Below are 72089 nucleotides of genomic sequence, written 5' to 3'. Positions count from 1 at the left end.
CTATGTTGTTCAGGCTGGGTTACCAGTAATAAGCAGTAACAGATCGAAATAGACCGGTATTGGCCAGCTAAAATCAAATCAGAATTATTATTTTTTTTTCAGATATCATCTTGGTAACTGTCTATACCATGTCCAGTAGCATTATGAACTTAAACAATACTAATACTAGTAAATGGTGTAAAATAGTGCAGAAATAAGTATGTAACCCTCCTACTGTAGGTGTCTGGGTTCCACCTGTTTTCAGATAAAATGTCTAAATTGTGTGTGACATGTTTGGGGTTCTTGCATTCCCTGTTGGATGTAAATGGGCTGAGGTCTCGGTGTATTATTGTGAGTGGGGCAGTCTATCAGAGACAGGACTGAGGCCTGAGGCTCCCTGGCATCCTGATCAGAGGATTAGCAGCATACAGCCACAGGTCAAGAGCATGCCAGTCACACACACTCTCTTTGACACACACCCACACTTGTCATTTCACTTTCTCTCACAAACACCTTCGCTTTCACACACGCACGCCTGGAGAGAGCATTTCTCAACCTCTCACACTTGTGCAGAAGAGGCCTGTTTGATAGCAGGCTGCGGATTAGGTTCTGTGTTCTCTTTCATTCTTATTCTGATTGGCTTATACTCTTGAGAGTGCTTTTTTTTTTTTACTACAGTGAGGTCGTACAAGTCCATACAATGAAGGGGGATTTTTTTCTCATGACATCATATTCCCCATCCTCCCACATTTCAAAGTTCGTTTAAGACACAAGAAGGATCATTGTTCAGTTTTATGCTGCTATTGTCTGCATAAAAGATCGTTTGCACAAACGTTTGTTGTTTGGTTCACAATGCAGGTGGCCTGGTTTTAAGTTATTTGCTTTTATTCATCTGTTCTCAAACTATAAATATTATTGTGCTTATTACAGATATTAACCCACAGTTCTACTTGATACTTTAAGCACATATGGCAGGTGGTCAATGTCAGCTTCAGAAGACAGGAGTGTGCTGGTGTTTGACCAGAGAAGCGTGTCCTGTCTGTTAGTGTACCCCAGCACTGACCCCTGTCCATCCCTCAATAGTGCAACGCCTTGTTGCCCCCAGCATGAGGTCCCAGCATCCCCTAGTTGTGATAGTGGGGGGCACACAGCGAGGGGCCTTAGAGGGGATGCAGAATTAGCAGCTAAAATGGTGAATCACTTTTCCATATACATGCCACTGACAAGTGTTATACTGAAAACCGGTACCAATACGTGTACAAGGTGGCCCAATACAGCAAGATCGGGGGGAAGAAGGGGGCGCTGGGGGTTGGGCTTTAAAGGGTGCAGCAATATTGTACTAATTCGTGCAAGAGACTCTCTATCAAAGTGAAAGACTTACGGTAATTAACGAGGGGTGAGGGGAAAAAGAGAGGAAAGAAAGAGCAGGAAGAATGAGTTTGGGAGCAAGAGGGACAGAGATGCTGATTTTGACGTTTAAATGCTGTGTTGATTAGCATATGGTGGTTTGTCCAGACCCAGTATTTATCAGCAGAATTGAATGTGTGCGCGGCATGGATGTGACTTTGTCCCCCCTAAATTTACAAAGCCACCTTTTCAGATGCAGCCTCCCCCCACACCCAAACACTGCCTTACCTTTCAATTCCTTTTCTTACCCCTTTTCTATGGCCATTGCAATTGCTCTTTCTCAATGGTGTGAATGTAGAATATAAAGGTTGCTACCAACGGCCAGGCAGGTTTTTTTCATGTTCTTTTTTCTTTATTGAAGTATCAGTCCAAAAAAAAGTACAATGTGATCAGTGGATATTTACTTTTATTCTTGACAAAAGTAATAATACAAAAAATGCAACAGATTTGAAACATTAGCTCCACAAATATGAAAACTGCATAAGAAAATTAAAAGTGCATTCTCTAATTAATAAATTCAGTTATCTTTGGTTTTGGTTACAGTTAAATGAAGTGTTAAATAATTATTTCTATTTCAGTTATGTTTTATTATAGTTTTATTATTATTTTATTTCTTAACTTAATCTGATAATTATTTATTGAGATTATTATTACTATTATTGTTATTCAAATTGTTTTTTTTTTTTTTTATATAAAATGAAATTGGGCATTTGTTCCATAAACTGCATGGCCACGCTTCAGTTCTCACTTCTCAATTCTCAATATTACTTGACTTTTGCTTCAATAATCTATAAATGTACTGCTTATTAATAGTAAGTAATGTAGTTGTTATAAATTTAGATTTTGGGTAGAATTATGAATGTAGAATATGGTCATTTCGAATATGTGCTTTATAAGTACTAATAAACAGCCAATATGTAAATAATAGGCATGCTAATAAACAACAAGGTATTAGTGAGAATTGGTCATTATACTAAAGTGTTACAGGTAGGGATCTAAAATATGGTCATGCAGAATAAAGCATTAATATGTGCTTTATAAGTACTAATAAACAGCCAATATGCTAGTAATGTGCGTGCCAATACGCAACTGGGGAATAGTAAGAAATGGTCCCTAAACAAATTATTTGTATTAATTGTATTTTACATGATTCGGCATCTGTGCATTGATCTTCTTGCAGTAAGTTAAAGTATTTCACACTTTTCTCTGAGACTGAAAAAGAGCAGAGCAGGTCACCCAGTGTGGTGCCTCTCATCTTTTGTGTGCTGGTTTCCTCATGCCAGCTTTCTGCTGTCACATTAGTGCATGTCAAATGCACAACCTCACATGCAAATGAAATCTTAGACTTTTAGCTTTTTGTTAGCTCAGAGGCTTCCTTTGCTAACAGGAAGTAGTTTTTAGTCTTTCAAACAGATTTGCTAAGTGTCATCATGTTTGTCTGTCCTTTCTAAGTGTCTCTGAGGGGTGTTTTGGAGCAATTGTTTACACCTGCTGCAGTGGGTAAGTGGGAGCAAGAATCCTTCATCATATAATGAGCTCCTGGCAGACCCACACCACTGAATATTTCCCTCTGGCCAGTGGAGTAGCAAGCCAGATATACAGTAATATCAACCATGTGTGATTGTGAAGTTTGTGTGGGTATGTGTTAGATGATCAGTGAGAGTGGTCAGCCTGTTACAGGTCAAAGTTCATGGTCATCAATGGTTGAGGTAGACGGCTCTCCATCTGGTGGGGACTTGGCCTCTGAGGGTCAGTGCTAAAAAGTGTAAGTGCAAAGCTTGTCTTCAAAAGTTTTTCCTGTGTGTGACCGATCAAGTATGTAAATCACATGTTCGTGTGTGTCCTGTGCCGGGTCTAAAGGCCTCTTCAGTTTACAGTGTGTTTAGACGCAAATTTAGCTCACGGCTGAACTGAATGCTGTAATCACACACAACAATACCTGTCAAACCATTTGACCATTCACAAACACTGCACTCCTCTCTTTCTTTCTCATACTGGCAGGTAGATATTTGGTGCTGCAGCTGCATGTCATGAATTGAATGAAAGCAGGCACTTGAGCAACTATGTGTGCACCAAGTAAAAAGGTGAAAAAGCCTATTAATCCTTACCTCGATTATTGCACTAGCGTTTCCCAATTACATCCAGCTCAGTGATAAGATGAATCGCTGATCATATTAATTTTGTCTGTTGAAAGCTGTATCATTTGCTTGACATGCAGCACATTCGGTTGCTCAATGTTATTAATCACATTATTCTGATAAACCCTTCTTGAGTTTGTAAGGTTGAAATGATGAATAAAGTGAATTATTTTATTTTTTACAAAAAACTTTGAGGTTTTTTTTTAATGCAATTTCATTTTAATTTTTTAAATGTTAATATTTAGGAAGAGCTTGAACGGGTTAATATATAAAAAAAAACTTATGTGGGAATGCAGCATAGTTTAATATGCATGTTTTTTGTCAAATTAATGCACCTAAATGTAGTATTTTTTTTTTTTTTTAGTAATTGTGAAAAATTGGTTAATCACAACATCTCTGTCTCCATTCCACCCACTTTATCACTCAATTCTCTCTCTCTCTCTGTGGCTGTCACTGCAGCACAATGTAGGAGCATTAGCATGCTAATGAGGTGCAGGGCGACAGGTGGCCTGCTAGACAGCTCAATTAAGCAGCTCGTTAAAGGCCAAGCTAACGAAGCGGCCTGCACTGCAAGCCTCAACAAACAATGTGACTGTGCAGGCTACAAATTGGTGAGTGCTAGTTGTGTATGTGTGTGTGCACGTGTGTAGCAGGCAGGAGACAGAGAGTTGGAGACAGAGACCGTTTTAGTGTGTGAGTAAATGTGTAAACAGTGAGTTGGAGGGAGAAACTGATTCAGTTTGTGTGTTTAGCAGTTAGCAAGGCTTTGTGATGGACACAACTAATAATAGCTAATAAGAGGGGCTGTTGCTTTTGCTCCTCAGGAAATTGAAAGCAAAAAAAGTAACAATTAATTATAATAAATAAATCGCTTAAATACAGACCTTCCTAATTTCTTATAATTTTAATCCAAAACACTTACTCACTTGCAGTAAACCGTCCCTTACAATTTTCCCTTAAATGTTCATACTTTGTTACATGTTTTCTGTGGATACACACTGACGCTGTAACAGATGTAGTTTTTACATTGACATTGAATCATTTAGAATGAAAGTTTTGATCAGGAATTCAAATGAAATTAGGCACGAATAGAAAAAGTAATAAAAATGTCCTTTTTTTTTTTCTTTTTTTTTTTTTGAAAATAGTCTTTAGTTTTAAGAAAACCTTTAAGGTTAAATGTTTTAATTAGAAGAAAATAAATTTATAAGCCCCAACCTTACCGACATTTTTATTGGGTGATAAAGATATGGTCACCAATATCTTGTGTATCCTCAATATTTAAATGCATATTAATTGCTAATACATTCTTATCAAGTTACATAAGTGTATACATTTATTTGATAGATTGATTTGTCATATATAAATCAAATTAGGAAAATTAGGGATTCACTGATTTTTCAAGTTATGGCTGATAACTAATGAATATACAGTAATAAAATGTTATACTATTTTGACTTAATACTGTACATTAAAAATAAAACACAAAAATTTTAATGTGTGAATTTAGGCATTATAACATTATGATGCACTATGGAAAATTGATATTCATTATGAAATTTGTTAAATATTACATTTAACAGTGTTATTAGATATCAGTTATATGTCAGCAAATGTAATTTAAATGTAAAAAAATAAAGTAAACAAGCATGTATAATTTAATATCTAATATAAACCATTAATGATAAAATGGTAATCAAATGTACTCATATAGTCGGTCACTTTACTCATATACACAGTACCAAGTTTAATATGCAAAATAATCACCAGTGGTTTAAGGTTATGTTTACAGTGAAAAATTAAATCATGTTTGTAAAAATCATTTCAAACATTAATGATGTCTGGGATTAAATGCTTAATGATTATGTTCCTGCATATGACATGAAGAAATAAACATCTCTTTGTCTGATCACCCAGCAAATTAACCAGGGCGGGGAATATTTGAGCAGCTCTGTGACAGTATCAGAAGCCGCCGCAGTTTATGGTGGAGGAGCATTGTTTATTGTGGCTAGATAAAGTTGTAACACAGACATTTTAATCAGTTTGTAACACTTAGCATTTGAGCCTTATTATCCGTGGTGTGTTCACTGGTGCGTGAAACAGCAGCGTTTGGGTTCATAACCCGACCCTCCTGTCTGAGTCTCGCTGGCATAAAGGGATCATGAGCTCTAATGGTTCAGGGATCTGCCCAGCAAACGAGGTTAGGTATTGAGGAAGACAAAAACACAGGGGCTAAACAGAGCCACCCCATTCGCAAGCAAGCTGCTGGAAAGCTGGCCGACTCATGAATATGTTAATCCGCATTTGCCCAAATAAGTATGTAGAGAGGGATAGAAGGAAAAAAACAACAGCACTCATTAATTAATAAGGACAATGTGCCTTTAATGACAGTTTTGATGCTGTTGGTGGACAAGTGATTGGGGCCTGAGAACGAGAGGTCATCAGAACAAGAGGAAGTGACACAGTGATGGGCGTTACTGTCAGAAGGAGAGGTTTTCTGTCCTAGGAGGGCAGAAAAGGTGATCAGGGATGGACATGCCGAGTATAGTAAAGACAGAACTGAGCCATGAGAGAGAGAGAGAGAGAGAGAGAGAGAGAGAGACAAACAAGCTAGTTAGACAAGTAGACAGCACAGAGGTCAGGAAAGTTAACTTTAGATATAAACTGGCTTGGAGGGAGAAAAGGGGACACTTCAAGGATATAATAATATTTTTTGAAGAATAAAGTAATCCGAAGCTTTGCATGTCATTATTTTATGCCACTGATTTTTAACCATTTGATGCACAAGTTGACAGCCTAGATAGCATTGTGAATGTATACAATATTGCAAGGAAATGTTTACATGGTTGCCGCTACATTTTATTAAAAATCAATTGAATATTGACAGAATATCTTCCATCTATTTTGTCTTAAAGAAATAGGCAGGAATTAACCTGTTGTTCTCTGTGATTCCAATCCTTTCCAACAACAAAGTACCTGAAGGTGACAAACAGAGGTGTAGGGGCAAAAAAAGAGGTGGGTAAACTATAAATTCTGGGTGACCATATTGTGGTCACAGTAAGGTGGACCACTGCCTACCGGTGTATGTGTATCCTGATGACATCGCTATAGGCTATCATTTGACATTACTACCAAGGGTATCACTGGTTGTTCCCTCATATAGGTCACACAATCACTATTCAATTCATACATTAATCTAAGTTCTTGTTAAAGAGACTCAAGAAGGAATAATATGGTTGAAATCTATAAAGTTTACTAAATGACAAAACAGAGTACAACATTTTTTAAGAGAGACAGAGAGGGAGGCTTATATCCAGGAGTTCCAATGCAATGCACTTGTACATAATGATTAGGGATTTGGGATTATTTTCATAGTTGATTAATCGGTTTAATATTTTCTCAATTAATCGGTTCGTTGTTTGGTCTATAATATGTCAGAAAAATGTGGATCAGTGTTTCCCCAAAAGCCCAGGAATGGTCCTCAAATGTCTTGTTTTGTCCACAACTCAAAGATATTCAGTTTACTGTCACAGAGGAGAGAAGACACTTTTTGAATGTAGGATATCAATTACACACTAACCACAACTAAAGTGTAGCTACAAGTGTGGTCATGCTTCATTTCAAATTTAAGGATGATATCTCTAAAATTATGCATTTTATAATTGTAAGACCATAGGCGTTTCTCAATGTCAAGGATACTTCCTTGGCAGGACTGGTCCTTCCAAGTCACTTCCTTCAGAGGCTAGGCGAGGCTCCTCTTTAACATTCGGAGAAGACGCAAATGGAACAGGCTAGCAAGTGCACGTCATTGCAGCATTACTTCAGTGAAAAGGTCTGCTTTCGGCGCTGAAAATTAAAAAAAATGCTTGTTTTCTACACGTATAAACGCTTCCTTTTGTTCTTTAGTCCCTGTTGAAAAAGACGAGAAAGCTATGAATAACGCTGTGAATGTTATAATATTATCGTTAAATTACTTTGGACAACTAGTTATTTATAAAAGAAATGCCGTTGAAGGCATCCCAGCTAACAATTGTTAAATGACAGGTCCGGTTCAGTTAGCCATCAATAACGTAATTTGTATAATTTATAATATCAATACGGTAGTAATTTGTAGTTGCATTTAAACATTAAACTTTACTTATATTTACTATAGTTATAACAAATGTTTGGTAATGTAAAATTAAATATACTTTAAATATATTTTAAAGCATATTGCCCTGTTAATGCTCCGACTCCGCTTATGTCTGACATTTTTTTTTTTTGAACAAGATAGCAAAGCTGTGCGCATAGGATTGTGGGTGATTTGAGAGCGCGAAGGCTACACATATGCATCCTTTCCTGTATATGGGATATTTTTCGAATGAAGGACTCAGTCCTTGGTTGAAATTCAGAGGATCCTCGACATTGGAACAGTTCTTTAACGGATGTCGATGACGTAGCATCCTCGAAATTCTGGCTTCCGAGGATCCTTCCTTGACATTGAGAAATGCCTCATATCATGGGAGGCTTTGGAGAAGTTTTTAGAAAAGGCTGATAAGATGCTTTCATATATTTTATCATGACACAGACTGCAATGAAGGACATCCTTTTGGTCACGTGGTTCACGTGAGATGATTGACAGCTTTACAAACTAATGATATTGCACTGATGTCAAAGCTGACGCGAATCTAAGAGGAGAGTAATCGCTAGCTGTTTGAGCTCTTCAGATCGCATAAATCACTGCAAAATGAATAGAAATGTTATTCTGTATGACAAAATATTTAACATGTCATAAAATTATTTTTTCTCCAAATGTGTGCACCATTGGACTATATAGCCCTGGCGGATCGTGGATATTGTATTTATATGAACACAAATAAACCGGAAATGAGCTGAATGGCTACTGTATGAGTGATGATTTCTAATCAAAATAACGAACGTTATTATTATTATTAATGGATGTCTACCGTACCCACGAAAACGGGAATGGCTAGTGATAACATTAACTAGCCAGGTAGAGGTGACTTGAGTCAGTGGCATGAATCTACTGTGAACCAAGTTAACCAAAAAACATGAAGTTTAGTACTGTTTTCCAAGGTCACTCACTTTGGGCTTGTAGCCGAGGCTGTTTGCTGGCATCAGCAGGAGGGCTGCTGTCTTGACGGCGCTTAAAAAATTGCCGGATATCCATTTTTTAATCTTGATGCAGTCAATTTTGCTGAACGAGACTCAAAGATCCGAGTCAGTAAAATGATCCGAACTTCCCACTACTACTGGCAACACCACAAGCAATTGGTCAACACTGACAGTTGCAGCGCAATATGAAAGACTTCATCTTAGGTTTAACAACAACCTATGAAACTAATAATGAACAATATGAAACTAAAACGACATAAGCTTAATTTTAAATGGCTTAGGAACTGTAGGCGATTTAGGTGGGTAAACGCTATTTCCGAATTTTGGGAGGTGCGTAAACGGCGTTTACATGCGCCTCCATTACATCCCTGGTGACAGACCCATAAAATTTTTGCTGGCACATTATGCTACTGTATGTTTCACGAATCAATTGAAAAATCTCTCACATTTTTATCAGTATTTGTTACTCAAATTTGCCAATGTAAAAATTTGCAAAATCTGACATATAAGAGAATAGATATTAGTCACCAGCAGCATTTCAGCATTTTTGTGCAAATCCCCCAGGCCTTATGGTGTTTGATTCACAACAGTAAAACCCAGACTTGCATTCAAACACACAATCTCTTTTTGATGCAACAAATTTAAGCATTGCATCGAGGCCTGAAAGGAAGACAATGGCTCAATCTTTTCAAACACCAGAGCAGCACCACACACATAGAGATCAGAGTAAGTTTATGAAGTAATCTCTCTTCTCTCTAGCTATCACCCGAACCCCTCCCTTTCCCACTCCCTCTGTGTTATGACATAGTAATCTGTGTCTCTAGCAGCTTAAATGAATAGGCGTATGAATGGCTGTTTTCTGCCTACATGAACCTATTGGAGGTGGATCAACCATATGCCCATGGACATACACACTCAATGACAAAGGCGGATACCAACAGGTCCTCTCTAACACAATGTGCCGTGGGGCTGAGGGAGGTGGGCAAGACGAGGGGTGCATCTTAACCTGAGACCAGAGGTGGGTAGTAACGAGTTACATTTACTTCGTTACATTTACTTCGTTACATTTACTTGAGTAATTTTTTGGGGTAACGAATACTTTTCGGAGTATATTTAAAGATGGGTACTTTATACTCTTACTTGAGTGAATTTTTGGGGAAAAATCTGTACTTTTACTTCGTTACTGTGGCCGACGCTCCTCTCGTTACTTTATCTTAATGCAATAAATGTTATAATGCTTCAGTTTATTCCAAACGCGCCGTCTACTTTTCTCTGGGCAATGAGCGATGCCCATTCGCGAATGATTCATTCTTTTGAGTCAATTCTGTTCAAAGGCTTGATCAAACCAATTGGTAAACGAGTGAATTGGTTCATGAATCAGTTTGAATGAGTCGTTCAGTTCCCTGCCGCACGCGCTGAGCATCTGAAGTGGTTCACTCGGAGTTGTAACGTTTAAGAACAGAAAGAGCGTTGAAAACGTGGCTGGAACTGCACTGAATTGAAATCTGCAAAGGTTATTATTTGCTAGCGATGGAGATCCTTATTAGATGAACACCGCGTGTGCTGTCTACTGTTTAACAGGTAATAACTTGGGCTACATTCGATTACAGTACACGATACCACTGTGACATTAGTTTGTTGTACGTGTGTGGCTTATAACAAGTTGAATGCAGCTTCCAAAAGACAAAAAATAGCCGATTAAGATTTTATTAATTTTAATACAATCACACTGGTGCAAGTACGTTCAGCGAGTCATATTATCAGCTGCTAAATTCAGATCTGTGATTGCTTGCTGGCGCTTAGCCAGAGATAGATGCGTTTATACAGCGCTGCGCATTATAACCAATCACACATGATTCTTTTGAGCTTATTAAAGCATTGGCCAATCAGAGGTGTTCCGATGAGTCATCGCTAAAATGCCGGTGCTTCCTTCACTCGCTCACTGACTGAATACCTCTTTCTGGCGAATTCTCTCGCAGGAACAACTAAGTGCAGATGTGTGTACGAATCTTTAATTAAGATATTGATTTCACAGTGTTAACAGTTTCAGTGATTTTAATGGGAGTTTCTGAGAGTGTATGAAATCTAGACTGTCAGTGAAAATTATCTTTAATAATGTAAATGTTATTTGCTCTTTTTCTGAACAATGAAAGATTAGTAGCAATATTTATATCACATTAACTTTCAATGTTAAATTCACATTTAATATAAAGTCAGTCGTATTAAAAATATGTTATTGCATGACACCTATATCTGTTACTTAAGTAAACAGACAGGGTTTTATAATAAATTACATAAATTGGAGTAAAGGCTGATGAAATATATACCTTTATACACACACACACACATAACATACATTTTATCTATATATCTAAATAAAAATAGGCTCAGTATATATGACCCAAAGTAACTAGTAACTAACTACTTGAGTAGATTTTTTATCCGATACTCTTTTACTCTTACTCAAGTAACTATTCAAGACTAGTACTTTTACTTTTACTTGAGTAAATATTTCTAGAAGTACTTTTACTTTTACTTGAGTACAGTTTTTGGGTACTCTACCCACCTCTGCCTGAGACGTCCGTACACACACACACACAACCCACTGCATGCCACCCACACTGCAATATGGAGATGCGACATTGATACAAACCCAGTTTGTGAAGATGATGCTTTGTTGTGTTGCTTTTGAAAGGTCTTGGTTTGTGCGGGTGATGTTATTGTGTATTTAAAATGTATGGAGGAAGCGGGAGGGACAGTAGGAAAGACAAGGACTTTTTTGGAGGGGGCCAATCTGTTGCAGCTCTGGATGAAGTCTTGCGATGGAGAGACAAGTGTGTTAAGCGATATATGTAACACAGAGGGACAAAAGGATTATGGTCCTCTTCTCGTTATCCGTGCCTTTGGACAGTGGGATTATCATCCGGGGAGTGAAGATCTCATCTCTTGTGTTCTTGTGTATCTCATCTCTTGTGTGGGGTGGGAAAGCAGGGGTGAAGGGGGATCCCTGGAGAGCAGGCCCCTATCAGGATTTACATATTCATCAGAGATCAGAGCTATGTTCTCTTTCTTTCACTTTTCTCTCGTATTTTTGCACATGCTCGAACATGCAGAGATTTTATTTTACTGTTTCTGAATTGGAGTGTTTCTGGATTTTACGTTTTTTGTTCACTCTTGAAAATGCTTCTAATTTTTCCACATTTATTGGTATGATATTTAATATTTTTATATCATATGCAAAGAGGTTCAAAGTCCACATATGAAAATGCTTGTTCTTTATATTGTTATATTATATCATATTATATTATATCATATTATAAAAAAACATTTTTAGAAAAAAATATGCATTTGTCATGTATTATTTATTGAATTTTGAGACTAAAAAGATTTACAAATAAATGCATCACTCTGGCATGGAGAAAAATGTAATACATTTTATTTGAAAAAATTACAGAAGGAGTGCAATGGAGTGACTACTGTAGCGGAGGACAAATGAATTTAAGCTGAGGTGAAGGGGTGAGACAATGTCAAAGAAGGGGACAACAGCAAGAGAGAGATCATGAGACGTGTCTAATGAAGGAATGCACACAGAGAGATGAAAACTAATGGAGACAACAGAGTGATCGAGAGAAGGAGAGAGATGGCGATGGGGTTGCTGACTGCTGTTGAACTCATAGTCATCTTAATTGATGAGGTCATCCCGGGGACTATCCCAAAACTGTGTCCCCTGGGAGGTCATCACCAGGTCATCCAAAAGTCAAAGTGTATCAGAGAGATGACATAGCATGTAACTTTTCTTTGTGTTTTGCCATTGTTTGTTATGGGGTTTTTGCATTTAATTGAATAGATAGTTTAGACCAGACAGGAAAGTGGAAGGAGAGAGAGGGAAATAGGATTAGGACAAGATGCAAACTCGATTCGAACCTCTGTCTCCTTGAGCACAACAGATATTTCTATTTCTATTTCGATTAACAAATATTACTACTTGCTGCTTTAAAATGACTTCAAATTAATTAATATATATATATATATATATATATATATATATATATGTGTGTAAAATATTCTTATAAAATTCTATATATATATATATATATATATATATATATATACTATAGGAAGTAAATTAAAGATACAACAGATAATAAAACCCTTTTCCCCCTTTTTTTCTCACACATACATACAAAGGTTTGTTTTGAAATTGGGACAGAGTCTTTGATATGCTGTCAATCAAATGTTCTCTGCTGGAATTGCTAGAGTGTAGGTGTCGAAGTAACCTTTGCAACACTGGCACACAAACACACATACAGAGAAACAAATAGACTCACTCAGCGACAACACACTCAGTAATTGCTGCCTATTAAGGTCTTCGCTTCTCTCTCACACCTCATTACAGGCCTAAACACACACTGCCCCCTCATTACAGATTGCTTGCTAAACACACACACATATACGATTCCCTCATTCCCACCTGTCAGTTAAACACTCAACAAGCGTGACCACTGAGAGTTGGGTGTTAACTTGCTGATGACAGTGTGAGAGGTGTGGGCTCTGTAACCTCATTCCAATACATGATAGAAAACTGTTATGTATGCTGCGGTCCGTGTGTGTTCTGGAAAGTCTTTAACGCGGCATTTTTCAGAATGGTGCAGTTCTCTTGTTGGATTAGGGTTGACTTTGAACACCCTATAAAGAAAATGGACTCTCATACGTGTACCTCACTGTTAGAAACGGTTTAGTGTGTTTGCATGTACAAAAGCAACAGGTTCTAATCTATTGTATGAGGAAAAAGCTGGTGATGTGAGTGCATGAAAATAATGTTTTTGTACAGTCGTGGCCAAAAGTTTTGAGAATTACATAAATATTGGAAATTGGAAAAGTTGCTGCTTAAGTTTTTATAATAGCAATTTGCATATATTCCAGAATGTTATGAAGAGTGATCAGATGAATTGCATAGTCCTTCTTAGCCATGAAAATTAACTTAACCCCCAAAAAACCTTTCCACTGCATTTCATTGTTGTCATTAAAGGACCTGCTGAGATCATTTCAGTAATCGTCTTGTTAACTCAGGTGAGAATGTTGACGAGCACAAGGCTGGAGATCATTATGTCAGGCTGATTGGGTTAGAATGGCAGACTTGACATGTTAAAAGGAGGGTGATGCTTGAAATCATTGTTCTTCCATTGTTAACCGTGGTGACCTGCAAAGAAATGCGTTCAGCCATCATTGCGTTGCATAAAAATGGCTTCACAGGCAAGGATATTGTGGCTACTAAGATTGCACCTAAATCAACAATTTATAGGATCATCAAGAACTTCAAGGAAAGAGGTTCAATTCTTGTAAAGAAGGCTTCAGGGCGTACAAGAAAGTCCAGCAAGCGCCAGGATCGTCTCCTAAAGAGGATTCAGCTGCGGGATCGGAGTGCCACCAGTGCAGAGCTTGCTCAGGAATGGCAGCAGGCAGGTGTGAGCGCATCTGCACGCACAGTGAGGAGAAGACTTTTGGAAGATGGCCTGGTGTCAAGAAGGGCAGCAAAGAAGCCACTTCTCTCCAAAAAAAACATCAGGGACCGATTGATCTTCTGCAGAAAGTATAGTGAATGGACTGCTGAGGACTGCGCAAAGTCATATTCTCCGATGAAGCCCCTTTCCGATTGTTTGGGGCATCTGGAAAAAGGCTTGTCCGGAAAAAGAAAAGGTGAGCGCTACCATCAGTCCTGTGTCATGCCAACAGTAAAGCATCCTGACACCATTCATGTGTGGGGTTGCTTCTCATCCAAGGAAGTGGGCTCACTCACAATTCTGCACAAAAACACAGCCGTGAATAAAGAATGGTACCAAAACACCCTCCAACAGCAACTTCTTCCAACAATCCAACAACATTTTGGTGAAGAACAATGCATTTTCCAGCACGATGGAGCACCGTGCCATAAGGCAAAAGTGATAACTAAGTGGCTCGGGGACCAGAATGTTGAAATTTTGGGTCCATGGCTGGAAACTCCCCAGATCTTAATCCCATTGAGAACTTGTGGTCAATCCTCAAGAGGCAAGTGGACAAACAAAAACCCACTAATTCTGACAAACTCCAAGAAGTGATTATAAAAGAATGGGTTGCTATCAGTCAGGATTTGGCCCAGAAGTTGATTGAGAGCATGCCCAGTTGAATTGCAGAGGTCCTGAAAAAGAAGGACCAACACTGCAAATACTGACTCTTTGCATAAATGTCATGTAATTGTCGATAAAAGCCTTTGAAACGTATGAAGTGCTTGTAATTATATTTCAATACATCACAGAAACAACTGAAACAAAGATCTAAAAGCAGTTTAGCAGCAAACTTTTTGAAAACTAATATTTATGTAATTCTCAAAACTTTTGGCCACGACTGTACATGCAATAATTCAGTGATTTAGTTTAATCAGTTTCATCATAATATTTGTTATCATAACTATAATCTCTCCATCTTGTGCTCTTGTTATTCTCTGCAATGAAATGTGAATTGGTGCAATTCGCTATAGACCCTAGTCCTTTCCTCATTCTCTCTTTCTGAAGGTGAATGGAAATTGAATGTGCCAAAAAGAACAGATGGTTTGTTGAGAGGAGAATAAAGGAACAACAAGTTGCTGCAAAACAGAGGAGTATAATCATGGTTATACCACTGTATGTGTCAGATCAAAAGGGTATGACAAAGTAACTGTGCATTATATATTACAGGCACAATCCCCCTGGAGTAACCTGGGATGAAGTGTCTTACAGATGCATTGATGATAATTCATGGCTCGATCTTTTGAAAGACTGCAACTTTCCAGTTGCAGACTTGGTTAAACGACCCCTTCATTAATGGTGTCATTTTTGTTCGTTATGATCATTTAGAAAGGAAGAAAATCTGATTACTTATGTCCAACAGTTTAATTTTTTAATGTCATTTTGAAGGAAACTGGAAGAAGAGCATTTTGAAACAAATCATGGAAGCTTGAAAAGAATGGAGGAAAGGAAATTCAGTCCAGGGTGATTATTGATGTAAAACTCAAAGTTATGTAATTGTCCTTTTTTATTAATATTAAATACAAGAAAGAGAGGTTTTATTTTAACTTTTTTTAGGTTTTAACTTTCTAAATCATTTGGATAAAAACAATATAATTTGCAAAATTGTGTTCCCAGCTGACTGCATCAAGATGCAAAAGCAAGTAATTTCAGCTTGTGCATTGTTCACACAGTGGCTATGTCCTAATGTGTTGTTTGTCTGTGTCCCAGCTTGCGATAGTTTGCAGATCCTCTTCAAAGTACTTCAGATGACAAGGGACCCCTCTTAAAAACACAAGCCTTAACTCTTCAGTTTAAGAGCCCGGCAGTTTGCCTCACTGTGTGTTTCTACCCCAGGAAACTGACAGATGCCCATAAATTATTTGCCTTTATTTTAAAAGCACAGCTCATTTACATCAATTTGTAAGAGGCGGGGGAAAGTAGTGAGGTGTTTGTAACTTTAGGTATGTATATGCAAGTGTGTAAAGGGGGGTCATCTTAGGTGGTCAGTGGAGCCATTCTTTTGCCCTAGTATCCTGTCATATTCCTTGAACCCTTGCAGACTCACCATTTCCACCCACACACAAACCAGAGCTCAGATGCCTCCCCGCTAATTAGCAACAAGTCAGAGCCGCCCACTTCTGCAGGGCAGTAAATATTCCCACACACTTGCACAGACGTCCCTAACTCGGATACAAGACCTTCGTTCCTTCTCCATTCTTTCCCCTGCTTTCTGATTTTTAGCACCTCCCCTTGTTTTGTTTCCACTTCTGCAGCCATCAATCATCCCATTGACCTATCTTGTTAGGGGAAACTCACAGACACGCCCCCTGGCCTCTTCCAGGTCTCAATCTCATCCCACACTCTCTTTCTTTCTATTATGTACGTATGCATCGGAGCCCCAATGTCCATATCTGACTTATAATTTAACACTCCATCCCGTTCTCCTTTGCGGTTAGTGGTCAGGACAGGGTTGTGGCCATGGGCCGGACAGGGTCGTGGGGAGGTGTTGGGGGGGGGGGTTAGATTTAGGGAACACTCTGGGTGGTACGGTAGCCTCTGCGACGAGTACAATGCCTCCTGTGTCCCCATGTGTCACACACCCTTGTTTTACAACAGGGGAGGAGACACCTTCAATGCTCCAATGATGTGAACCACCCTGAGCCTATTCACAGTGACAAACGGCCACTGCTGGCCCCTGCGACAAACACATGCACAGACAGACCGAGACTATCACACTCATAAACAAGGCTTTTGCTTCATGTTGTGTTTATTTGCTAAACTGTCTTGGCAAAAAAAAAAACACTACTGTTAAATGCACAATGGGAGATGGATTGAGACTACCTAGATGACATTAATATGCGCACTCAAATTCGAGACAGATGGAATAAAAGGCTTTCCTCTACCTTTAGCGCTTTCTCCCTCTCTTTTCTCTCTGAAAGAACCTTCTTGGCTGGCTCTCAGTGGAGTTGAATTGGTATGGCTTTAATTGAATCAACTAGCTCTTTTCTTTTGCCGCACTTATGAGGCCAGAGCTGCCAAATGGCTTGATGACAACGTAATGGCAAAAGAATGAATGAGCGACGCTGGCAGTGAAGTGAAAACCCAATGGCATTCCTTCACATCTGCAGTGATACACAGTCGCACACAACACTATTACTATTGCTGAACTTAACCAAAACACAGTAAAAATTACGTTTTAGCGGAATTTTGAGATTTTTGTGAACTTGTAGATTCTGTTGATGTCATGATGAGCAATGTATACAATATTATATTTAAATAAGCATACTACATAAGCAGTTACAAAACTTTTTCATCTGGTTATATATTTATTTTTATTAAAAAATGAAAGCAGTCATAATTAAAATACAGGTGCTTCTCAATAAATTAGAATGTTGTGAAAAAGTTTATTTCAGTAACTCAAATCAAACTTCACAGACTGAAGTAGTTTAAGTCTTTGGTTCTTTTAATTGTGATGATTTGGCTCACATTTAACAAAAACCCACCAATTCACTATCTCAACAAATTAGAATATGGTAACATGTCAAACAACTAATCAACTCAAAACACCTGCAAAGGTTTCCTGAGCCTTCAAAATGGACTCTCAGTTTGGTTCACTACGTTACACAATCATGGGGAAGACAGCTAATCTGACAGTTGTCCAGAAGACAATCATTGACACCCTTCACAAGGAGCCACAAACATTCATTGTCAAGAAATTTTGGAGCACTTCATGCTTCCTTCTGCTGACCAGCTTTTTGTAGATGCTGATTTCATTTTCCAGCAGGGCTTGGCACCTGCCCACACTGCCAGAAGCACCAAAAGTTTGTTAAATGACCATGGTGTTGGTGTGCTTGACTGGCCAGCAATCTCACCAGACCTGAACCCCATAGAAAATCTATGGGGAATTGTCAGGAGGACAATGAGAAACAAGAGACCAAAAAATGCAGATGAGCTTAAAGCCACTGTCACAGAAACCTGGGCTTCCATACCAGTGCCACAAACTGATCACCTCCATGCCACGCCGAATTGAGGCAGTAATTAAAGCAAAAGGAGCCCCTACCAAGTACTGCGTAAATGTACAGTAAATGAACATACTTTCCAGAAGACCAACAATTCACTAAAAATTATTATTTTTTATTATTGGTCTTATAAATTACTCTAATTTGTTGAAGTTGTGATATTGAGGGTTTTTGTTAAATGTGAGCCTAAATCACAGTGAAAAGAACCAAAGACTTAAACTACTTCAGTCTGTGTGCACTGAATTTATTTAATACACGAGTTTCACAATTTGAGTTGAATTACTGAAATAGATGAACTTTTTCACGACATTCTAATTCATTGAGAAGCACCTGTATTTGATGGGTGTTGGCTGACAAAATACTACAGTATTTTAGACCTAATTGGTTAAAAGCAACTTTTATTTATTGTTTATTTTTTTACTCCCCAAGCCTGAATATTGAACCCACGGATGTGCTGTAATGTAGCTAAATTAGTTATGATGGGAAATTCAACAATAGAAAAGGTTTAATGATGGAAAGGTTAAGACAGTCCCACACAAGTTCTCTATCTGTTCTCTTTTGTCTGATCTTCCATATGGCCATTTTAAACCAAAGAGACCCATCACAGTCTGTCATAACATCTTTCTTTCTTTCTTTCTTTCTTTCTGTCTCTCTCTCTCTCTCTCTCTCTCTCTCTTTCCTCAGCTTCCAGTGGAACATTGACAGGATGTGCCACCCATTTTTTAAAGATGTTCAGGTTTTTGGTGAACAATTAGTGTGAGGCTGACGTAAATGGTCTCGACCCCTGGTTGCTGTGAACATTTATAGGGATGCAGAGGAGGGATGGAGAGATGTGTTCCTCATAAAGAATCCAGCTGAGACAATAGAACAGCACACAGGCACTTGGGGAACAGAAGGGTGACACAGAGGGCAGCTCTTACCCACAACAACTCTCCTCCTTTGAAAACAAAACCCCAACCTGTTACTGCTTCAATCTGTCTGTGGGGGGGGATGCTTGTAATAAAGCTGCCAGCCCCCTTGTTAGGCATCATGAGGGTAAGTGCATGTGTATGTGTCTGAGTGAAGGAACAAGGAGCAAAAGTACAGGAATGCTCTCTTTCAAGCGATGTTTGGGAGTGAGAGCTGTCACTCTTTTTTTCATATACGTGTCTTTTTGCCCCCCCCCCCCCCCCCAGTTTCGTCTAAGAAGTCCTGTCACATTGTTTAAAGCAAGCAGAAATACTGTACACTGTAAAAAACAAATATCCTTTTAAATTTACGTCAAATTGGGTTGCTGTTGTTACAAAAAATTCACTGTACAAAAATATGATGGCAGTGTTTCAGGTATAATAGGATGGCATATTGATGCCTGTATATTTATAGCTTGTAACCATATATTTAATTAAGTGACATATGTATGTGTATATATATATACAGATCAACAAAATTAACACTATATTTATTCAAGTGGTAAAATAGATAGAGCCACACGATCACTCAGAATTCATAAATAATAAATAAAAAAACCTGTATGACTGACTTTTTATGTGTGAGTAATATACATATATATAGATATAGATGTGAAATGTAAAGTCATTTAGCTCCAAAAGAAAACCCCACTGAGTTTCACTGAATGGACCATCCTTTGTGTTCTAAAGAAAGATTATCATGAGAGTGAGTAAATGATTAGAAAATATTTTTTGGTGAACTGATTTTATAAGATGCAAAATTTTGGTTGCACTTTATTTTACAGTACGTGTACTTGTACTTATACTGTACTTACAGTGTATTTATCTAAGAAAGTTCTGGTAATACAGGGTAACTACATTGGGTAGGTTTAGGGGTAGGTTCAGGGTTAGTTCCTAGTTAGTTATTGTAATTACTATAGTACATAAGTACATAGTATGTACATGAGGAACTGGACTGTAAAATAAAGTGCTACCAAAATTTCTTCTTGACATCAGCTCCGCATCCCCCCTCCTTCACACAAGAGCACATACGCAATCATGTACCCCTCTCCTTTTTATCTTTCCCTCTTGCAGGATCAAGGGAGCAGGTTGTGGTCACATTTGTAGCATTTGGCTGCAGCAAATCCCACAGCTTTTTTCCTGAAAAGAAGCAGCCACCTTAAAAGGGGGGCTGTCCTCCAGTGAAGACCCTGGTCTTTCTCCTGCTCTCAGCCTGCGCTCAGCGGTCTGCATGTCCCTTACCATCGCTTGCAAATCCCCCTTTATCCGCTGGCAGCCAGATGGGGTGGCAGGAATAATAGGCAGAGCCTGATGAGCACCATTCAATTTGTCCAGCCGTGTAAAGGAGCTTGTAAGCCGTTCCATTTGAGCAGGGTGTAATAGTAGTCAGGGGAGCAGAGGCTATGTTAAGACTTAATTACCTACTAATGGCTGTTGTAGGGACAAAAGACTTGTGTAGACCCCAACAACTTACACTCCTGTAATAGAGGAGAAAGGCTGGGAGAGGAAGGGGTTGGGGGAAATTGTTTGAGATGTTGTGGCCAGAAATTTGTGATGGCCATGTGTTAAAAATGTCATCAACACAACTGTGTTAAAGGTGTGTATTAGGTGTGTGGATGAAAAGAAAAAGGAAAAGAAAAAGACTTTGCTGCATGTACTTTGATTTTCTTTAGAAAGCCATTTTGGCTCAGAAACCTGTGAGAAAAGGTTTTTTTTTTTTCATTGTTTTTTCTTTTTCTTTTCTTATTCTCTTTTTTCAGTTTGAGGGAAGATTAGCAGGATTAAGACTGACTCACATATGCTGCTTATCACCATTGGTATTCAACACAAGCCCAACTGCCATCCAGATGGGGAGAGAAAGAGAAAGACAGAGGGCGAGAGGGAAAGTTTTCCTCTGATATTAAAGGATTGCTACACTGAATCAGAACTGTTTGGAATAATTGTGGAAGAGAAAAAGGCTGTTTAGTGAGAATGGGAGAAACCGTTAGATGGTGAGAGGAGGGAATCATTATGGATTTATGATGGAAAATAGTTAAAGGGGTGCAGGATATAGAGTGGGGTCCAAAAATGTTAAGACTAGATTTTTTTTTTTTTTAGTTTTTGGATTTTGATGATTGTCACCAATCAAATTTAAGCAAATTTGTGAAACTCACCATGGATAAAATGATTGTCAGGTTTTAACTGTAGTGTTCATGAAGGGGGAAGAAATTATTACATTTATTTTTTTAATTCAACCTTCACTATTTATTCTGATAACATATGTATAATTATATAAAGATTTTTTTAATGTACCATTTTCACTGACTGAGATAATGCTTTCCCTCAGTTAATAACATAAATCAAGAGGGTTTTTTTATTATTTTTTTTTTATGTATTGTACATTTATAATGCTATACTTTGTTATATATTTTAGACATTATTTCAGAAAACTTTTGAATGTTGCTTTGTGGGGTTGTAACACATGACTGTAGGAGTGATTTGGCTATTTGGCTAAAAGTGTCTGCTAAATTCATAAATGTAAATTCTTCTCTCTTCCACCACCATAATAAATCTCTCAATTTTATATACCTCTTTTGGTCAAAGAAATGCTGAAATTATATTTTTCTATTGGAACAAATGGATTCACCACAATAAAAGTTTACCCAATAATGACTTCTGCTCCTGAGAAACTTGGAAATGTAAAAATGTCCATTAATTGAAAATAGAATAATTTTTCAACTTTTTTTTTTTTTTTTTTCGGAAAATAACCCCTAAAAATAACCTCTGCTTTACAGAAAAGAAGAAAAATGTGCCGTGACATGAGTTAGATGTAACATGAATATTCAGGAAACATGAACACATACAGAAACAGACAAGCTTCCAAATACTGTAAAGTACTGTGTTGAGTTTTGGGTTAACTGTGCAAAAAAATGCTGAAACTTAATTCCAGCTGGATTCATTAACGTAAATATGACTGCAGTTACAGCTCTGGCTAATTTAGCTCTTAGGGTTAATAGTTTTTACACATATACACACCTCTGCCCACCTCATTATTGGAATGTGCACAGAAACGCATCATTATCTCATAAAGGTAATGAGAAAAGAAGAGTCTGGCTCTGCCAACAGGCGGAAATTAGTCTCCTTCCACACTCATCCACCAGGCTTCATTCATTCAACCTGAGGTGGCAAAAGCTCTTGTGTCTCTCTCTCCATTTTATTTCTGAGGCAGGCTCTCGTTAAACAAATAGCTTTTAATTAAATGACTGAGTGACACTAAATGTAGCCAGTTCTGTATTTTTGTAATTTCAGTTGATTACATTTTCTGCACCTGAACTGTGAAGTTTGAATAAGCTGTAAAATGCTGTCTTGAAACTGCATTGCTTTCTAACTTTTTTCAGTTTTTAAGCAAATAGCAACAGAAAAAAATATTTAGATAAAAATATATGTACATATACATGTATATGTCTAAAGGAATAAAAAAGTATCACTTTGCATCAGTGTGCATTTTCATTTATTTAAATAGGCTAATTACATTTGCAGCAGTGACGACGGGTTCACATGAACTGGTCACAAAAAACTACAGTTAAGAACACTGCTTAGGCTTTCACGCAGCACTTATGTAATCAGTAATGTGGCCAGTGTTTATGCCATAAGTCTTGTTTAAGCAGGTCTGTAAAAAATGAGTGTACATCTTTATCATTGGCTCAGTGTGATCTAAATCAAGTGTAATGACGTCAGCGATGCATGCTCTTAATTAGCCTTAATTGGCAACATTCTCGGTGGACTACAGTTACCAAAGTTGGGATGAATCGAGGGCAGACCAACCCCTGTCCTTCTCTCTCTGTAATTGCTCCCAAGACAGTTGTCAGTCAGTGTGTGTTATGTGGGTGCGTGTGAATTGGTGTGCATTCTTCCCCGGGTGACATTTCAGATAATTATATGCGCGAGGAATAAACTGCAGCTCTGACAATAGGGCTCTTTCTGTCCCCCCGTTTTTAATCCAGACAGTCGCGGCATATATTACCATTTTGCTACACTTAACAAGTGAGATTACCGGAATCTATAATGAAGGAACTGAACTACAACTTTTCTCTGACACCGCCGGTTTAAACCAGCTCATCTACATAAGCGTATTTAACGAGAGTAAACAAGCAAACAGACAGACGGGACTGTCTGCACGGGGAAAACAACCAAACAACGAGAGCTCAGAGATGCTTCAATGAAAATATGTTAAAGACCTTGATCTGATGATGTCTCCCCTAAACTCATTGATGCGTCTGTTAGATCACCTGTGGAGTCAGAATAACACAGACATTTCCCGACACTTTTGATCTATCTATCTATCTATCTATCTATCTATCTATCTATCTATCTATCTATCTATCTATCTAATCTTAAACCATACATTTCGCCACATATCTGCGTTTATGTCCAATTCATTTCCAAATAAGCGAAATGTAAATTGGTCATAAACATGGCGCTGAGTAACCCGCCTGTTTATCCGCTCCTCTTCTGCCCCATACAAACTTCTGTTTGTCCATATTGGACAAATTGAAATGTTTCAGATCATAACCGTTAAAACCATTTTACACGCCTCGTTTATAACGATTTAAATGCGCTTAACGGCTGAAATCAGTCAGCTGTCAGGCCCCTGCATGGGGTCACCGGGTTTTGCGTTAAAACAATATGAGCGCATTCAAACCGCTAAATAGTGTCTGCTACTGACCGCGCTCAATCCTGCGGGAAATAGCACACGATCACCAAGAAAATCTTGCATCGGCATTATGCATCTATCCGCCCCTCAAACCACTACCATTATGTACCATTTTGCAAAGCTAATTAATTAATATGAATCAAGTGAGAAATGTTTAACTAATACAAAATAGTTAATGTAATTTATTATTTATTTAATAATTATTTAAAAAACAATGTTAAATTATGCATAGCCCTATATTAGTTAAAAAACATTCATAGTTCGGTTTATTTTTATTTTTTATTTTTTTGTGTCAAACATGCACATGCAGTGCATTTAGAGATAGGAAAGTAAATTAAATTATCAAGCAAAGTTCTCTTGAGTTTTTATTTGTCCACCCATGCATCAGCTAACTTAACAACTAAACTTAAGTAGCCTACAGTCTAGAGTTTGTTCAACCGACTCTCTGTAATCCAAAGCCAACGATGTTCTGTGAGGATGCACCATATGCGAAGTGTGTCTAATGCATTTAATGAAGCCTCAGTTTTTTTGGTATGACATCAGGTTTTAGGACCCCCACCCACTGGAGCTCATTGGTTCTTGACGGGCTGTCGGAAAAGCATTGACATTGTCCCGGTGACTTGCCCCCGGGTGATGGGGAGGAGGGAGCTACTATAAAATAGCCCTCGTCACTCTCGGGCGTGCCAAACACAAACGGTGCACGAGCGAACTGGAATAACGAGTGAGTTCTGCAAAGGCACACACAAGCACGCGCTTGCACCTGCTACCGGTAAGTCTAAATATATAGAAAATAATGATTAATTTGTATAAAAGTATAACAACAATGTAGCCTACACTAGTAAAGGCTCGCGTTATTAGACGATTAAATCATTTTCTCCTTGCAATTATTCAGTGGAGTAATTTATTATAGTTTCATATATTAGATAATCGCTCATTTTTTGTCATATTTATTTTTATAGTTTGCTGAACTGGAAAACTGCGTAACAAACTTTACAGCTTTACTTTTGGTAAACTCATTGAGTTTGGTAGTGAATAAGAATCTCTATGACATATTAGGACTTTAAATATGTTGTAGGCTACCGCATTTAAACACTTTTCCTTTGTTCATTATTATTCATTTTCCTTATGTTCATATTACAATTTTTTACATCAAGTTTCAGTTTTTAACCATTCCCTTCTTTCAAAGGAATATTGACATCTTCGAGAATCTAAGAGCGCACTGAACACCATGGACTCCGACACGAGCCGAGTGTCCAGTAGACCTTCTTCTCCTGAAGGCGACGATCTCTTCCTGTCCGCTGTCAAGAAGTCCGTGGGTTTCTCCGGCGCCGTGTCCTCCACGCAGAGCGATTCTCCTCCGGAGTTAAGAGGCACAGACCTGCGGGGCCTCTCCAGCGCCGACGAGGACGCGCTATCTCTGAAGATGCTCTCCAAAAAAGACCGTAAACTTCTATCCGAGTCCGAACTGCAGAACATGCGCCTCAAGATCAACAGCCGCGAAAGAAAACGCATGCACGATCTCAACATCGCAATGGACGGGCTCCGAGAGGTCATGCCCTATGCCCATGGGCCATCCGTGCGCAAGCTCTCCAAAATAGCCACCCTGCTGCTCGCGCGCAACTACATCCTTATGCTGAGCAACTCGCTGGAGGAGATGAAACGGCTCGTGAGCGAGATATACGGAGGAGGGAGCGGGGCTCATCACACCGGCTTCCATCCGTCCAGTTGTGGCACTCTTACGCACGCGGCGGGCGCTCCATTACCGGGTCACCCCGCTGCTGTCTCGCACTCATCTCACCCGGTGCACCATCCTCTGCTTCCACCAGCAGTCTCCACTGCCGCATGTCTCTCCGGCCCTGGTCTCTCAGCCGTCAGGCCGCATCACGGACTCCTCAAGGCACCATCAGCCAGCGCTGGCGCACTCGGCGCTGGGTTCCAGCACTGGGGTGCGGGGATCCCGTGTCCGTGCAGCATGTGCCAGGTTCCTCCGCCTCACGTGTCCGGTATGAGCACCGTCAGCATGCCACGACTGACCAGTGACTCAAAATGAAGGACTGAACTTTGATAAAAGAACTTTGAGGCGCACCAATAGACTTTTATATATTAAAGCTGTATTATCTCGTGTTTGTCAGTTTATTGCTGAACAATTGTTTTTGGAAATCACAAATAGTTCTGAAGCGAAGAAAATGGATCAAAGCCACTAACATAGAGTTTTCTAACACTTTATAGGTATTAGGTTTACTATCCATGTGCATTTCTGTGTATAACGTTTGTGAAAATGGCATACCTTACTCTTTTTAGCCTTCAAACACTGGACTGCTATTTACAAAATAAGTTTAATGCGAAACAGATTTATAGCATACAATAAAGAATAAATTATAACTTACAATTCATGCTACAGTTAAAGAGGGCTAAATAGTTTAATGAGCCATTAATATTAGACGAAATTATACATTGAAAGAAGTCCTGTAGCTTTGGAAAACATAATGGGACTGCACTGTGTAAATATGTAGATATCATTTGTACAGTTTGAGAGATTTTATATTAGGCTACCTTCCTCAGTTTATGTTTGGGGTCAGAATTCATTTTCCAAGCGCTGTCTGTAACAGGAAAGATGCACCTTCATTCCTGCTCTCTCTCTCTCTCTCTCTCTCTCTCTCTCTCTCTCTCTCTCTCTCTCTCTCTCCCTCCCTCTTTTCTCCCTTTAGTTTTCTGGCTTTCCATCTTTATTTTAATCTCTTCTTTCTGCACAAGCTTACCCGTCATGGCCGATGCGAAGAATGATCAACTTTTATTTTTTATAATAAAGTGTAAAATGATATTTATTTACTTATTTTGACGGTATTTTCGAATTAATGTGCTGTACATGTTTGAGTCCTAACTGTAAAATAAAAATGTTTTAAAATGATGCATTTATTTGCTTGCTTGTGCTTAATCAACCTATTTTTTTTCCAGTATGCAAATTCACACATAGGTTATAAAAAATGAATAAAGACGAAAAACAAAAATAAATATCTATCTATCTATCTATCTATCTATCTATCTATCTATCTATCTATCTATCTATCTATCTATCGAATCCTCAATACGTCAAAAATAATATTAAAAGAAAAATAAATTACAGCAGTTGATTTGACAAAAAAAAAGTGGTAGTTAATTCTCGGAAACAAATAATCACTTATTCGCTCGTGTAAAGAACAAACAGAGAGTGCTCAGACCGACACCCTTTACCTATTGTAAACTGGAACAAAGAACAGTTAGTCTAAAAAGGCTGAGAATATTCAATAACTTACTTCGAGCTTACATTAACAGACCCAAAACCATACACTGCTTTTATTTTAGATAATATCGTTTATAATATAGTTTAATATTCTTATTGTGGTTGATATTTTATTTTGTATTTTAGGCTAGCAATATTTTCATTAGGAACAACTAACTACCTAAATTCTAATCTAATTTTAGTTAAGAATATATATATATATATATATATATATATATATATATATATATATATATATTTCAAACGCATTAATTTATCTGAACAATGATATATTCGTGATTTATCCCAACTGAATGATATACATATTATCCTGTATTATTTGAAAGTATTCATACAGGCAATTTAAACTAAGATGCACATGAATACCGAGTTTCTTTTTAATTAACAAAAACAGAGAGAAAGAAAATGATGTAGCTATTGATCATTCAAATCAACCCAATTTAAATGGATTTTTAGTTGTTAAATAGCCTTCATGCGTTCGATTGCGTTAAAATGACTAATTTGTTTATCATAACTCGGTAGTTCTGAACTGTAGGCTAGTCATTGATTAAGTTCCGACATAGATTGAGACAAAATATAAATCCAGGTTATGGTGAGATGGAGAACAAGTTATTTGTGATATGATGTGTCACAATTACTTTTCCCGTGATTTGGCAAGTCTAGGTGACATCAAGCTCTGGATCTCGCCTTAATTTCTTCACTTCACTTCTGTGTCACCTGTGAACACCCTTACCTGTCAGCCAGTGAACCTGCTGCTGTGGGCAGCTTTCCAAATGAGACCTTGTAGATTTTCTTATGAACTTTTATGAAGCATATTCACTTCATTCTGGAAAAAATGAGATAACCTTCATGTTTTTAAGCCTCAAGGAAGGGATCATTTATTTAGAATGCAGGAAATGCATTTGAAGTCTTGCACTACACAAAATATGCACCGAAAAAAAGGAGCTGCGAGATGGAGAGAATAAATAAAGGAGTATTAGGCGGAATACATAACTAAACGCCAGCAGCTGGATGGCAGATTGCTCTTTCTGTTGCAATGTTTTCCAAGGGATATTTGATCTGGGACGATATGGAGGGAAGCTGGCTTTTGAATATTCATATTTGCCACTTGTTTATTTGCTTTTATCTGTTTTAAAATTCATTCTATTATATTATTATAATTCGTTATTTTATTCTTTTTTCACAACAAAGAGGGTCATTTTTATTTTACATGGATTAACGTTAGCTGATTATTATAGAAGACAGTTTATTTATTCACGGTTTCATTTACATTTTTTATTTGCCGAATTATCCTGGATGCATTGTGGGCAGTAACATCATGCCAACGGAAAAGTTTAAATCAAACAAAAATGGATCATATACATCAACAAATCTACGTAAGTTTTTTTGAAGTTTCAATGGAAAAAAAAGTTTCAGTATTGCACCCACCCAGCAGCAGTCAGTGTAATAGTAATTTCGACCCCAGATTGAGCTCCATGAAAGCAAACAGGCTGCTGATGTCTTGTCTTCTTTCACTAACATCTGCTTGTTAGTAATTTTCAGCCGTCTCACCCATTTGCTCCGCGTAAAATGCAATTACTCCGAAAGGTAATGAGAATTACATGCTATCACGTTTCCAAATTAATCAGAGCAGCACCTCCCCCGCAGAGCCACTGACTGAACACAATCCACCTTAACAAAGATCTCTTCTTACTCACTGACACATATTTACAGATACTAATAGGCCTTAACTAATAAATCTACATAAGTGTGTCATGAGCTTAATGGTAGAACTAAAAGTGCCTACTTTAATAGGTCACTGCATACAGATCATTGCATAGCATATCCATCAAATGTGATGTCAGTGTAAATTAACTGAATGTAGCTATAAACTGTTGCATTATATAATGTAACAGTGTTTAGAAAAAGTATAAAATAGATAGCTAATATTTCACCAAAGTACAGCAGTCTCATGCATAGCGTTTTCACAGATTGTAATTAGTGTTTTAATATTTATGTGTGTGGTGGTTTTAAACTCAGATCTTAAAGCCATTCTTAAATCCTCTGATTCAGCACAGATGTTGGGTCATTCAGACGCAAACACTGGGCTTTGTAAGCCCAAAGGATTAGAGCGAGAGGATTGAAGAGATGCATCAAAGGTGGTGGAAAAACACAAATAATGTGGAGCCAAAATAAACAAATAAATGAAGTGCATCTGTAGCATTGTGGGACATTAGAAAATAACAAGAAAGAGAGATGGGGAGAAGTAAAGTTAGCTACTCTGTCTCCCTCAGTCCTAAAATGTGTTATTCTGCTTCTCAGTTTCATTGATCCATCATTGTTATAGTGCGTTTCAGTCATTTATCACATAATCATTCCAAGAAGTGCATTTTAGAGGAGGAGCAGACGGATGATTTGAGGAACCCATACAGTGGCCATATGAGACCACACCTCCCCTGGGACGAGTGTTTATCTCACCCTCCATCATCTGTTCAACCTTATGTAACACACCCCATGGAGTCGAGAACATCTCCATGTAAAAGACATTGTATTATTCTTATTATATTTTAGTTGGTTGGGATTCGTTAAGTGTCCTGTGATGATTGCATGACTAATCACTCGTGTAATCATCTCATGAAGGAACGTGAGTAAAAACATTAAGTGAAACAAGACTGGCAAGAATGTGGGTGATACATTCTATTGCATACTGTATATAAACTTTTTTTCAGTACATTCATAATTTACTTCACAATTTAGTATTCATATACATTGTTACGGTAAGGAACCATTTCTAACTTTTTTGGTGTAATGCATTAAATTAAATATTTTTAACGAGGGAAAATCAATTAATTGAGATGTTTAGATTATCACATGTAGCACCTTAAAAAACGTTTGTCTTTTTGTATTAAGCAGTGTCTTAATGTTAAATACAAAAATAATTCCAAGCATTGGTGTCACATTGATGTGACAACATAGTTCTTATATTTGTAACATTATAAAATAATAAAAATAACCCAATAAAATTACCTATAAAAAATACCTAATAGTCTATTATCTAACAAAAATTACCTACAAATGACCTAATAATCTAAACCCAACATTTGGAAAACAAAACAAACAAAATACAAAACCTTTTCATTAGAACGTGGCCAAAAAATATTAAGGTTTTAAAGTAAGACAAAGTTTTTTTCAAATTGTCTCTGTTGCAACTAGTGCTATTGGGCTTTTGGGAGTGAGAGAGAGTAAGAGAGAAAGCATGTATGTGCATCTGTGTGTTTGTTTGCAGGTCATGAGCTGGGCTGCTGTGTATACGTACACATCTATGATTTTAAAGCCAGTGCACTCTCATACAGGGTGGATCAATGTGTTTACTGAAAGAGACTAAGACAGATGGAACAGAGGAACCGAGAGAAAGAAAATAGAGTCAAAGGAGTGTAAAATAGATAGAAAGATGTGCATTAGAAATGTTTGAGCGGTTAAAGAAAGAGGGGATAATCCTGTAAGGGGCTGAACTCTTGGATATTCATGACTGGCCGAGTGTGGATGCGCTGTGAATAGAGGACAGGGCCTGGACAACTTAACATCAAAGAGCACCATGGGAGCTGCGCAGGCCAATGAGGGTTTGTGTCTGCTGGGTCTTTTGTTTGTGGCTTTGTTGCAATCCAGCTGAACCTTTTCAGAGGAATGATCTTATGAGCAGTGTTCCTAAAAAACTGTGTGTGTGTGTATACCCGATAATCTCTAAATGACTTTGTCCTGCAATCTGATCCTGTTCTGGCATATGCCTCTCTTCTTCAATCCACTGGGAACACACTCTCATTCGCTGTCCTTCTGCAGCACAGAATCATATTAGTAACTTTAAGGAGTAAGAAACTTTCTCTGCCCACTTCTGTTGTCACACACACACACACACACACACACACACACACACACACACACACACACACACACACACACACACACACACACACACACGTGCTTTCATTCATGCTCTGTATTGCTGAATTTAGATGTGTGTGCATGTGTCAGGGCGATTGATGGATGGTTGGGTGATAGAGGTGTTCTGCTCTCAGTTTGCACGGGTCGCCTGACTCTTCTTTTCTCTCATTTATCTTCACTCATTTTCAGCCGCCACGACAAACGTCTGAGAATCCATCCTTCATCAGGCCTGCGCTGCCTCAATGGAGGGCAGACCGGCACTATAGTTAACATTCAACACCAGAAAGCTAAATTAGGACATTTACTCTGTACACATGCTATATTCAAACAATGGATCTCAAAGCCTTGTTGCCTCTAGCATGAGTTTCGAATCTATGGCTGGTTAATTTTTTTCCCTGTAACCTTTTTACCACTGGTGACTTTCTGCCCTTTAGCCTGTGATCTTGACTGTGGGCGTGCGTGTTTCTATTTGACTTTGTGTGTGTGTCTGGCTTGTTCTTTTTCTTGTTGTCTTGTTGCCTGTTTAGCTAGTCAATGAGTTATTCCTTGTCTTCTTCTTAAACCTAATGCGCTGTCAGCTCATCTATCATATCTCATGAGCCTTCACTTTCCCTGGATAGGAAGTTCACTCGGAAGTCTTTTTTAAAGCTAATGAGCCCATCTCGGTACTGGCACAGGGTAGCTATCAACTGAATGGAAAAAAAGACTGGAATCTTGAAAAGTGTTTATAATACTTCAGTAACTTCATGAAATCTCCTCCGAAGTCTGATATTTTAAAATTTAGATTTCTAGATTGTTGTTCCTTTTTAATCTAGCTGCTAGACAACTCTTAAAGGAAAGTGAACAAAACAATCAACTACCTTAAACTGAGTGGAATAACATGGTGTGAATATGGGTGACAAATTCTGCATTCATAAACTCATTTTCTGCCTCAATACATTTAGATACAAATTTATGTTTTTTTCATCAAAGGAGTTCTTAAAGAGAGGAATTTGAAGAGAATAGAGAATAAACTAAAAAAGCAGGGAAAAGAGGTAGAATTTATTGTAAAGTAACATTTAAACTTTTGCTAATAATATTTAATTTTGCCCATTTGAAGTATTTGTGAAAAAAAAAAAAAATTTTAAAACATAAAAATGGCTCAGCTGATCTTTCTTGTCACATTAAATTATTAACTATGAAGCAGTTAAAACATACATAACCTATATTTTCAAATGAAAACAGTGAAATTTGGCAATAAATTAATAAATAAATAAAAGTTTGCATCACTGGATATTACTGTGGGTTGTTTGACATTTCTATCTTAAAACAACTGTCAAATATTAAATGCTTACCTCGCACTCTGTTAAAACTGAAGAGGTGCATTAGAATACATCTTTGGTTTCCATGAACAGTAAAGCTCACCTTCTTTAATTTGCCTGATCTTAATCACTTTGATAAGCACTATTAGAAGCTGAAAAAATTAGCTGAAACAGACCATCCTAAAATTGAACAAACAGAAAGTTGTGTAATGAAATCTAGCAGAGCAGCATCAAGAATATTAAATTACTGGGGGACATTGGGAGGACCCTCAAAGTTCACCTTATGAACTGAAATGTTCTTTAATTTTGCACAACCCAAACACACAAAAAGGAATACTGCCTGAATATTGATGATTATATCAGTCTAACAGAATCCTTGGAAAATGTGGATAGGATATATAGTAGTGTCAGTAGAAAGCAAAAAAAAAAAAACCTTTTGTCTGGGCAGGAGCTATCCTTGAAATAGTTACTTCACCCCCACAATTTACTTGTCAAAATTAATAAAGAAATGAATGATGAAGTGAACTGACAAAACTCAACGGTCTTTGCATTTATTCCTAAATCAGTGCAATAAAAAGATCAACAAAAAGGTGAAGACAACTTTAAAAACCATGAAATGGAATTCTGCCTCACAAAAGCTTTAATTTTTTTTTTTACATGAAGCCTTTTGGCATGGCATTCTGCAATGCATATGTTCAATGTGACGTGTCAAAGTGAGTGCTCTTATTAGTGAAATGTGACACACACGGCAGCTGGCACTGAGTAGCCTGTGACAGCTATAATCAGTGTGTCCTCAGCAGGACCGCTTCAGAGTGTGGGTTTTAAGAGTGATCCCCAGCACTTTCTGGACATCAGCGACTGTGTATGATTTTGAATCTGTTGTGTCAACTGTTCTTTGGGCAACTTGACAAAAGGCCCATGGGGTGACACTTTGCCTCGTCTCATCCATCTGAGAAGCCAACCGTTCTGTCCAGGCCAACCTTTCCCAGAGCATGCTGGGAGTCACAATACCCAGCCTTCAGCTCATTGGTTCCGCCCTATTAACAGCTTGTAATCTTCTCATATCCATGGCCGTCAGCCCAGAGCAACACATCAAGCAGGGTTCGCAGTGCTCTAGCTCTAGACAGCTCACCTCCCCCACGTCAACTTTTTTACAGCATCTCCAACAGATACACGTTCGTGAAAGTGAACGTGAATCGTCTGAGGGAGTTTGAGGCCCTCTAGTCTTGCCCTCACACCTGCTTCCCTCCAGGGGAGAGAAAGAGAGAATAAAGTTGTGACATCTGTTAATTTCTCATTAGAACTTTTCTTTATGCAGGTTTGTTGGTGTGCGAGACAGCTCCGCAGTACGTGCAGTACGGATACAAGCTGGCGAAGGGCTGGCCAGCCGGCGGTTGAAATATCACGCTCGGCATTTAGCAGACGTTTCTCGGCGTCCATGGTCTGGTAATGAATATGGAAGCAGACCTTCTCCATTTCAATGTTACTGATTTTTGCATCAGCTTGTGTTGTGACCTTCCAAATCATGAAAAAGGGTTAGCAGTGCAAGCTGTCAAAGTTAGCACAGGTAGTCCAACTTCTTTATGCCCAATGTTTTCTTGTTGTTTGTGGTTTTGTTTCTGGGTAATTAAGCTCAGGTGTCTGTCAGTGAGGCATTGTGTTTCCACTGGTCACACATTTTGCCTTTGTACTGTAGGATCCTTTTTGCCCTTCATACTAACTCAAGAAATAAAGAAATGGAGTGAAGAATTTGTTGCAAAATGGTTGGTCGATAATATGCATTTGTAAGACAATTACTTGGAAATGTTAAAAATACAGAAATGCCTAAAGATTGATCATTCCCTCTCACATTGTTCTACTTTTTTTCACCAGGGGTCATGTTTTTTTTTCAACTTCTGTGGAACACAAAAGCAGCTATTTTCCAGAATGTCCTGGCATCTATTTTTCATACAATGAAAGTGACTGGGACTTAAGCCAATGTTACCTGTTTGTTATATTCCACTGGGTATCTGAAGGTTTAAGAAAATTAAATGTACAACATTTTAAGACTCTTTAATGCAAATAGTTAAATAAAAAGACATTTTATATAAGTTTCATGTAGTGAAAGTTTTAACACATCAATTCCTTTGATATTAATGGTAAACAGGGCTATGTAAAACATTTTTTTAACAGCAGTTGTAAACAGCAACATGAAATATTTATCAATAAATATATGAATGAATACATTGATTAATTTAAGAAAGTAAAACTTACTGCTGTACAAATGACACACTAAATTACTGTTGATTTTCATGCACAGCAACATTTAGGACTTTACTATGTAAGATTAAATTAAGACATTTTGTTATAGATCCATGGACAATAATCTCATTTGCATTTGTGTACATTTAAAATGGAAAGATGCATCATCAACTGTCAGTGATCTTGATTCATCCCTCTCTGAACATAAAATCATATAATTTACAATAATCCAGACGTAATACAAAGATATTAAGCTTTAAATATATTGTTTTCCCCTTTTAGTATGGCATGAGGGCAGTTGAAACAGGTTTTTGTATAGTTGCATTAAGTTTTTGTGCATGTGTGTGTTAGTATGTGTGTCTCAGAGATGGGAACCTTTGCGGTGCCAAGTGAACACCACCTCAGCCAGGCGTTTTACTGGTAACTACAGGAAACAGGCTTGGTGTGAATGAGCTGATTGAACCCCCAGGTGCAGCTCCAGAGACCCAGCCCAAGCTCGCCGGCTTGGCCCAGACGGAGCACACACTGACCTCCACAAAGACAGCCCTCATCTCCCCCCCTGTCTGGCTCCATCAGTCCCTGACCCACTCCAGCCTTGCCATGAAACCCACGGAGGCAATGGGCACTTGGGGGCAGGGGGTACGGATGTGAGCCCCCCGGCACCGCGCCACCTCATTCAACCCCCCACAAGCTGGAAGGAAGGACGGAGAGAGTGGGAGGGGGGCGGTGTTGCGGGTGGACACCAGGTTCTTTCTTTCCCTCTCTTTTTCATCTCTTCTCTCTGTCTCTATGTCAGAGCAGGTGTCCCTTTCGGCCCTCTCTTCTCACCCTCCCTCCTTTCTGTTGCCGTTTCTTTTCAAACACACGTTCACAAATGTACAGCTGACGAACATCCCAGCTCTAATCCATCACAGGCTGTCTTTTATAGGTCAGCTAGAGGCACACACACCCCAACACACTGGCAGGTTGTTTTCTGTTGCCCTGCAGGTGCCTGGCGTTGTGATTGCTCTTTAAATTCTCTTTCCTGTCCGAGCCTACGAGTATGTGCGCATGGATGCCATGATACCATTCACCGGGACCGGGTGCCGCCACCTTCTTACCCTCCTCTCACCCCTACCAGACAAACAGGAGATTCTATGTTCTCACCTCCTGCTCTCAATGTGAACAACATGCTTTCTGTTTATGTCTCTTCCTTCCTCTCACATTTAGAGGGAGGCTAAAAGAAAGTGTTTCAATAGTTTGGAAAAGGAGATAATTACACCGTTTGTATGTTTTACAATCAGTCTTATCCTGGGTATGTCCGGTGTGCCACCTGTGACGAGGATCATTAGGCCTTCTGTTTGTTGGCTCACTTGTTCATTTGCTTCCTCATTCAATAGCTGATTATCAATGTCACGATATATCCCACGCATGCAAGAAAATGTCACAGTATTGCATTGATATAAGCAGAAATAAAGACAATCCCATTCATTAAACATGGGGCATGTGTTCATGATCAGGGTTTTTAACCATTGGAAATGATGATCAAATCATTAGCATGGAGGGCAGATGAGGGGGCGTCAGGAGCAGAAAGAGAGAGAGAGTGAAAGAGTAAGTCATTAGCTCATTACAGCAGTACTTCTCTCATATTCTTCGAATAGTTAGGGAGTGTGTTAGGCACAGTTAAAAAATCCCTATATATAAAGGACAACTACGTGGACAAAAGAGCAAACTATCTAATTGAGAATTTAGCATTTAACCATTAATGTTTTTAGAAAGATTAAATCACGACTGGATGAATATGGACTTGAAGAAGTGAACTGCTTTATTGTTACTCAAAGAATCCCTGGAAGAAGATCTGGAGTGTGTGGACCAAGAGCTTGAAGGTAAAAAAATTTTTACCTACCAGTGGTACTGAGCAACATGAAGAGATCACCCAAAAATGAAAATGTTGCCTTAGTTTACTCACTTACTTTGCTTACATTCTTCTTTCTTCTGGGGAACCCAAGGGATGATATTTTGAAGATGCTTCTGTGCAAGAAAAGTCAGAGGGGTCCATAATTGTTTTGGACCCCACTGACTTTGATCATAAGAACAAAAACAGACATTTCTTAAAATATGTCCCACAGAAGAAAATAAGTCAATCTTAATTTGAAAACATTTGGAACGACATGGTGATAATAATTAAATAAAAAAATAAAAAAATTCTGGTAGAGCAATCCCTTCAACACATTCTGTTAATGCCAAAGATATCCTGCAGATTTTTTTAAATGTTTATTCTATTTTATTTTATTGACTTAAACATGTTTCCTTAATATTTTCTTTCAGAATGCAGGCTGTGTCTGGTTTTAGGTGCAAAGAGCAGGGCGAGGGCTCTTTGCAGCAACTCATGCCAAGAATGGTACGGGTAACAGGAGGATCAGGCTCCGGTGCTGGGGTTCTCCAAGGGCCTCACAGATCTTCTAAACCCCCTCGTGAGCTTAGTGTGGAAGAGCAACAGGAGCTACGGAGAAAGATCAACAGTCGTGAGAGAAAGAGAATGCAGGACCTTAACGTGGCCATGGATGCTTTACGCGAGGTCATGGTGCCCTACTCTTCTTCCACTGGTGTTGGTGGAGCACTGCAGTACCCTTACCTCCCTCCTGGAGCCCCTCCGACCGGGCGCCGCCTGTCTAAGATCTCTACGCTGGTGCTGGCCCGTAACTACATCCTACTCCTAGGCTCCTCCTTGCAGGAGATGAGGCGTCTGTTGGGCGAGGTTAGCATCGGGATGGGCGCCAGCGGGACTGTACCACGTCTGCTGCTGACAGGAGGGTGGCCATTTCTTACCGGGCCAGGACAGCTTCTGCTTTCCCCTCCTGAGCAGCAAATGGGTGCAGCAAAGTGCCCTTTTCTGCCTCAGGGTACCCAGGAGGAGCCCTTGGCATGGGGGTCAAGCAGCATGTCGGTGAGCCCGGTGTGCCAGTGTGGGGTGTGCCGGACCCCAAGGGTGGTCCATGTTAATCCCACCACACGCTTCCCAAAATGATTCCAACATGACTTGGAGAACATGCAGTTTTTAATGTCTGTGAAGGGTGGGATGTCTGGTTCATTATTTGGTAACACTTTACAAAAAGGTTCATTTTGTTAACCTTTAGGAATAATTCACCTAAAAAAGTTATTTCATAATTTCCTCACCATCTTGACCTTTACAGAACTGTTTGACTTTCTTCTGTGGAAGACAAATAAAGAAATCAACTGTTTTATGTTCCACAGAAGAAAGAAAGTCACATGGTTTTGAAATGCCATGATGGTTGATAAATGATGTCAAAACATTTTTTGGTAAGCTGTCCCTCAAACAAACACTGAGCAAAACTTTTACAGCATTTAATAGATTTTAGTTCATGTCAATTTTCACATATACTAATACATTATTAACATTTCAACGTGAATGTGCAAATTTGCATGTGGCTAACTAAACCTTTTTAAGTGTTACCACTTTCTCCTTTTGCAAAACGCTCCTATGTATGTTTCCCATACAGCTACTCTCTTCTTTGTGTTTGCTAAGAATTAAACTCGTAATACTGAAAGAGTGTGTGTTTGTGCATCAGTTGTTTGAAACTGCAAAAGTTAATCTCTCAGTGCATTTCCTTTTTTTACATCTCGTTCTCTGTAGTAAGCGTGTGCAAGTGTGTGTGTGTGTGCTTAGCTGCATCCAAATGGATAGAAATAATTAATTGTGCACCCCTTTTGCAGCACAAGGACGGAGGCGTTCTTTCACAACAGCCTTCCCTGAACCCACCCCATTCAACTCCCCAAACAAACCCCACATCAAATCCGCTAGCCCCATAATAATTAGCCCACACTCTTTCTCCAGCTTCACCATCTTTAATCCACACCCTCGTTCTCTGCTTGTCGAGGTAAATGCGTTTACACGGTCCAGTGTGGCACCATTCTTTGCTCTCTGTGAACTGCAAATTCAAACGCACAGAAAATGTGTTTCCACCAAAAGAGTTCACTTACAAACAACACCCTCTCCAACATCCAAACTCTGACATCCACCCCTCCGAATGCTTGGCGGGTTGAAAAAAAAGAAGCAATTCTTTCAAACTCAGGGCATGGTCAAAGCCTTGAAAGGAGGTAAAAGCAATTCCATCTTGTGGATAGGGGTGCGTGAATGAGGATGCAGATTATAATCATAAGAATAATGATAAAATACGAGGAATAATCGCTCCCACTGCAAAAGGGGATTAGTCCGGCCAGGCGCATGAAAGAGGGCGAGAGGATGAATGGAAGGAGTCTGTTGCCCATCGCCCAGGACAAAAGGAGAGGTAGATGCTATTAAGTGAGATTAGGGTTAATAGGTCTTGATTTTCTTACAAGGAGGTAAAAAAATAAAAAGAAGTACAGAGGGGGGAGAGGTGGGACAGAGAAGTATGAAAGATCAAAGTAAGACGCAAAGACTTAAAACCCTTCTCTTTGCGAGGACGCACACACACACACACACACTTTAACTTGCCACCTCTTACATTTACATATAGCTGCCTTATGTCCGCTGACAACTTGAAGAGATTACTTCACTAATTTTATCTCACTTCAGTGCTTTTCTTAAAGCCATCTTCTCCTGTCCTTCTCTCCTAAGGTGATAACTTTCTCTCTGATGATGGTGGGCGTATTGTGAGAAGGATGCAGGGGTCTGCTCTCTCTAGGCTAAATCCAGCCAAAACAAAATGAGACAAAAGAAAAGAAAGTAGAACGGGGTGTCCTATTGTTCTCCACTAAATGCCAATGTGTGGTATACCTCACTGATATATGGCCTGACCAACCACTGTGTGAGTATGTGTGTGTGTGTGTGTGTGTGTGTGTGTGTGTTGGAGAGAGAAAAACTGACCTCTGTATGAGAGGAAAATGTTGGTAAAATGAATCAATTATGGAAGAGAATGTGTGTGCATACTTGTGAGGACCAAGTAATAAAAAAGGTCCTCACAAATAAAGCAAAATATGTTGAAAATCTAATTGTCATGGAAAATGCAGTGATTTTCATTAATTGCAGGCTCTAAAATCATCTTTTGCTTTATTTCTACTGATAACAACAAGTATGTTTTTAATGCTTTGGTGCTGAAATAAGTTTATTGAACTAAAAAAATTATAAAAAATCTTGCACAACTTCTTGTTTGACACGCTTACACGGGAAAAGTGGTTCATAAATAATAAAAAAAATAATACAAAAAAAACACATTTTCTTTTTATATTAAAACATGTATTTTAATATTTTATTTACAACCCGAATTCCGGAAAAGTTGGGACGTTTTTTAAATTTTAATAAAATTAAAACTAAAGGAATTTCAAATCACATGAGCCAATATTTTATTCACAATAGAACATGGATAACGTAGCAAATGTTTAAACTGAGAAATTTTACACTTTTATCCACTTAATTAGCTCATTTAAAATTTAATGCCTGCTACAGGTCTCAAAAAAGTTGGCACGGGGGCAACAAATGGCTAAAAAAGCAAGCAGTTTTGAAAAGATTCAGCTGGGAGAACATCTAGTGATTAATTAAGTTAATTGATATCAGGTCTGTAACATGATTAGCTATAAAAGCTTTGTCTTAGAGAAGCAGAGTCTCTCAGAAGTAAAGATGGGCAGAGGCTCTCCAATCTGTGAAAGACTGCGTAAAAAAATTGTGGAAAACTTTAAAAACAATGTTCCTCAACGTCAAATTGCAAAGGCTTTGCAAATCTCATCATCTACAGTGCATAACATCATCAAAAGATTCAGAGAAACTGGAGAAATCTCTGTGCGTAAGGGACAAGGCCGGAGACCTTTATTGGATGCCCGTGGTCTTCGGGCTCTCAGACGACACTGCATCACTCATCGGCATGATTGTGTCAATGACATTATTAAATGGGCCCAGGAATACTTTCAGAAACCACTGTCGGTAAACACAATCTGCCGTGCCATCAGCAGATGCCAACTAAAGCTCTATCATGCAAAAAGGAAGCCATATGTGAACATGGTCCAGAAGCGCCGTCGTGTCCTGTGGGCCAAGGCTCATTTAAAATGGACTATTTCAAAGTGGAATAGTGTTTTATGGTCAGACGAGTCCAAATTTGACATTCTTGTTGGAAATCACGGACGCCGTGTCCTCCGGGCTAAAGAGGAGGGAGACCTTCCAGCATGTTATCAGCGTTCAGTTCAAAAGCCAGCATCTCTGATGGTATGGGAGTGCATAAGTGCATACGGTATGGGCAGCTTGCATGTTTTGGAAGGCTCTGTGAATGCTGAAAGGTATATAAAGGTTTTAGAGCAACATATGCTTCCCTCCAAACAACGTCTATTTCAGGGAAGGCCTTGTTTATTTCAGCAGGACAATGCAAAACCACATACTGCAGCTATAACAACAGCATGGCTTCGTCGTAGAAGAGTCCGGGTGCTAACCTGGCCTGCCTGCAGTCCAGATCTTTCACCTATAGAGAACATTTGGCGCATCATTAAACGAAAAATACGTCAAAGACGACCACGAACTCTTCAGCAGCTGGAAATCTATATAAGGCAAGAATGGGACCAAATTCCAACAGCAAAACTCCAGCAACTCATAGCCTCAATGCCCAGACGTCTTCAAACTGTTTTGAAAAGAAAAGGAGATGCTACACCATGGTAAACATGCCCCGTCCCAACTATTTTGAGACCTGTAGCAGAAATCAAAATTGAATGAGCTCATTTTGTGCATAAAATTGTAAACTTTCTCAGTTTAAACATTTGCTATGTTATCTATGTTCTATTGTGAATAAAATATTGGCTCATGTGATTTGAAAGTCTTTTAGTTTTCATTTTATTAAAATTTAAAAAACGTCCCAACTTTTCCGGAATTCGGGTTATAATTGCTTTATATAATAACAACAGAAGTCTAGCTAGGTAAACTTGTGTGTGTGTGTGTGTCAGGGCAAGTTTAAGACTGATTGAGGACCATCCATCCTTAGCTATTGGTGAAAAGATGAGTGTGAGAAGATCTCCACTCCTCCTTTCAGAGCCTCTGCACATGTCCCAGGATTTATCTCTCTCCTCTTCGGGTTCTTTATTCCAGCAACCCGGCCAAAAAAACACCAGCCTCTTTGTGACTTATGAAGGGTTAGAGAGTCATCGATATATCACACACACCAACACAAAACACACCACACACAAAGATAAAAACTGATATATTTGCTGAAGTGAGGAACAGAGGACTCTTTTTATATTCACTAAGGTAAGAATCACCATTACTATTGCTCATCCTTGCTACATTCAAGTGGTAAACTTTGATGTGTAACAACATTTAGGTTAAGAGCTTCAGTGTTACAACTAAGGAGGAATGTACAATTATTGCATAGATAGGTAATTAGACTTACTGATTACAAAATAAACTTGGCATGGCTTCATTTTGGACCAGTAAGCAACCACCCAGTACATGCTAGCAACCACAAAGCAACACCCTAGTAATCACAGAGAATACCATAACAACTCCCTGGCAACCACCACACTGAAAAAAAAAAAAAAAAAAAAAATTGATGTAGAAATAATTTTCACTCAGAAATTGCTAGTATATTTCACAAATAATTTTTGAGAAGTCAAAAGTAACAAAACAAGTTAAATGTACAATTTTAAAGTAGAAAGAATAAAATAAAATAAAATATTATTGTAAAATATACTTCAATAATTTCTGTTTATATATGCAATTTAGTAATTTAATGATTTCAATTTAAATAATTTGTTTAAAATAAAATTTTCTAACTTTTATTTTTATTTTTTTACACCAACAAATGTAATTTAAATAAGAATAAATCAAACATGATTTTTAAACACTTTTCATGATTTTTTTATAGTATTATCTAAGAATCTTTTCAAAATCATCTTCGAACTTTTTCTCTCTTCTGCTCTCTCTCTCTCTCTCTCTCTCTCTCTCTGTCTTGTCAACGTGGGGAGTCTTGGAGATAGGAAATGCTGAGCCATAAATTGGAACATGTGAATGAAAGAGAGAGTGGGAGGGAGGGGTGGAACAGGGGACCCCTCTCCTCTTCCCACCCCTCTTATTTATCTCCTCGAGCATTAAAACTCCTGTATTCCCTCATCCATCCATTCCACCCTCCCTGCCTCCCTCTCCTCCCCAAATTCTTGCCTACTGTTCTCCAGGCCAGATCAGCCCAGTACACACACTTTACTGGGCCCAGTAATGACCTGTGCCATTAACCCGCCGATCCTCTCACACCCTCTCTCTGTCACACACAAACAGTTTTATTGGCTTCCATAACAGCGTCTCATTACCCTTATGCCCCTAAGGACTGTGAGTGTTTCAGGGTGGTGTGGCATGGGAACAGACCAGATCCCAGCAGTCAAACACACTCATACAGACATTAGAAAAGAAAGTTCAATGTCTTGCCAAAGACATCTGAAACATCATCAACCAGACTGAAGGAATGTTGTATTCCTTCAGTTTATGCCTATTAAATTGGGTCTTCTGCAAAATTATGTGGCATTTTATACAGTTGCCATGAAAATTATTTGGACATTTAAACCAAAAATGTAATCATTTGATTGCATTACCTAACAAAATATAAAATCAAGTAGCATCTGCAAACAAATGACGGCAGACATTTTTTTTTCAGAACTAAATAATTACTTTTAACTCACTAGTCACTAGTCCTTTTTAGTGCTTTCCAAGTTAGTTCCCCTCACGTTCACACAGGTGTCCTGAATCCTGAAGCATATAACTACTGGTGATGCTCTTTACATTAAATTAATTAATGTTTCAATGGCATTTGACAACCAGAAAGTGTCTAAATACTTTGTTTCTACATTTTGTAATATATATATATATATATATATATATATATATATATATATTGTATCATTTAAAACTGTAAAAATACTTTTAATTAAAATATATATATATATATATATATATATATATATATATAATATAACATAATATACAGTATAATTATCTCTATCAAATGATTAAATAATGATTAATAACAAAATAAAAGTTTTTGTTTACATTATATGCTTGTACTGTGTATTTATTTTGTACATATAAATACACACACACACACACACACACACACACACACACACACACACACACACACACACACACACACACACACACACACACACACACATACACACACATACACACACACACACATGCATTTATATATTTAAAAAATATTTACATATACTCATATATAATTTGCATCTACATATCTACTGACTCTCATTCGAATGTTAGTAGAGTATTAGTAGACTGGTAGGTTAGGGTTAAAATAAGTTGACATGTATTTGAAAAGTTACTTATAGAATGTCTTTTGCAATGCCGTCACAATAAAGAGTTAGCAGATCAGACAGTCTACTGATATTCTAATGAGAGTTTGTTAATGTGTAGGTGCAATGTTACTTTTTGTAGAAACAATGTTCAAAAGGGACCATCAAAATAAAGCGTTACTAATATTTTAAATGTAATTATAACATATTTTTCCATGCATGTGTGTGTATTTATATACATAATACATTTAGAGATTCTACACACATATATTATGTAAACAAAAACTTTTACTCTGGATGTGATTAATCACGATTAATAATTTGACAGCACTAATATAATATAATATAATATAAAAACTGCATTTAAATACCTTAGTGTTAAGAAATAAAGTTCTACAGGGGATTTGCATTCAAAGCAAAAACGTAGACATGGTTCAGTTCTCATAAGAGTCTGTGAAGAGCAATATAAATACACACTCACTCGCACTCTTGGGGCAGAGAGAGTTCTCTCCAGTCTGAAGAGAAGAGCAAACACACACACACTCACAATCTCTCTCTCTCACACAGACTCACAGTTCGGGCCGGGTGTCCCTGTCGGCGTGGCAATGACCCAGTGGCTCTTAGTTTGACCTGTGCCCCAGTGCTGCCCTGGGGTCCGGAATGCCAGTTAACACATCACAGAGCTTTCTCTTTTCACTCCCTCCCTTTTTTCTTCTCTCCTCTTCTTTATCTCTGACGTGTTCCTGCCCTTCTTGCCCCACAGAGGCGGCCGCGCAGCTGACAGGGAACAGGCTTTTCTCTTTCTCTCCCTTTGCCTCTCTCCTCTGTTCCTTCTCTTTCTCTTTCCTACTCTTTTCTGCTTAATTGAGTTGTTTGGCAGACGGGCTTGTCAACCCGCCGCCACAGCGTGGGGAGTCTGTGTGTGTGTATAGACACACACAGTGTGTGTGAGATGCTCTTTGTGCTCCACTAGACGGGTTAGTTTTTCAATGTTAGTGCTGCTTGACTAGATATTCCACAGTGCGATACAGACAGAGTAGTAAAAAAATATAACGCTTTTTAGTTGTAAATATCCATTAAACAAAGAGTTTAATTTCGTTACATCAATATTTATATTTTAGACATTATATTAAGACATTATATTTAAACATTAATCTCTATTATAAAGTAGTTACAACTGTATAATAACTGTTATTTTGGCTGTAAGTACTGTTAGCATGGTCATTTTGAAAAAGATGTTTTGAAATTCTCTGCAGACAACTGTGAAATTATTAAAGGCAATGAAGATTAAACTAAACAGTTTGATTTGAAAATAAAAACAAAATCTGCTCATTATATAAATGAGTGTAAATTATGCGTAAAGTGTTGTAGTGTCAGAGGAGAAGTTCACCAAATGTATTGTTTTCTTCCTTTAAAAGGCACTTTGAAAAAGAGCCCTCAGCTCTGAAAGCCAAGCAAACGCCATAAATATACTTCATTTGAGTTCAAGTTCCTTCCATATGATTCTATGTGCAGTTCTACTTCACCACAAGAGGCTCGCAAGCATATCTCTTGAGACACAAGACAAAATGGAAGTGCTCAGTAAACACTACTTGTGTGTAGCCTATTAATCACACATGCCTCCTAAAACATAGGCCTACAAGTATTTCATATACATTTATCATTTTGATCGCCTTATACCATTGCAAAATAGAACATTTAGAAAAATACAAATCTATAATCCATAATACTGCTTCTTCTACTGAAAAGTACATCTCCTGTTGTCCTCTCCCATCAAAATCCACCAACATAATTGTTCAGCAATGTTTTAGTCTGTTTTCACTTGCTTGATCTGTGCATATTTCTCTCTCGATTAAGATGACTTTTACACTGGAGAAGGAGAGGATTCATATTTCATCCGGAATCAATGTTGTAAAGTTAAAAAATAGTTAATTTCAAGCACATTTTTAAGACATTAATTGATAGACTAGATTATGAATTGAGCATATTGTGAAATGTTATACTTGAAAAGTGTGTTTTTTCGGATTATAGTAAATAGTACATATGTATCAAACTTGTCTATTTGTCTTATTTGATGAAGTTGGCATCACCGATTCTGTTATTTCTCTGTTTAATACTGTGAAGCTGTTTAGAAACAAACTCTTTTGTAAAAAGCATGATTAGATTTGAATTGACAAAAGTAACTGATCCACAATGACATGCTTTTGAAAGCACATTTCTCATTGTATTTGGTATGAGCCAGAAAAACCCGTCATGGTACTCGTTCAAATGTGTGTGTGCAAAGCATGTGCTTTTTCACTCAGTGTGAGTGATGCTGTCATGCCCTCTTCCTTCTCCCTTGTGCACTCTGCCACTGATCAGAGACAGGGAAGGGCAAATGCTCTGTGTGTGTGTGTGTGTGTGTGTGTGTGTGTGTGTGTGAGAAAGAGAGACACGAGTGTTTGTGTCATTTATAGACAAGGTCTGGACTTGAGCCACCTTACCTCAGCTTTCCCCCACGCTACAACCCTAACCAAACATACACACCTCTCCTCATTTGGGAAACACTGACAACCATGCCAAGTCTCAGCACACACACACACACCCTCTGGAACTGTACTGACAGCAGAACTCAGCCAGACGGTGGACAGACGTTGTGCTGACCAGCACAAACCTAAAGACACATCGGCACAAGGGCAGTGGAGGGAAAGAAAGAGAGATGAGGGGAAAGAGGGAGAGAGGGGTCAGATCCTCTCCTCTCCAGCTTGCTGGAATGCCAAAACCAGCAGGCAGGATCAAAGCACACCATGCTGCAGAATTCATAAATGGCCCAAAATCTGCAGGTGTATTAATGACATTCCATTTAACAAATGGTGGTTTACCAACATTTATAATAGTGCATAATTTTTCACATGCCATATTCTGAGGCAAAACTAAAACTATTGATAAAAAAAGCTGAAATTAAATAATTAACAAAAGTAATTCCTGTGATGCTTCAGACTTCAGTGTCACACAGTCCTTCAGAAATCATTCTAATATGCTGATTTTGTGCTAAAGAAACATTCTTTATTATTATCACTGTTGAAAATTTTTATGTTGATTAATACTTTTTGTGGAAAACTTCATACAGTTTTTTTTTCGGAATTCTTTAAAGAATAGAACAGCAACTGATCACCATTTATTTGAAATATATATTTTTTAATTTTGATGATTTTAATGCAACCCTGCTGAATAAAAGTATAAATTTCTTGGGAAAAAAAAGTACTGCCCCTGGACTTCTGAATGGTTTCGTACAAGTATATATATATATATATATATATATATATATATATATATATATATATATATATATATATATAAAATATATACAGTATATATATATATATATATATATATAAAGTACATAAAGTAATTAAGAATCCAGCAATTGCACACAAAGTCAACTTTCAATTGTCTCAGTTCAATGGAGTTCAGTTCCAGATGAATTTATTATTTTGGACATATCTCATGCTGATTATAAAGTCATTTCATTAAGCCTGTGTACAAATGTCCTTATGCTTACGGAGGGCAGTGAGAAAAGTGGGTGGTGTAAAAATGCACTCTTTTGGAAGGGCACGGTCATACACACACACACACACACACAGGTCACTACTGGTCTCGAACTGGTCAGGTCCGCAGGTGCTGCTTGGCTTGACTGCAGCCTCGTTTGCATATATTTGCATACTGTCAGACAGCGTCAGAGAGTTGGAGTTAACCCAAAACCAAAGAGAGAGAGAGAGAGAGGCAGAGAGATGCTGTTAGTTTGAACTCTAAATACAGAGAAGAGACAGGGTGATGAAGAGAAAATGAAAATGTCCAGTTTTCAATATATACTTTTAAAAAGCATTTTTACAGTTATGTATAGCTAAATTGTTTGATTTAAGTGTTTGCCGTATAATACAACTTATTGTCTATGGACAGCATGTCATCATCCCTCAGTTTGAAAATAAAAAGTGAATAATGCAATGCAATAAACTTTTTTAAATATTCAGCTATCAAACTGTTTGCTGATGATAGGAAAAGAACATATTTTTAAGTATAGATTTTGAATGTATGCAAGTATAAACAAACTAGTAAGAGAGGTTTAGGACAAGACAAGTCACCAAGTGTACTGTATTTGATTTTCTTCTCACTAATTTAACATATCACTGTCTAAAATGAATCTCTGCCCTCTCTTTCTCACCTTCTCTCTCAGTTTGTCCTCTCCTGCTGAGGGACACTGATGCTTGTTTACTGCCGTGGTGTCTCTGGACAGGGAGGCTTGTAGCACAGCATGAATCTCACACAGGTGTGAAACACACGCAAACACTAAATGTTACAAAGTGAGCGAGGAAACGCGATTTGATGAAGATTCCTGGAAATTTGATCATTATCTTTGAACGATTAATATTAAAAATGTTATCAAAAATATATTCAGTTTTTATATTTATATATATATAAAAAAACTGAAATTATACAGAATAGAATAAACAATATATAGACATTGTGTCTTTAATAATATATTATATAATTATATTAATAATTAATAATATCATTTAGCAATGATGAATTCAACTGATAAAAATAACAGTAAAGACATTAATAATGTTACAAAAGACTACTATTTACACTGATTTCCAAAAAAAAAAAAAAAACACTGAAGAATTATTATTATTTTATGTATATATATATATATATATATATATATATATATATATATATATATATATATATATATATATATATATATATATATATAATTTTTTTTTTTATTAAAAACAGTTTTGGTGTGCATAAGAGACTCTCTTTAAAATAACTTTATAAAATTCAAAATTCCTAAATTTTGAATGATAGTGTATCTCCTGAAACTCTAGGAGAGACACGTGAGGTACCTTTTTGTTTTTTTTTTTTTTTTTGGAAAACTTAACCTGTAGACCTCAATCAATATCTTTGCTATCAGTAAAACAACCAAGATATCTTATTCATGATTTCGGTCTGTTCACCTGATCATTCAAAACTAATTTTTCTAATTCATACAGAAAATTCCTGTTGCCATACAACTTGGTAAAGGACTTGAGTGTTGATGGATGGATGCGAAAGTGTTACAGAATGACAATCGCTCTCTTTCTTTTGATACAAAGACGGGTCTGTTCCACAGCAGCTATGAGTAGCCTGACCATCTGTCAACAAACCCCCACAGTACAAACATTGTGTTTATATGACGGACTGATTTGCACACACACACACACACACGCCGGCACACGTACACCTGACCGGCCCAAAGCATTACATCTCAGATTGTATTCCTGCCAAGAGTTTATCACAATGGAACGCATCTCGTCCCTGTGCAATGATATCATAGAGAACCCGCTGGGCTCTTTTCTCCTTTCTAACTCACTCTCTCTCTCTCTGTTTCTCCCTCTGACACAAAACCCTCTTTCTCAATGTGTGCGTCTTAAGCCGGCACAATAAGATCTGGTCCCCATACAGCAGGCATGACAGTAGAGTATTGAAACGCTATTGGAGAAGAGAGACACCACTGTGTGACAGAAGACAGAGAAGAGACAGCATGAGTGAGAAGAAGAGAGAGCGTGTTTGTCAGTCCTTACAGCTTATGGAGCCATCTTTCACTAAGATGCTCATTATTGCTGTTTGTGTGTGTGTGTGTGTGTGTGTGTGTGTGTGTGTGTGTGTGTGTGTGTGTGTGTGTGTGTCTTTTCCAGCAGGTTCTCTCACACACACAGCTGTGAACAGGGTGTAAAGGGGAAAAGAAACCCCCAGACTGCACCAGCCATCACCTAGGAAACAAGATACCACCTGCATCTTTCTTTCTTTTACACTTTATATCCACTAAAGTTCATATGTAAGTTTTTCCAAAAACAGAGTTTTGTGGCTTTGCAGTGTAAAACATTATGTTTTTTATATGAGTATTTATGATTATCTAGGATTATGTGATCTTATGTGATCACTAAGTTGTGGCAGTAATTAATACAATAATACAAAATTCAGCTAGATTTAAAGTAACATGTACAGCCTGTTTGATTATAATTAAAATTTTAAGGTAACTTAACCTATATTTTTAAGTCAAATTAGCAGGACATTTTTTAGTGTACTCCATTTTTATTAACTTTGAGAAACAATCTTTTTTAGTGTACTCTTCAAAACGAGTAAAATAGACTTTTACTTTAATTTACAAATTATATATATAATCATATAATTTATATAATTATATATACATATATATGTACAAAAATACAACTAACGACTTATATAAAGTCTTGGTATTAGGGCTGTGTCAATACAATTATATACAGATATACTGTAATAATTCATTCTCTGATAAAACTGCTTCAGGTTCTCATATCAATGTTTTTTTTTTTTTTTTTGAGTTAATTTATCTTCCTACAATTCAATTAATTAAGAAGCAAGTTGCCAAAGTAAGTATAAACTCTGAAACTGGAGTTCCTCAGTTTGGTTAGAGACACTTCTATGAGACATTATATATAAAAGTGAAGTGAGTCACAAAAGAAAGATTGAAACTGATACTCCATTGGAACATACCTACATTTGGTGCAGTTATAACCTCAATGCAGATATGAAATTGCGATGCACTGCAGTGTGTTGATTCGTGGCATACTGTAGTATAAGTGTGGTAGTTATGAGGTAATTTGCAAAAACTGACCCTATTTTATATGTCTTGTTCAAGACTTATACTACACAACAGAAAAATTGTTTTTCAAATTAAATTTTGCAGTGTAGCTTTGCTGACTATAAATGGAACATTCTTGTTTTGACACAGCATGTCGCTCTGTTGCATTACAGAAATTGTGCAATTCCATAAGTCCCTCATGACAATTTAAACAACTTGATAAAATAGTTTTCTTGATTGTGTATGTTTTTAAGTGACTAGTAAGATAATTCTCAAATAACTATTATGATGACTTTTGTTCCACCCGCTTAAATGATAAAAGTACTTGCGCTGTAAAATCTATTAAGACTGTGTCTGTTCCCCGAATAGTGAGGTCAAAATATACATTTAATGTAGGATCTAGAAAAAATCTTATGGTGATTAAACCAGAAACATGTAAAGTAAATGAACAAAAACAATCTTTAAAGTTTGGGCTCATAAATATTAGATCACTCACACCCAAAGCAGTTATTGTAAATGAAATGATCACAGATAATAGTTTTGATGTACTCTGCTTGACTGAAACCTGGCTGAAACCATGATTATTTTGGTCTAAATGAGTCTACTCCACCAAACTACTGTTATAAGCATGAGCCCCGTCAGACTGGTCATAGAGGAGGTGTTGCAACAATATACAGTGATATTGTTACCCAGAAAACAGGATACAGGTTTAACTCATTCAAAATACTTCTGCTTAATGTTACACTGTCAGAAATGAAAAAGAAATATAATCTAATGTATCTCTTGCTCTGGCTACTGTGTATAGACCACCAGGGCCTTATACAGAATTCCTAAAAGAATTAGCAGATTTCCTCTCAGACCTTCTGGTTACAGTTGATAAAGCGCTAATCATGGGAGATTTTAATATTCACGTTGATAATACAAATGATGCATTAGGACTTGCGTTTACTGACCTAATAAACTCTTTTGGAGTCAAGCAAAATGTCACTGGGCCCACTCATCGTTTTAAACATACACTAGATTTAATTATATCGCATGGAATCGAACTTACTGCTATAGATATCGTACCTCAAAGTGATGATGTTACAGACCATTTCCTTGTATCGTGCATGCTGCGTATCACTGATATTAACTATATGTCTTAGTGTTACCGTCTGGGCAGAACTATTGTTCCAGCCACCAAAGACAGATTCGCAAATAACCTGCCTGATCTATCCCAACTGCTATTTGTACCCAAAAATACACATGAATTAGATGAAATGACTGACAACATGGGCACTATTTTCTCTAATACATTAGAAGCTGTTGCCCCCATCAAATTGAAAAAGGTTAGAGAAAAACGTACTGTGCCATGGTATAACAGTAATACTCACTCTCTCAATAAAGTAACTCGTAGTCTTGAACGCAAATGGAGAAAAACTAACTTGGAAGTTTTTAGAATTGCATGGAAAAACAGTATGTCCAGCGTTAGACAGGCTCTAAAAACTGCTAGGGCAGAGCATATACACAAGCTCATAGAAAATAACCAAAACAATCCAAGGTTTTTATTTAACACAGTGGCTAAATTAAGAAATAACCAGACGCCACCTGATTCAAATATTCCATCAACGTTTAATAGTAATGACTTTATGAATTTCTTCACTGACACTTCAGTTTCATCCATCGCACCCAAAGATAAACTGCAGTGCTTCACAACTATAGGACAGGAGGAGCTAAATAAACTTATCACTGTATCTAAACCAACAACATGTTTATTAGATCCTGTACCCACTAAATTACTGAAAGAGTTGTTACCTGTAGCCGAAGAACCGCTTCTCAATATTATTAACTTGTCGTTATCTTTAGGTCACGTCCCAAAACCATTCAAGCTGGCAGTTATTAAGCCTCTTATTAAGAAACCAAAACTAGATCCTTGTGAACTGGCAAATTATAGGCGTATTTCAAATCGTCCATTTATCTCAATATACATGTTGCCCCTTGGTAATATTATCAAATAAATTCGAATAAGACAGCGATATTAATTATTGGACCAAAAAACACTACACAGAATCTTGTAAATTACAATCTGCAACTAGACGGATGTACTGTTACTTCCTCTACAGTCAAAAATCTGGATGTTATATTAGACAGCAACTTTTCTTTTGAAAATCATATTTTCCATGTTACAAAAACTGCATTCTACCATCTTAGAAACACTGCCAAGCTACAAAACATGTTATCTGTTTCTGATGCAGAAAAGCTAGTTCATGCATTTATGACCTCTAGACTGGACTATTGTAATGCACTTCTAGGTGGTTGTCCTGCTTCTTCAATAAACAAGCTACAGGTAGTCCAAAATGCAGCAGCTAGACTTACCAGGTCAAAAAAATATGATCATATTACCCCAATTTTACAGTCTCTGCACTGGCTACCTATTAAGTTCCGTATCAGTTACAAATTATCATTACTTACCTATAAGGCCCTAAATGGTTCCTATGGTACAGTAACTACTGTACCCTTCTACCACGCTACAACCCATCACGCTCCCTAAGGTCACAAAACGCTGGACTTTTGGTAGTTCCTAGGATAGCAAAGTCCACTAAAGGAGGTAGAGCTTTTTCACATTTGGCTCCCAAACTCTGGAATAGCCTTCCTGATAATGTTCGGGGTTCAGACACACTCTCTCTGTTTAAATCTAGATTAAAAACGCATCTCTTTTGCCAAGCATTCGAATAATGTATCTAAAAATTGTGAGTGTAATTGCATCTGATCAAATGCGCATTTTTATTCTTTAGCTTGGGTTGAACTAATTAATTTTACTTTGTTGGATCAGCAGCTATACGAATGATGTCTCTATTTTTTTCTATGTTTTGTTATGTAACTAGGATTTACACAAGCTCCAGTCTGGATCCAGAACACCTGAGAAGAGATGATGCTGACCCTCAGAGGACCTCAGATGATGCTAACCTTGAATCAACAAACAGAACTAACAAATATTGCTACAAGTGTGACTGCATCATATAATAATTATTAATTATTAATAATATTAATAATGTTCATCATCTAGCTGACTACGTCTTGTATTAATTTTTCTACAAATCCTGTCATACGTGCACAAACTGACAGTCACCACTTATAAGCTATTACTAAATATTGTAGAAACATAACTTTCTGTAAAGTTGCTTTGTAACGATTTGTATTGTAAAAAGCGCTATACAAATAAACTTGAATTGAATTGAATTGAATTGAATTAAGTTGCTTTAGCAGTAAATTGCACCTGTTAAATGAGACCGTCAACATGCGAGGTCACCGAATGGTGAATAGGGCAATATTTGGAAAGCTAAGTTCAGAAAAACAGTCAGGTTGCCACCGTGCATGCAAGCAACAGCAACAATAACAAGGTGAGACATTGAATGCATTGGGCTTAATTTCCCAAGTGACTTTCTGTTCCTCTCCTTAGCACACACACACACTTGCAGGGGGCAGGGGGAGGATGATCTGCTTTAATAAATGTTGTCAGGTGTGTTTTGTGCTTTACCTGTAATTCCGGGTGTTTATCCGTACTAATGAACAACTCTGAGTAAGCGCAAGAGAGCTAATTGTGTGTTTATGTGTGTGTAGAGGGGACATAGGTTAATTTAGTTGAAGAACATTGGAGATACAGTGACTCTGACATTTATAGGCAATTAAGGATGGAGGAAGGAGGACAAAAAAAACATGGGATATCTAAAGGAGAGGGGAAAGTAAGATATGTGTTTGGGTTTATTCAATTTCATGACACACCAGTATCCAAAGCAAGTATGCAAAGCTGACACACTACAACTTATTTGATTGTTTTTTAAGAATGTTATCATCTACAGAATGAAGGTCATCAGTATTAGCACATATATTGTTTTAGATGAACTGTGATGTTCAATACCAATGATGCACCTTATTTCACCATGGCCAAATGTATACACCCCATTTTAATTAATAGGTTTGTCTATTTCAGTGAGGACAAATCTTCATGCTATGGCATACAGTACAATGACATTCTAGGGAATTGTGTGTCTTAATGGATGAATGGGAAGACTTTTCTCTAGCTAGCATAAACACTGACTTGCTTAGACAAATTCCCTTCAAACTGTTTCTCTGTCATGACAATAACTGACCCGAAAACTGACATACTGTAAGACAGTTTGTGCTAATGCACCCATTAGGACCCCTTGAGGCAATGCTATGGATACAACATATACAGTACTATAAGTTAACTACTGCTAAAAGTGGTCTTATTCACGTACTTGTGTAGAGTATGTTTCAGGCTAACAGCTAAAGGGCCTGAACTATGCCCTGTGCTAGCATGTGAATATACACACTTCTTGCTATGCTGGCCTGATTTAGCCAAAAGAAGAGATATTAGCATAAATGTCTTTTTTCAGTTTCTTCTTCAGTTTTTCTTCTTTGCATTTCACAAATGGTTTGGTAGCACTTTAGTATAGGGATCAATTCTGACTATTAACTAGTTGCTTATTAGCATTCATATAACAAGCATATTGGGTGTTTATTAGTAGCCTACTTATAAAGCGCATATTCTGCATGACCATATTCTAAATCCTTAATCCTACCCAATACCTAAACTTAACAACTACTTTATTAACTATCAATTAGCAGTAATTAGGAGTTTGAGGCGAAAATCATAGTTAATATTTAGCTGGAATTGGACCTTAAAACAAAGTTTAACCAAAGCTTTCTCTTAATTGCTGTCACGGCAGAGCAATAGTTGGAAGAAAAGCAAGTTAGCTAAATTTATAGCGACTCAGTAATAACACATAAGTATAATGTCACATGTGTTTGTAATATTTTACACAAAAATGAAAATACTATCATCATTTACTCACTCTCGTGCCGTCTCAAAACTTGTCTGACTTTCATTCTTCTGTGGAACACAAATGAAGTACTTTGAAGAACATTGTATGGAAAACTACAGATGATTTCCAAATGAAGCACTCTTTAACAAACACCTTAGAGACATCTGCTTTCTGGATACTTGCACAAAGTATGTTTCTGGCCTAAGACTGAGAAATGTGAACAAATGTCAGCATATATCCTGAGACATAAAACCCAGCCAAACCTTGGCAAAAATGGTCACCCAATCTAAACTCACACACGCATTGAGTCATCGTGCCTGATGCCCAAACATTACACAATCCAGCACGGCTGACAGTCATGCTCGTTTCCATCGGCAACAGCTGCTGGGAGGCGATGATGTCGTGCCACACAATACGGCATGTGAGCGCTGACAAAGGCGGCACTGTGTTGGCGCAATGCCGTCACGGCCCGCTTCCTAGTTTCGGCTGCCATCAACGTTTGCTTTTTTTGTTGTTTTTGTTGCTGCGGTTGTTTAGAAGCCTGTTTTGGAGACTGGGGAGAACACAAGGGTCTTAACCCCCTGGTCTCACAAATAGCCACAAAAGAAGGGTGCATTCAGCAGCCGCAAACACACAACAATGCACCACACGAGGGGGGATGTAGGTCATGGGAAGAAGCCCTGGATCTGGATGGAGATATGCCATAGATAGACAAGGTAGTTTAGTGTGCTGAGTTTTGTGAAGGCTATGGAACATTATGTATACTTGAGTCTTGGTGATATATACTTGGCTGGTGAGGAAGTATTCCCGAGATATTCACCTTGACGACCTCTCAAATCCAGTGGGCAGTGTTTGCCCTCACTCTTTCCCACTTGAAATTTAGGTGTATTCTCATTAGTGGGCATTTTCAGTGTCTTTGTTAATTGCGTCTTGGTTCTCTCCACACCTGGAAGCTCCATTCCTTCTTGTCCAAGCTTATCCAGTCTTTCCCAAAATACATCTTTTTTTGGTCTCAATTTCAGCCGACCTAAGGTTTAATCTTGTTCCAGAAACTTTCAGAACGTCTTGTACATTCTAAAGGTACATCTTTGACTTTGTTGTCTTATTCGCTCCCTTTCTCTGGTTAATTGTGCTCATAAGGATTTGCTCCCTGTCACAACTGGAGAACAGACTGTAAACAGACAGCGTGCAGCCTGCTACCATTGGCCCACAGAGGCCCTTAAGACGGCCTGGCTGTCCCGAGGGCCACACCCACAAACACAAGTGTAAATGTACATTCAAACACATCTTCATCTCATTTAAGCCTTCTTACTGTATACGCTTACTTTGTAATTTATATTGTCTTAGCACACATAATCGCATTAATTTCTCTATAGCTCACTCGATGTGTGTGTACAGATGTACATGTCGGCAAGACAGAGCCACCAAGGGCCAACAAAAAACTGTCCATTGATATTGTAGCTAACAGGCAGTTTTGGGAATTGCTGGTCCCAGGATTGGAGGGTGGGGGAGGTAAGAGAGTAACGAAGCCTAACAGGGAATTCTCATAATATGTGGCACTGGGACATAGGGACCAATGTATTGTAACCTAACTGAGAAAACACACTTCATTATGTGTCTGTGTGCTGAGTGCCGAGGTTATTAATGTTGTAGACAACAACAGGCCTCCTGAACTAGTGTGTCTGCTGCAATAGGAGACAAATGTCATGATATATGGTGACAGAAACTGTAGAAGAAAAAGAAAAGATGTATCTGCTCGCATCAAGCCAGGGTGTGATACAAATCAGGAGTTGTATAGCTAATAAATTGTGTTCCTGTAGCTCAATTGGTAGAGCACTGCATTATCAAGCACAAGGTTGGGGGTTTGATTCCCTGGGAACACATGATTTGTAAAAATTGATAGCCTGAATGCACTGTAAGTCGCTTTGGATAAAAGCGTCTGCTTAATGCATAAAATAAAGCAGCTCTGTAATTACTTATGATGCTTTAGGGTTTTGGCAACTTTAGTCCAATACACCCACACTCAAACATAAAATTAACCTAGCATGACCAGAAAGAAAAGGAAATCTATACACTACAATAACAGATTATAGAACACACTTCCTTCTAATGTTAAGTTTCTTTCCGTGAATGATATTAGCTTATTTCTTCAACGTTTGCGCACCAGGGGATTATTAGAAACTTTTTCTTTGGTTATATGAAGAGCAAATTATAATTGTCTTGTCCTTTTATGTACAGATTCTATTGTTTTGTCATTGTCACAGACCCAGATCTTATAAAATATATCTTATAAAAACTATATCTTATAAAAACCGAAAAATTTTGCTTACATTTATAAAATACGGTACATGTTTAAAACTGATAATATAAACAAAGATTGAAATACAGTGAATGTTTATTCAATATGTATTTTATTAAAGTGATTGACCAACTTAAAAAAGTCCCCCAGTGTAATTATTGCTCATAATATTTATTATCAAAAATAAGTAAAGTAATAATAATTTAATCACATAACCACATCATTTTTTTTTTAAATAAGGTGGAAAAAAAGACCACTGGCAATTTTCACTGTTTTAAAAAATATGCTGGGGCAACTCAGGTACCTCCTGAAAAAGACAAATTAAACTCGTCTAAGATGGTGTGATAGCCTGGTTTAACATGGTCTCACAACCTAGTCAGCTTGTGCTGGTTTAAGTTGTTTGTTTGTCTTTATCTCTGCCAACTTTAGTTATGACATTGGCCACTGCACTCAGCTCAGTGTGGATTAATGACACTGGAGCAGTACTGATATGCTGTATGCTTTCATACTGAAAAAAAGCAGTTTTTCTGAACCTGATGGTTAAGAGGGTACTTTGGCACATTTGGCACAGGATGGTACAGTCACTGTGCTCCTGAAATGCATATGTTATAGCTGAGGGTGACTCTGTGTGTGTACGTATCAGGGAATGTGGTGATCTCAATAAGATATGTGTGTGTATGTGCGTGTTGTGTATCAGGGCATGTGGTTTCCTCAGTAAGGGGTCTTGCGAGTCCTTCAGTCGGACAGCTGGAGGGCCAATCTGTTCTCTCGCTCGCTCAGCGATGGCAGGGCAGATAAGCGGCCACTACGGACCCGACCGTTACCCCTCTGCCCCAACACACATGCACACACCCACACCAAGAGCCCAGGAGCGGCCCGCAGCCGGGGGCTGACAGCTCGACACAGCCGGCTCAGCATGGGGTCTGCGAGGGGAGGGGAGGAGAGACCATAGGGAGGGGCCGGAGGTCTGGAGGAGGCCGGAGGTCTGGAGTAGGCCATTATTGCAGCCAAACCTAGGCTCACTGCCAACTTAGAAAGGGAGAGAAAGTGAAAAAGAGTGACAGAGGAAGGAAAAACAGAAAACTCCAGATATACCAGCCAAGTGTTAAAACAGCACTAATGCCTCTCTAATGCATCAATAACTTTCCCGTTGCATCTCTCCTCACACTTTTTGGAGAAGAAAATTAATATGAATGTGAAAATTAGTTTTGGTGAAATAAATTAACATATAAAATAAAAGTTCACATGACATCTAGCACCAGCCTTGGTAGATCTTGCATGGGCTTTAGGGAAAATGTCACTGAAAAAAAAAAGAGAAAAGGCTAATATATTTAAAGTATGAGGGCAAAATGTCTACCTTTATTCTGTTAATCTACCAAAAGATACATTTCAAAATATTTTAATTAATGGAATCTTCATTTGTTAAACACCTTAATATCTATCTGTGTGTGTATATATATATATATATATATATATATATATATATATATATATATATATATATATATATATATATTCTTTTTTTTTTTTTTTAACAGACATGAAACCACACACACACACACACACAAGAAGAAGAAGAAGAAGAAGAAGAAGAAGAAGAAGAAGAAGAAGAAGAAGAAGAAGAAGAAGAAGAAGAAAAATAGAGCTTTTTCTGAATATTCTAATAATTGTTATTTTTTTATGGGGACACACATTAAAGTTACAGAGTAGCCTACCCAAGGAGTAGCAACCCAGAGTCCTTTGCTCCATAGGATAGATATACAGCCCCACTCACCTTAAAACTCTAGCTGTGTCCTTGTCATATTATGGTTAAGCAGACAAATCTTTTTGGTAAGCTCTTGTGTGTGTGTTTGTAAGCCTATGCATCCATACTTATAATATTGTCTGTTTTGACCTGAACAATGACTGACATGCATTGGTATGATGCCAAAGATGTGTGTGTGTGTGTGTTGTATAAATGCATAGCATCTCTTGGAGTGCATGAACATGATCTCAGAATGAAGCTGGCACCATCTGTCTGTGGGACCCACAATGCTATGGCACAGTGGCAGGACGTCCCGAAACACCATCCATATACACACACAAACAGGGTTAAATAGGCAATACACAGATGTCTGTCAGACTTTGGGTTTCTTAATTGGATAACCTCTAATTTATCACTAACACTGAACATGATGTTCTGAGGGCTGAGAGGAGAGGATGAAGCCATGAATGAGACTTCAGTTAATATTAATTAATGATCAATTGTTTATATTATAAAAAACAACAACAACAACAACAACAACAACAACAACAACAACAAAGCTATTTAAATAGTCAGTAGTTATAATGAGAGGCTTTACACTTAAACAAATCATGATGATAGAATGGTACTTTGGGGATTGTTGCACATGGAAATATATCTATATCTCAGAAATGGTTGTGAATCAAATGACCAGTTAAACAAATAGTTGTTTTTAGCAGTGTTTTCCCCACATTATTATTGAACTGTATTTCTTTTCCTGAGAAATTATGGTGTTTTCCTTCTATACAAACTACACAAATCTGCTGCAATGTCGCCACCTGTTGGTTAGTATAAGAAGGCGTTTCATTGTCGGTCGATGTCTCTGTGTTTGACACGTTTGTCTGACACTGTTTTTTTTATCTGCGACGACGGTAGATGGACTCATTATGTTTTTAGTTTCATTGCTTTGTGCATTAATTCATAAATTGAAAAAGAGACTCAGTATCAGTTTGGACGATTCCACCGTCAAAAAGGAATGAAGTCCGGTGTTTTTTTTTTATTTATTATACACGTCGCATTGCTGCAGTAATTCAGAAAAGAAGCCCAAACTAAGTATTGAGTGCTGTACATGCTCATACTTTTCATGTTCATACTTTTCAGCCAAGATTTCTTCAAGTAATTTTCACATTGTCTGAGATACTGAATTTGGGATTTTCCTTAGTTGTCAGTTATAATCATCAAAATTAAAACAAATAAACATTTGAAATATATCAGTCTGTGTGTAATTAATTAATATTATATTCAAGTTTAACTTTTTGAATGGAATTAGTGAAATAAATAAACTTTTTCATGATATTCTAATTATATGACCAGCACCTGTGTGTGTGTGTGTCTGTGTGTCTATATATATATATATATATATATAGGCTATATATGGTTCGAACCCCACAAAGCTTCATACATAAACTATCACCTATCAAACTAATCATTGAGTCCGAACCTGTAACTTAATTCATGTGCTTTATGTATCCAAACTGCATCAAATAGCTCTACTAAAAAAAATGTGAATAGAGACTATTATGTAAAGTAAGATCTGTCACCGTTACAGATTAACGTTAAATCAATAAAATTATAAGCGCGAGCTGTCATCTTCATGTGCAACTTTCACACACTCTCTGCAAGTGTAACCGTAACAAGGTGTTGATGACTCAAAACTTAAGCGTCACATTGCCCACAACAACAGGAACTGCCCAGCACTTGAACCTACACGTTACTCTCGACCTACACATGCAAAAGTCGAAAAACCTTTTGACAGCAAGCTAGCTGCTTGTTCTCTGTTTTTTTTAAATGAATCTAATAATAGCAATGATGTCTTTTACTCAACCTTTATCAACCCATTACCCGTGAATCACTTTTCTCTGTGGGTCATAAACGGTGGAAAAATATCTTCTCTACTCTTTATTTCGGGTGACCTACGAGGTCCAAGTTTTTTTTTTTTTTTTTTATATATATTTTCTCATCTACAAAATCAGTTAATTGTTATAAATCAAACCAAAATCGCTTTTGATTCTGTGCATATTTTGAGATATAAGAGAGAATTATTCAAAAAGTATGAAAATATTATTTGATTGTATTTGGGGGAATAATAGATACAAAATAAGCTATATAAAAATATTAAATTAAAATATGAAAGTGCATTTTTCAAAAAAATAATAAAAGTAATGATAATTTAATCACATAACCACATCACATCTTTTAAAATAAGGTTAAAATGGCCACTGTAATGGCAATTTTCATTGCTTTAAAAATATACTGGGGCAACTCAGGTAACTCCTGAAAAAGACAAATTACTCTGGTAATTGAGTAAAGAAGAAGAATAAGAAGATGAAGAAGATGAAGAAGAAGAATAAGAAGAAACAAGGTTGGTCCTAATAGGTTCTTTCTCTCTACAAACATATCTTTGGCTAGTACATTTTTATGAATATTCTAATAATTATATTTTAATTATGGGAACACACATTAAGGTTATAGAGTAGCCTACACAGGGAGTATCAAATTGGCTTATCACCTTTACCCAGAGTCCTTTTCTTCACAGGCTAGATATACAGCCCCACTCACCTTAAAACTCTAACTGTGTCCTTGTCATATTATGGTAAATCAGACAAATCTTTCTTGGTAAGCTCATGTGTGTATGTGTGTGAGAGAGAGAGCATGTACATTCATACTTGTGCTTGTAATATTGTCTGTTTTGACCTGAACAGTGACTGACAAACATGCATCTCTTAAGTGGAGAACATGATCTCAGAATGATATTAAAAAGATAACTTTATTAGGGATTGAAATTGTGCTTTGAGGTGGAAACAACTGTTTCACAGTCATTAAAAAAAATAAACACAAACAACAAAAAATATATTTTCACAAAATGTTTAATTTATTTTCTTCATTGTTTGAATTATCACAGTTCTACACGTTTTTGTTTTAAACATGATATTTGTAATGGATTGTCTTGGTGCACATTTAAATGCAAGTCATGGACTAGGCTAAAACAATACAAATCTAATATTCAGTAAAGACATAGTAAAATGTATCAGAGACTGTTTTAATGTGACCTTCATGGACCAGAGAACCAAAGTAGGAGTGATGCTAGTTACAAATGACTTGCTTCTTGCATGTGTCAGACCAAGGCTGCATCTCATTGACTACGTTTACAAGCTGTTAAAATTCGGGTTATGGTCGGGTTAAGGTCACTATTCGGGTTTCTGAAACATTCGGGATAACCCATTTACATGCGTGAGCAGAGAGAGTTACTCCTGTATACATGGAATGTGTAACCAGTTGCCAATATCCCGATGTAAACGACGACGCACGGTTAGCGTCTGGACATACGGACAACAAGACGCAATATGTGTCATTTCCGATTCTTCTTCCTGTACCCAAAGACAACAACAACAACAGCAGCAGCAGGCGGATAATGAATAGTTTGGGGCAGATAGGGATAGTCTTGTAAATCTCACTATCTCGGTACTTTCTGCCGTCAATAAAAGACATTATATTCATGGTTTTCACCACACTAATAAAGAAATTGGTCTCCTCCTCGCTCCAAAAGTGTGGTGCTGTGCTGCGTCTCGCCATGTTAACCTCGACTTGTTTACTTCCGCTATACTGCATGCGGGTTTTTTTTATGCGCCGTCTCTACTCAAAAGACCAAGATTCCTTGCGAATAGAACATGCGCAGAACACACATTTTTATGGGGATACGCCGAAACGCGTTTACAAGACCAAATATTCGGGTTAGAAAAGGGGTACCCCAGGTATAATATCCCGGTTTTTAAAAACCGAGATATGAGCATATCCGGGTTTTTGCCGGTGTTTACATGGCCGTGCTCGGCCGGGTTATTGCTAATATTCCGGTTTTGAATGGGTTATTGGCTGTATGTAAACGTAGGCATTGTTAGTTTTACTTGATCTTAGTGCTGTGTTCAACATCACAGATCATGACATACTCATAGATCAATTACAAAACTATACAGGTATTGAAGGGTAGGCTCTAAGATGGTTTATATCCTACCTGTCCGAACGCTACCACTTTGTTTATTTAAATGGGGAGTCATCTCATTTATCGCCAGTAAACTATGGAGAGCCACAAGGATCTGTCCTAGGTCCTCTTCTATTTTCAATATACATGTTGCCCCTTGGTAATATTATTAGAAAATATGGAATTAGTTTCCACTGTTATACTGATGGTACTCAACTATGTATCTCAACGAGACCAGATGAAACTTCTAAACCATCTAAGCTAACAGAGTTTGTTAAAAGTTAAAAAGATTGGATGACCAATGATTTTCTCCTATTAAATTCGGATAAGACAGAGATTTTACTTATTGGACCTAAAAACAGTACACAGAATCTCGTAGATTACCATTTGAAACTAGACAGATGTAGTACCAAGAATAGCAAAGTCCACTAAAGGAGGTAGAACTTTTTCGCCTTTGGCTCCCAAACTCTTGAATAGACTTCCTGATAATGCTCGGGGTTCAGACACACTCTTTCTGTTTAAATCTAGATTAAAAACACATCTCTTTGGCCAAGCAATTTTGCATTTATATCTGAACAAATGTGCATTATTATTCTTTAGCTTGGGACAAACTAATTGATTTTACTTGGTTGAAACAGCAACTATGCTAATTATGTCTTTGTTTGTTTCTCTTTTTTGCCACGGGATTGACATCCTGCAATCACACTAGGATTTACACAAGCTTCAGTCTGGATCCAGAACACCTGAGGAGAGATGATGCCAACCTCTCAGAGAACCTCAGATGATGCTAACCCTGAAACAACATACAGAACTACCAAATTTTGCTATAAGTGTGATTGCATCATATAATAATTGCTGTTAATAGTGTTCATCTTCTGTTTGATTACATCTTTAATTTATTTTTCCATATATTTCTGTCATATGCACATAGACTGACAGTCACAACTGATAAGCTACAATTAAATATTGTAGAAACTTAATTTTCTGTAAGGTTGCTTTGCAATGATTTGTATCGTAAAAAGTGCTATACAAATAAGCTTGAATTGAATTGAATTGAATTGATGCTGCAGGGCAAAGCAGTGTAAACACAGCTGGTAGTGGATCAGTTAGTAAGGCCTTCCCAGACTCAGAAAAAACTAAAACTGAGCAGCAGGGACCAGAAAAGGTTCCAAGAGAAGATTAAAGAAAGAGGAAAGTCAGTGTTGTAGCCAATTTTGATGTGTTATGTTTTTTGTTGGTGGTAAGTTGCATGGGGGTGACGTTCTTCCACCTGCACACTAGGGGGCATAGGCATGGCATTATGCTAGTTGTGGAGGCTATATGAGTAAGACACAGGTGAACCAGTGGTGGGGAATTACGATCAGGAGAAGCCAGATAGTTTTTCAACCGTGCATGCGTGCAGGTGTGCTTTGGTCATGTTCAGCTATTAGCACCATGTTTAATGTTGCATAAGTATGAGCTCAATTGACATCAGTAATGCAAGCAGCAGTGTTTGTAAGTAATTATATTCTTCATAAAATAAAGTGTTAATCGAGTGCCATGGGAGACCTGATTTCTTGCACCATTACGCGTTGGAGACGACTTTAAATTCCCTCAAGTGGTTTTTATTTGTGGTACGATCGCCACTACAGTCAGAGTTCAGAGAGTTGTATAATTCTTCCTCATCTCTTAAGATCCGGAAACAGTATTATTGTCAGTCCTTTACAGCTCTGTATATTGCATGTTCATTTTCCACTTTAAAGCTATGCTAGGTAAAGCTGTATAAACATAAACAAAGCAGTATAAACATCCAAACATAAATCCAAATGTACAAACTGCACCTTTTAGTGGATTTTCATTATATAACATAAATAGAGACCATATTATGTATTCATCTGTCTACAGACAGGCAACCCCATCCTAAAGATTGTGAGAAATGTGCCTTGGGAGTTTGGAGAAGTTGTGCCTGACTATGTTTTAGGGCGGACTACTTGATCTCTTTTACTCAGGTTGGTTTTTGGGTATATTTACAGTACAAGAAAGAAGATGTATTACATCGGTTTGAAAATCGAATCATTTCTACTACTGTTGTCAGTGTTTCGTGTTGGATGCGCCTCAAAATGTACACAATGAAAACCTATTATTTGTATGATGCCAGAACTAGCCCCAGATTTGTATATTAAAGCTTATGAAATTACCACTAAGTTTAGCCAGCTCTAGAGTACCCTTTATCTGCTTACAACTTGAATGTGTGAGTTTTTTTTATTATTAAAATAATTACTGAATGTCTGTGCAGATATTTTCAATGCCAAGCAACCATAAATAATACTTTATTAATATTTAATTCAAGGAAATATTGAGTGTTAAAATATAGAAATGTTAATGCAAGCATCTGTATGTGCACTTGAATGTGAGAATGGAATCCTCTCAGTTAGTCAGGTGTGAAACCACATCATCCTGTGTTTGCAAAGAAAATTAGTGAGAATTCAAGGTAGCAGGCTTGTTGTGGCTGACAATCATGATTGGCATGACAATACCTTGGACTGTGCACAGACCTTGTGAGAAACTTTTTTTTTTTGTTACATCTTAATGACAAATAAAAAACACAAAATAATAGTCTCAAAAGCTTTTATTTTATTTTTATAGCTATACTGTTTAGGTTTATAAGCTAATTTGTATTATTTTGTTAAGATGTTTATGTATGTCATTGAGAAGAGGGAAGGTAAAGCAATGTATTTTTGCCAAACTATTTTGAAATATAATTTGATAATAATTATGTCCAACACAATTCCAGTCAAAATAGGAGATTATAAGAAACTATAGCCATACCGTCACTATAGCATATCCAACATGTAGTCAGAAGCTCTTTTTAATACCTCTCTGGTGATGCTTGTGCTCTTCTCTGTCCTCCGTGCCACGAAGATGTGCTGTTTTATTTCAAAAACTGATGGCAGATGGAGTATTCTGACGACAACTTTCATACCTTTTATGGACCTTGACACTGTTATTTACTTGGCAGTCTATGGGACAAGCCTCCAGGTTTTCATCCAAAATATCTTAAATTGTGTTCCGAAGATGAACTGAGCTTTTATGGGGTTGGAATGACATGGGGGTAAGTGAATAAAGACAAAATTTTCATTTTGGGGTGGAGTAACCCTTTAAGAGACTTCTTTCCAGTCAGTCAATCATCCAATATACCTAAAATGTTTTACTTGTTTGTTCTTTTATGTTAATGCCATTTTATCTCTTCAGTCTTTTGAGGGCATCTTTATTTGACCGAGATATTTGAATATCTGAAATCTGAGGGTGCAAAAAAAAATCTAAATACTGAGAAAATTGCCTTTAAAGTTTTCCAAATGAGTTCTTAGCAATACTACTAATCAAAAATTACATTTTGATATATTTACAGTAGGGAATTTACTAAATATCTTAATGGAACATGATCTTTATTTAAATATAGGATAATTTTGACCCATACAATACTTTTTTGACTATTGCTAAAAATATATCCCAGCGACTTACGACTGGTTTTGTGTTCCAGGGTATTATTATTGCTCATGAATTGTAACAGTAAGTGTATTTGACACTTTAAACGACCATAGTTATGTGTCTTAATTTCCTTTCCTGTTTGTGGTTCATTTAGGTAAGAAGTCTTTATGACTTTTGCATCAGCCACTCATAAAGACCAAGAAGGAAAGCTTATAAAGCCAAACTGCTTTTTATTAAATCACCGTCTTCAAACAGTTGGTGCATAGAATAAGGATCTGGGGCCATATATCACAAGGTCTTCTGAAGGCTTCACAGCCTTTGGCCTTTGATGATCTCTGCCTTTAATAGGAACATAAACAGCTATAAATGCAGTGGTTTATTTATAAATTTTGGTATAATGTGTAACTAGCCTAATGTGTAACTAGCCTTTGTAATTCTGTAAATTCAGTCTGACTTATTAGGATGAGGCAAAGTTAAGATTTTGGTCAAAATAAAACATAAAAATAAAAAAATTGTGTTTAGTGAAAAATTTAACAAATTCCAATTATGTATAACAGTAAATGTATGTTATGCTATTTTAGAGTGTGAATGGAGATTCTGTTATAACTCCATGATTCTTATTGCAACTGGAACAAGACCTGTAGAAAACACCTGTTGTAAATGGTTGTCAAAAATGGTGGAAACTTAAGAACAGACTCAAATGATAACGTCAGTATAAGACTACGTGGGCAAACTGACTCTGAGTATGAATGTGTTTGTGGGCCAAAAGATCAAGGCCATCACAACTGCCACAGTAAACTACAGCACAGCCTTAATCTCACAACTGACTGACACCCAGCTGGGAGGTTTTACTACAGACAGTGATAATTATAATCTAATCTAACTAAAAAATGAGAGTTCTGTCATTTCCAAACCCGTAAGACCTCCATTTATCTTCAGAGCACAAATTAATATATTTTTGATAGAATTCAAGAGTTTTTTTCTGACCTTGCATAGATAGTAATGCAACTACTATGTTCAAGGCCCAGAAAGGTACGAAGGACATCAATAAAATTGTTCATGTGACATCAGATATTCAACTGTAATGTTACGAAGCTGCAAGAATACTTTTTTTGTGTGCAAAGAAAACAAAAATAATGACTATTCAACAATTTCTTCTCTTCCGTGTCAGACTTTGTGGCATGTTCCTGATTGTACCTCACATAGGTGGGGTGTTGCTGATGCTGGGGGCGGCATTCTGATGTTGAACATATGTAGAACAATGGAATGACTATTCAACAAAAATAACGACTTAATTCAACAATATCTTCTCTTCCCTGTCAGTTTTTGAGACACGTTTTACATGTCAATGTCAATGTCAATGTCACCTTTATTTATATAGCGCTTTAAACAAAATACATTGCGTCAAAGCAACTGAACAACATTCATTAGGAAAACAGTATGTCAATAATGCAAAAATGAGAGTTAAAGGCAGTTCATCATTGGATTCAGTTATGTCATCTCTGTTCAGTTAAATAGTGTCTGTGCATTTATTTGCAATCAAGTCAACGATATCGCTGTAGATGCAGAATGCAATCCCAGCATCAGCAGCACCACGTGCATGTTTTGTGGTACTATCGCCTGTCTATACAAGGTCAGAAAGGTCTCAGATTTAATCAAAAATATCTTAAAGGTGGGGCATGTATTTTTTGAAAAACGCTTTAGAAAACTGAGTTGGGCCAAGTACCAAAACAAACTTGTATGCAATCATTAGTAAGAGTGTGTCTACTCATGATGGGGATGAGAGAGTGCTCAATGCACAGGACAGACATTAGCCGAGCCGAGCAATGACAGAAAGATAAAGATGGCAGATAAAAAACAAAAGAGGAAAATGTCTGTAGAACAAAGAAGGCTTGGGTTAAGGCAAGAAGTAGGACCCGCGTAAATATTGGATCAGCTTTCCAGCGCTGGAGAGAACTCAAGTAGCGGGAAGGCCTGCTATCGGGCGCCAAGGTTGCTTTGTTTTTTCTCAATAGGTGAGTAACATGGGTTTTGCTTTGTTTACACAGAACAATTTGTTTACACAGAATCTCTTCTGTGGAACATAAAGGTGATATTTAGAGAAAAAAAGTTTTTGGTCAATATTATGGAAGTCAACAGTCACCAAAACTGTTTTGTTTCCAAAATTCCTCAAAATATCTTCTTTTGTGTTCTGCAGAAGGAAACAAGTAATGCAGTTTGAAATTATATGGGTGAGTAAATGATGACTGAAATTTTTGGGTGGACTATCCCGTTAGATGAAGTTCAGAGTTCTTTTTTTAATATATATTTTTTTTCCTGAAAACTTTCTTTCTTTCTTCTTTCTTTTTATTTTTTTCAGACATGTTAATAAGTTCCTACACTTTATTTCTATCACATACAGCCAGTCTTTAACTCCCACATGAGATTGAGCGCATAGACACATATGTGCATCGAAACCCTCATCCATATCCATATGAACATACATGTATATATCCACACATACCCACACCTACATGCATACATACATACCCATATACATATACACATATACAGGTACATATACATACCAACATGCATATACTGTACAAACGCTTACATATATACACAAACGCATACATATGCACACAAACAAATACACACTAACACTCTTTAACATGTCTGAAAAGGGGTTGGAAGAAGTAAAAAACTTATTTAATCCTACCCCCTCTCCAGTATTCAAAACTTGCATTTGCAATAATCATCCTGTTTCCAAAGTCTTATAATAAAAAATAATAATAATAAAAATAATAATAATAATAATAAACAAATAAATCAAAACAAAAAAAATAATGTAAACATATATCAATAGAAAGTAATCTAATATTATTCTTATAGTAAATTCTAGAGCCTTGACTTCAAATCCTTATTCACATCCCCCTACCATGCCCACATACACATTCATATGCATACACACCTACACAAAAATATCTCATCCCACTCACATGTACAGTTATATCTACACCGTACTAGACCTCAATTTAATGGGAAGTTGTGGCCTAATGGTTAGAGAGTCGGACTCCCAATCGAAAGGTTGTGAGTTCGAGCCTCGGGCCGGCAGGAATTGTGGGTGGGGGGAGTGCATGTACAGTTCTCTCTCCACCTACAATACCACGACTTAGGTGCCCTTGAGCAAGGCACTGAACCCCCAACTGCTCCCTGGGCGCCGCAGCATAAATGGCTGCCCACTGCTCCGGGTGTGTGTTCAAAGTGTGTGTGTGTTATCACAGCTCTGTTTGTGTGCACTTTGGAAGGGTTAAAAGCAGAGCACGAATTCTGAGTATGGGTTACCATACTTGGCTGAATGTCACTTCACTCACTTCACTTTTTTTCACCTCTAGCTTTCATCTCGATACTTCACAAAAATCATTCGTCTAAACCTCTTTTTAAACAAACTCATACTTATACGACATAGCTTAAGTTCTTGACAGAGTTTATTCCAAACCCTAACCCCACAGACTGAAATGCACATCCTCTTCATGGTTGTTCGAACACCCTCTATCCTGAAGTTGCACCTTCCCCTAATCATAATCATAACCCCCTTTCCTATCCGTAAAAAGTTTCTGTATATTATATGGTAGTTGTTTGTTCCTGGCTTTAAACATTAACTGAGCTGTTTGAAATTCTACCAGATCTGAAAATTTTAGTAGGCAGGAATTTCTAAATAACTCATTTGTATGATCCTGAAAACCTGCCTTGTGTATTATCTGGATGGCTCTTTTCTGGAGTGTGCACAACGGTCGGAGTGAGGATTTGTAGGTGTTACCCCAGGCTTCCACGCAGTAATTTAAATAAGGCAGAATTAATGAAAAGTATAATATATGTAATGCATTTATATTCAAGAACTGTTTGGCTTTACCAAGAATGGAGATACTTCTGGATAATTTAGACTGAACATGATGAATGTGTGGCTTCCAGCTGATCTTGTGGTCGATCATCACCCCCAGAAACTTAATTTCAGTAACTCTATCAATATTTATACCATCTATCACCATTTTTACATCGCTGTTCCCCTTATGCTTCCCAAACAACATAAATTTAGTTTTATCCAAATTCAAAGTTTATTTAAGTCACACCATTTCTTTACTTTGATCAGTTCTGAGGTGATGTCCTCCATAAGCTGTTGCAGGGTTTCCCCAATACCCAAAATATTTGTATCGTCAGCAAACAGAACATATTGCAGTATTTTTGATACCTTACATATATCATTCATGTATAAGATGAATAGTTTAGGACCCAGCACTGACCCCTGGGGGACACCACAAACAATGTCCAAGCATGATGACTGAAAATCCCTTATTTTCACAAATTGTTGCCTGTTACTTAAATAACTTTTCATCCATTGTAAAACAACACCCATGATCCCATAACGCTCCAGTTTCTTAAATAATATTTCATGATTTATTGTGTCAAATGCTTTTTTAAGATCGATAAAGACTCCAACTGTAAATTTCTTTTGGTCTATGGAACTGGTGATTTCTTCTATTAATTCCAAAATTGCCAATGAAGTAGATCTTTGTGATCTGAATCCATATTGACTTTCAACAAGTAATTTGTGTTTGTCAATAAATTTGTCTAATCTGTTAACAAACAGTTTTTCTAAGATTTTAGAAAACTATGGTGGTAGGGAAACAGGCCTATAATTGGTGAAATGGTGTCTGTCCCAAGTTTTGTATAATGGGATGACTTTTGCGGTTTTCATGCTATTTGGAAATTTACCAGTTTGAAAAGAAAGATTACAAATATGTGTCAATGGTCGTACAATTGCTTCAATAACCTTTTTGACTATTGTCATATCAGTACCATCACAGTCTGTTGACATCTTGTTTTTACATTTAAGTACAATATCTATTATTTATTTTTGCTCCACTGCCGTGAGAAACATTGAATTTGAATTTCTACATATTAGTTTCTCATTCCAATCATCTGCTGATCCATGATCAAGGATTTTTCCTGCCAGTTTAGGTCCAACACTTACAAAGTACCTATTAAAGTTATTAACTACATCGTTCATATCATTTATGATTTCATCATTATCAATAAAATACTGTGGATAATTATTTTTTCTATAGTGTTTCCTAATTACATTGTTTAATATATTCCAAATACTTTTAATGTTACTTTTATTCCTATCTAATAATTTGCTATAGTATTCCTGTTTTGAGATCCGTAATATGGTTATCAATTTATTTTTATATTTTTTATATTTATTCTCAGCTTGTAAAACTCACTGTTTTATT

General features: G+C 37.4%; 2 protein-coding genes and 1 long non-coding RNA gene across 5 annotated transcripts in view; all 3 read left to right on the top strand.

The window, feature by feature from the left end:
• Positions 1-21194, top strand: part of LOC132095325 (uncharacterized) — a 21692-nt gene extending 498 nt beyond the window's left edge. Inside the window, exons 2-6 of one of the 3 annotated variants that reach the window (XR_009422433.1) lie at positions 2839-2886; positions 3388-3470; positions 3984-4135; positions 18862-19212; positions 20199-21194. This is a non-coding gene — a long non-coding RNA (uncharacterized LOC132095325). Of the gene's footprint in view, positions 1-2093; positions 2887-3387; positions 3471-3983; positions 4136-18861; positions 19213-20198 lie in introns of those variants that run through there. The other 2 variants (XR_009422434.1, XR_009422432.1) reach the window with 2 other exon arrangements.
• Positions 21195-24380: 3186 nt separating this feature from the next.
• Positions 24381-26725, top strand: LOC132094753 (oligodendrocyte transcription factor 2-like). The gene is made up of 2 exons (XM_059499399.1): positions 24381-24586; positions 25004-26725. Exon 2 carries the CDS (start codon positions 25046-25048, stop codon positions 25865-25867), a length of 822 nt encoding a protein of 273 aa, XP_059355382.1. The 5' UTR covers positions 24381-24586; positions 25004-25045; the 3' UTR covers positions 25868-26725.
• A 9409-nt stretch (positions 26726-36134) lies between these two features.
• LOC132094752 (oligodendrocyte transcription factor 1-like) lies at positions 36135-38105 on the top strand. The gene is made up of 2 exons (XM_059499398.1): positions 36135-36422; positions 36865-38105. Exon 2 carries the CDS (start codon positions 36866-36868, stop codon positions 37562-37564), a length of 699 nt encoding a protein of 232 aa, XP_059355381.1. The 5' UTR covers positions 36135-36422; position 36865; the 3' UTR covers positions 37565-38105.
• The last annotated feature ends 33984 nt before the right edge of the window (positions 38106-72089 follow it).

The sequence above is a fragment of the Carassius carassius genome, chromosome 19 (assembly GCF_963082965.1).
Source record: "Carassius carassius chromosome 19, fCarCar2.1, whole genome shotgun sequence".
Classification (NCBI taxonomy): Eukaryota; Metazoa; Chordata; class Actinopteri; order Cypriniformes; family Cyprinidae; genus Carassius; species Carassius carassius.
This window is presented reverse-complemented; position numbering and strand designations above follow the sequence as displayed.

Coding starts and splice junctions, on each gene's coding strand:
- LOC132094752 (XM_059499398.1), top strand. CDS start 36,866: ATGCAGGCTGTGTCTGGTTTTAGGTGCAAAGAGCAGGGCGAGGGCTCT.
- LOC132094753 (XM_059499399.1), top strand. CDS start 25,046: ATGGACTCCGACACGAGCCGAGTGTCCAGTAGACCTTCTTCTCCTGAA.